Source organism: Dasypus novemcinctus, chromosome 5, assembly GCF_030445035.2.
Source record: "Dasypus novemcinctus isolate mDasNov1 chromosome 5, mDasNov1.1.hap2, whole genome shotgun sequence".
Classification (NCBI taxonomy): Eukaryota; Metazoa; Chordata; class Mammalia; order Cingulata; family Dasypodidae; genus Dasypus; species Dasypus novemcinctus.
This window is the reverse complement of record NC_080677.1, coordinates 80,759,336-80,831,424: the sequence shown is the minus strand read 5'-3', so window position 1 is coordinate 80,831,424 and position 72,089 is coordinate 80,759,336. Positions and strand designations below refer to the sequence as shown.

The window sequence follows — 72,089 nt, the reverse complement described above, 5'->3', positions numbered from 1 at the left end:
CAGACCAATCACAAGTAACAAAATTGAATTAGTCATCAAAAACCTTCCAACTGGGAAGCAGACTTGGCCCAGTGGTAAGGGCATCTGCCTACCACATGGGAGGTCCGCAGTTCAAACCCTGGGCCTCCTTGACCCATGTGGAGCTGGCCCACATGCAGTGCTGATGTGCACATGGAGTGCCGTGCCACGCAGGAGTGTCCCCTGTGTAGGGGAGCTCCACGCACAAGGAGTATGCCCCATAAGGAGAGGCACCCAGCACGAAAGAAATTTCAGCCTGCCCCAGAATGGCACCGCACACACGGAGAACTGACACAACAAGATGATGCAACAAAAAGAAACACAGATTCCCATGCCACTGACAACAACAGAAAAGTACACGCAACAAATGGACACAGAGAACAGACAACAGACAACCGGGGGGGGGGGGGGGGGGGAGGGAGGGAAGGGGAGAGAAATAAATAAAAAATAAATCTTTAAAACAAAACCTCCCAACTAAGAAAAGCCCAGGGCCAGATGGCTTCACAGGTGAATTCTACCAAACATTCCAGAAAGAACTAACACCAATCCTACTTAAACTCTTCCAAAAAATAGAAGTGGAGGGAACATTGCCAAAATTCATTTTATGATCCCAACAATACCCTAATAACAAAGCCAAACAAAGACACCATGAGAAAGGAAAACTATAGACCAATCTCTCTAATGAAACTAGATGCTAAAATCCCCAGTAAAAACCTTGCTAATCATATTCAACAACACATCAAATGAATTATACACCATGACCAAGTAGGCTTCATCCCTGGTATGCAAGGATGGTTCAACATAAGAAAATCAGTGCAATACACCACATAAACAAACTGAAAGAAAAAACTCACATGATCATCTCTATAGATGTAGAAAAAGCATTTGACAAAATATGGCACCCTCGGAAGTAACAGTGACTCAATCAGTTGGGCTCCCATCTACCATATGGGAGGGCCTAGGTTACCATCCTGGTGCCTCCTTGTGAAGGCAGGCTTGCCTGCATGCTGCTGAAAGCTGCCTGGCCCACAAGTGCTGTGGAGTGCTGCCGGCTGCAAGCGCTGCAGAGTGCTAACTGAGCAAGGTGACACAACAACCAAAAAAAAAGGGAGACAAGCAAAAACACAGAAGAGTGCACAGTGAATAGACACAGAGAGCAGACAACAAGCAAGCTGCAGGGGGGTGGAAATAAAATAAAAAATAAATACATACATACACAGAAGAATGCACAGCAAATGTACACACAGAGAGCAGACAGCAAGTAAAAAGCCACAAGGGGGGGGCGTAAAAAAAAATACAGCACCCTTTCCTGATAAAAAACACTTCCAAAGATAGGAATAGAAGGAAACTTCCTCAACATGATAAAGGGTATATATGAAAAACCCACAGCTAACATCATATTCAATGGTGAAATTGTAAAAGCATTCCCTCTAAGATCTGGAACAAGACTAGTATGTCCATTGTCACCACTCCTATTTAAATTGTGTTAGAAGTACTTGCTCGAGGGAAGCGGACTTGGCCCAGTGGATAGGGCGTCTGTCTACCACATGGGAGGTATTTGCCGTTCAAACCCTGGGCCTCCTTGACCAGTGTGGAGCTGGCCCACATGCAAGGAGTGCACCTGTAAGGAGAGCCACCCAGTGCAAAAGAAAGTGCAGCCTGCCCAGGAATGGCGCCGTACACACGGAGAGCTGACACAGCAAGATGATGCAACAAAAAGAAACACAGATTCCTGGGCTGCTGACAACAACAGAAGCAGATGAAAAGAAGAACATGCAGCAAATGGACACAGAGAACAGACACCTGGGGCAATGCGGGGGAGGAAGGGGAGAGAAATAAATAAAATAAAATCTTAAAAAAAAAAAAAAGAAGTACTTGCTCAAGGACTTAGTCAAGAAAAAGATATAAAAGGCATCCAAATTGGAAAGGAAGAAGTAAAAATTTCACTATTTGCAGATGACATGATCTTGTACCTCGAAAGCCCTGAGAAATCTACAACAAAGCTACCAGAGCTTATAAATGAGTTCAGTAAAGTGGCAGGTTATAAGATTAATGTGCAAAAATCAGTAGCATTTCTGTATACCAAGAATGAGCAATATAAGGATGAAATAAAGAAAAAAATCCCACTTACAATAGCAACTAAAATAACCAAATACCTAGGAATAAATTTAACTAAAAATGTAAATGACTTGTACGCAGAAAAGTACACAACACTCTTAAAGGAAATCAAAGAAGACCTAAATAAATGGAAGAATATTCCCTGTTCATGGATAGGAAGACTAAAGATCAAGAGGTCTATCCTATACAAATTCATTTATAGATTTAATGCAATCCCAATAAAAATTACCACAGCATTTTTTCCTGAATTGGAAAAGCTAACTATGAAACTTATTTGGAAGGGCAAGAGGCTCCAAATAGCCAAAGATATATTGGAAAAGAAAAAGCCTGATAGGACAGCTAGGGACCGAGTTTCTGCTACCTAAACCCTTTGAGAGAGGTTCTCATTCTTGTCCTTTTTAAAAACTGGTTCTCAGTCTTCCATCTATTCTTTGATCCACCTATACCTTGCTTTAGTTCACAAACATTTACTGAGTTTCTACTATATTCAAGACACTGTTCTCCTGGGGAAACAGCAGCAAACCAGTCAGCTGGTTATTTTCAAAAACATCCTATTCTGCTTAACTCTTAAGTGTTGATTTCTGTTGCTTGCCACCAAGCAATCCTGACTGATGTAATCATTCCCCTGTGGAGACTTCTAGCGCTGCCCCTTCTCTGGGTCATCTTAGATAAGCCAGATTTTAATCCTCCAGAAGATGGAGGGAAAGATTCCTGGCTCTGGGTAACTATTGAGAGCCACTTCTCTATAATCATCCACCCCAAGAACAAAGACCTGAAGACCCACCAATGGATTTGTCTAATTGTACTTACTTTAGGATAATGAATGACTCAGCAGGAATACCTGCATCAGAGCAGCTTCTCAACTGGATGCCCTCAATCTAAATCATCTTTCTCCTTCCCTGCTAGGACCTGGGAAGATACATTGTAATGAGCATTACATTTCTCGCACCTCATGATGACTTGTTTCAAGTTTAATCTTCTTCACCAGAGGCCTTTTTAATGCCCTCCCCTAACCCCAAAGGATTTATTCGAAGATTAGACAGGAGACAAGATGAGAGAAGCTGACTGAAGAAGCCAGACATGGCTTTCTCATCAGGTAGCCCCACAGGTATTTAACACAATTGAAACTCTATCTTGCAGCGAGTAAGCATGCTGTTTGGTTCACTGTGGGGGTTTCAATGACTACAGCTGGGAACTGTCACAGTTTAGTTTAGTGCTCCTGGCAAACTTTGGAGGCAGCGTGCATAATGTGGTGTCTAAGGAACATGATTCCAGTTGAACAAAGCATGTTTGCAGTTAAAAATAGAACTCTGTCATATAACAACACATAGAGAAAATGTGAGGCTGCGGGAAGAACAAAATTAAATAATAGTCACCGGGGCTCCTGAACACCTGCCTCAGTCACTCAAAGCAGAAACTCTTTATGACTTGCCAGCACAATGAAGCCAGCCCAGTGCTAAAATCGAGTGACAAAAATAACCAAACTGACCCAGTTAAATCAGGAAACATGACTGTCCCTTTAAGCAGACCACCATTCCGGTGGCCTCTCTATCCTGGGCCTCCTCAAGGATTTAGCTATGTGTTCTAAAGAATTAACCATTGTAGATCCAATGGCAGGCATGCTGGATTTGCAGCTTGGTTGAAAGCTGAGCCTGAGTTAGGCCTGAATTTCATCCTCACAGATGAGTTTTCACTGCACAGTCACGTATTATGCCTGGTATAGAACGGACAAACCCTCGTCCCTAACTCATTCTAAGAGATCCTTGTGACCTACTGTTTGAACTTGGAAAGAGCCAAGAACTGGAAAATAAATATTTGAGAGCTCATACCAGGAAACCCTTTAAAGGGATAGTATAGGTCTAATTAGAAAGCTCACCCTCAGAAAGTATTAGAAATCTCACGTGTGGGTACATCTAAAGCTAAGCCATCAGAACAATTGATACTGTAATATGCTACCAGAAAAAAAGGAGGCAGGACCAAAAAGAAAACTGCAAGCCCTCCTTCAAACAGCAAACTGCCTCCTACCCCAACCCTGCCACTCACCAGTCTAGTGACTGCTGCTTTTGGAGTCTCTGCTTCCCCTCTTTAAAACTGCTCTACAATGTCCATTCCATTCTAATCTCACTAAAATGGCATGAAAATCAATTAAATGGACACTTGTGTCAGTTATTTCTTTCTGGTTCTAAAACTCTGGAGAGGTAATCCTCACTGTGCTTCACAATCATCTGCAGAGCTTTAAAAAAATAATAGAAGCCAGGCTGAACTCCCACAGGAATTCTGAGTGGATTGAGGAGCTGTGGGTCCCAGGCCCTCGTAGATTTAAAAAGCTTCCCAGGTGATTCCAATGTGCAGCCACAGCTGAGAACCACTGAAATAGAAGCATGACAGAAAGAAAAACCTCTCCACTGCTTTGCTCAGGAATGGTGGAAGATGAAAGAGACAGCTTCCAAGGCCTCCAAATCCTCAAAGGGTTTCCTTTTATGAGGATGGGAAAAATTGTCTCATTACCAGACCTGCTCTCACCAACTTTCCCTCCACCTCCACCCTTCTGCCAGCTCAGTTAGCAAGAGAATGCACTAAGTATCTTTAAAAGGGAGTTTTTGTTGTTTTTAATTGAAGCAAAACTCTCACTAGCACTTATTTCTATTATGGCCTTTATCTCAAAGAAGTTTATCTTTTAGGATTTACTTACTACTGGATCATTTGTAACAAACCAGAGGGCCTTACAAATTCTCACTTGTCCTGTCTATATTCAGAACAGGCTGCTGCCTTTACCATGTGTTTCAAGTAGCTGCTATGCCCAGCTGCCTACTCTGAGCTCTCTGCCCTGCCTTAGGTCATGCACTATTAGTAAGAGATGTGTAGGTGTTAAGCACTGCCCTCCTCTCAAAATAAGAATGGTTCAGGGTAGAGTATCCACATAAAGTCTCCAGTGCCTCAGTGTAGGTTTGATCACTCTGCTTTTCTCCCAGTCCCCTTCTGGATACCATGTCTCTCCTGATGAATGCATTTATTACTGGTTGTTTGGGTCTGTCAGTCCTTGTCTGCGGGTAGTTGTGTCTCCCACTCTTCTCAGCCCCAGAGGGACCCATCATTCATTCTCTGTGTCCTTCTACAGCCTGCAGTTTGGTACTTTGTCCTTAGGAAACTTTCTGTGGACATTTCAAGGAGCTGGAAACCTTGGAAAAGAAACCAAAGGACACAGTAAGGCAGTAGAGTCAAATTGTTAAGAGTACCAGAACCAAACAGGCCTGGATATTAATCAGTCTCCAACACATTAGTGGGGTGCCCTTGGACAACGTAGCAAAGCTCTATGAGACCTATCCAGGCTCTCTGAACTTGTTTATGCAACTGTAGTAGGAGGTTAGTTATAAAATCTATACCACAGCATTTGTGATAATTAAATGGGATGCATCTAACATCATGTGGCTACCCCAAAATGTTGGCTATTACCAATGCTATTATTAATAAAAGAGACGAACGTTGTGGACAAATGGTACTTCCTCAGAATGAATGTGAATTGTAGAGCAACAGAACTTGGGACCAGAAAACCCAAGCTTAGGTAAGTCTCATTTCTTTATGAAGCATCCATTTTCGGAGTCAGAAAATTGCAAAAACAACAATAAAATACCTACTTCACAGGGTTGTTGGGAGAACTACATGCAATAATACAGATGCAAGTGCTTTGCAAACTACAAAGAACTATAAAATATTAGTAATTTTTACTGCCACCCAATTTTCAATATTCTCTGGAACTGGTCCTGATAATTGATAAAAAGGAATAAATAGATTCTCTAAGATGAGAAACGAAGAAAATGAGGCTCCATTCTCATGCCTTTAAGCCAGTAACTCAAAGTCCAGGCCAAAGGGTAGCCCCACAGAGAGTGAGGAATCTGGCTAAAGGAGAGTGATGCATGCTGGGCTAATTATGTTCCCATGGATCCTTTCATTTGATTCAGCAACTGCCTACTGGGTTTACTTACCGTATAATCTCGTATCACCTCAGGAGACATCTCAACATTAGTTAAAGTTATTGGCTTTCTTACAAGATGACCTCAAAAAAAGATGACCCAATATCATGGGTGAAAAAAGGAGAGGGGAGAAAATATTATGGTACATGTTTCTTCCTTCAAGGAGCATTATTCCTTGGATCTCAAGATTTTTTTAATGTTTAATTTTTTCCTAATATTTCATTTTGGATGGCACTCTTCTGTGTTTATTTTTTTATGGTTTCTCCAACCTCTGTCTGCTGACTTCTCTCATGTACACTTTATTTTCCATTGCTGCCATAAACATTTTTAATTTGACAGTAAAAGGCAGGGAGCAGTTACACTAGTAAGAGAGTGGGGATTCACAGTCAGAACATTACCAACCACCTGTAAGCAGGAACAGGACGGCTCCTACCAAAGGGGACCTCCTTTCTGGGCTCTGGGTGTACCTAATTACAAGTTCTCATCCATCAGGCTGCTCTGAAGAGAACATCTGCCTGTCATTCATGTTAAAGATACAGATGACTTGTGACAGCTAAAAATGCTTTTCTTTCAGTATATTTATCTTTTAGGATCAAAATCCTCAGCCAAAGGAAAGAAGTACTGGTCGTACAGTTCCAGGTTTTGCTCTTGGAAACCCAAGAGGTATTCCAAGATACAGGTGGAAAACATTAATACCTGAAGTCACAAGTGCAAAATCTTTAAATGACTTCCTACTGTCCCCTAGAAATTGAGTCCAACTGGACCTATGGATAGAGTAAGCCAAGAGGGGAAGGCAAAAGAAAGTTTGTGAAAGGCAAGCAGGAGAGCCACTCCTCCAGAATTTTTTACATGCTTGTGGAGGCTGTGAGATTAACTCAAAGGGAAGAGAGGCAACCTAGCAATTAGGAATGTTCTCTGTCCTCGAAATGACTCAGAGGAGTGGTGCCTATGAGTTGGGGCATGTGTAAAATATGTGTTCAAGATAAGAAGAGCCCCGAGGTTTAGGCTCCTCTGCCCCCACATAACTACATTTTTATCCCCAAATTTAAAAACAAACTAAGAACAGGGAAATTTTTTAGTTACTTTTTGAAATACACAAAATTTAAAATTCCACTTGCATGACATTTCACCAGCAAAAGAGCAGTGTGAATTTATTTTAGTCCCTGATAAGCATTCAAACACAAGGACCTGTGGCAGTGTTAATGAAAGGCATGGATACTTAATAGTTAGACAGGTGTATCTGGAAATGGATATTCTTAAACCACCAAAAAGAAAAGGAATCATGAGTTAAAGTGAAATCTATCGCCACCAAGAGGTCTGGCTGACCTATTTACCCTTTGTAGGGCTATAGACTGGTAAAAAAGTGAGCCAGGCAGACAGGTTGCCAGGGCAGCAAGCCATAACAGGACAAACACACTCCTTGTATGAATTGGAAATCTGTCATCAATTTCCTTGGGTCCCATAAATGTCCTGACATAAATGGAAAAATGTGATGTGGTTCTGCTGGAGTCGGCCCTCCTCCAACCAAAGTAAATATGTGAAGAATTTCATTTTGAGGGGTGGCAAATTATTTGCCTGCTGGCACATCCATCTTTGTTAACCCAATAGTTTTTCATAGACTAACGACACTGGGAAGGGGTGAAAGTAATCTCTTCTTTTTCATGCTGAAACAAAGGATGCTCTTTAAATGTCCAGGACCAGGAAAAGGGTATGGGTGAGAGGAGAAGAGTAGGGGAATGAAACCAGGCCTAAACCCCCTCCCCAATAAAGTCTCCATTTTGCTTCATGGCAGGGGGTGGGGGGAGGAGGAAGATAAAGGAAGTAACATTTTTTTTTAGCATTTTTAAGGTACTGGTTCCTTTATATACATCATCTTTTAATCTCACAACAATCTTTGGAGATAGTTATCACTCTTCTCATATTCTACATGAGGTTCGAGGGGAGTTAAGTAATGTATCCAAGTTCACACAGGAATACAGACCTGGGTCTGACTCTAGCCCCTGCTTGTGTGGGACACATCTTATATTCTTCTTCACATTTCCTCGGTACCACTGTCACCTGGACCATTGGCAACTAGCTGTGGTTCAGTTGCCACCACAGCCAACTTATATCACCTAGTACCAACCAGAGTCTTGCCTGGGAAGGCCAGGACCTTCTTGCTGCTGTTGGGCAGGGAGGCCTGACAAGCATGCCCTGAGTTTCTACTCTGATTGACTGAGTCTGCATCACATACCCATGTCTGGGTCAAGACATATGACCAGGAATACTTCAGAAGTGGGGGCGGGGAAGAGTCCCCTAAAGGTATGCTGGGCAGGCACAAAAACGTGTTCCTAATATTAATAAAAGGCCCAAGCAGATAGTCATTTTACTTGGTTGCTGTAGTTCATTCTCTTCATACAACCTCTTCCACAAGTAGGTATAGGAGAATAAGAATTCAATGTGTTTTACTTTGTCCCTCAGCATTCTACTGGCTATAGTACAATTATCCTTGTAATATAAAATACATAATTTGTCTACCTGTCTTCCTCCTTCTAATGGCATTTGCTAGGAGAATGTTTTGCTGGGAAAATGTTTAGGACTGTGCATGAAGCATACCAAGGTTGATATTTATTGCCCCCCTAAACGGCTGAGTAAGCCTGACCTCAAGTGCTTGCTCTGTAGCTGAAGAGAGAGCCTTCCCACACTATACCCTTAAGTTTAGGGGCAATTCTGTTCCCCACTCTCCCTCTTCTCTTCACCGGTTCCTGAGCCTGAACGGTTGTGAGTTCTTTTTCCTCCATGGGGCATTTTTAGGCTTTTTTCTGGGGCTCTGAGCTTCTTCCCTACTCCCCTCTTCTCCCTCGTTACCACCGTTTCTGTCCTTCCTCTCCTTAGGTCAGTCTATTAGAAATAGCGGCCCTAAAATTTCTGGCAATGCAGCAGGAGGGTGGGCATTGTGTTTGGAGTGGAAGTAGCAAATAGAAGGTAGTCTTAAAATCAGACCACGCAGGCAGCAGCCAATCTCACCTACTGAATTATTTATTAGAATCAACTCAGCGCAGTCCCTCAGCGTTTTAGAATTTTGAGAATATTTATTTCAAAGGGCCCTGAGAGTGCTATGGGATTATCCCTAGAAATTTGCTTATATTGAACCTGAGTCATCAGTAGTTGATCATGTAGTTTATGAAGATTACAGTCATTGCCAAATTATCTCTTTTACCACAGATTAGGCAGGGTAGTCAAATTGCAAAGCAGAAAACAAAAAATATAAAAAGTATACATTTTGTGTTCTATGTTGTGCTTATCACAACTTAAAAAATATATTTCCTTTTTTGCTTTCTTTTTTCTTACTTCTTTTTTTCCTATATTTCCCTTTAGGATGTAAACTTTTTGAGGACAGGAATGTCTGATTTTATTTTGTATGACCCGCACTTAGCTGGTATATATGGCTGATCAAAAAATATCAAAGAATATATTAATTGTTCAGATCTCACTTTCCTCTCAAATGATTGGCAACAGTTGAAGTTAAACATAAGAGAATCCAGTCTTTCCTCAACTATTACAGGAATCCAAGTTTACCTTCAGTTCTACCCCCCTTTTCCTTTTCTTCCATATTGGTCAGCTTTTCCACCATATTTCCCAGCCTTTCAATATTCCTTCCATGGCTTTTGGTAGCTCAGACCTTTTCCCCTGGTTAAGCCCATCCTTCTGGGATGGTGCCCCAGATTCCAAAATTACCTCTTCCCTCCTATTGCCATTAGAACTCCCAGTTTTTTCACTACCAGAAAAAAAAAACAAAACAGATAGTTTCACATTAAAGCGTTACTCTGTAATAGGCCACTTAATACCATAATTCTCCAGAATGTATTTTTTTTTAAGATTTATTTTATCAAAACCTACTCCCTTGTTGTTTGCACTTGCTGTGTCTGTTCATCATCTTTGTTTTTTCAGTAGGCACCAGGAACTGACCCGGGACCTCCAATGTGGGAGGGAGGTACCTAATCACTTAAGCCACCTCCGTTCCCTGCTTTTATTGTGCCTCTCATTATGTTTTTTCTCTTGTTGTGTCAGCTCCCTGCACCTGCCCATCATGCCAGATTGCTGTCCCACTTGCCCTCTTTAGGAGGCATTGGGAACTTCTGCTCCCTGCTTTGTTTTTTCTCTCATTATGTTTTTCTTCTTGTGTCTCTTTTTGCGTCATCTTGTTGTGTCAGCTTGCCACACCTGCCTATCATGCCAGCTCATTGTCTTCTTTAGGAGGTACCAGGAACCGAACCAAAGACCTCCCATGTGGTAGGCAGGAGCTCTATCAATTGAGCCACATCTGCTTCCCAAGTGTTTGTATTTTAAAACATGAAGCTGTTAATCCAAGATAGAGAATGCATTATGAAGCTATTTTAGGATCAGCATGCCAGTGCAGTGGGATATATATATTTCAATAGGCAAGTGGTAGGGTGGTTAGGACTTTCCTCATCTCTCGGGCCTCATCATAAAGGTGGTCATGAGCCCTGATAACAGAGTGAAAGTCAACAAATTCCTAAACTTCTCACCATTGGGTCATGATTGGAAATAAGATAGCAGACAAACAAAAGCCTCGCTTTTCCGTCAAGAAAAAAACAAGTTTAGCCAAAGAAACTGTTTCAGAAAACAAAGGTCAATTTACTTAGCTTCCAAGACAACTGAAGATGATTGCTGCTTTAAAAAAAACTGGATACAGATACAACCCCCAGATATTGGTTCCTTTGAAGGCTAAAGAGACCCATGAGAGTTATGGCCATGGCCGATGGGGTTAACTACCAGGGCAGATGGCCCCTCTTTGGAAATGGTGTTTATGTGTGATGAATCTGGACTCAGATGGGATCTCCCTTCATAAGACTTTCATGCTAATGTGCTGGAGGTGCAGTTAACGTTGGGATTTAAGATATATTTAGGGGATTTGAATCTCTGGACTGACAATGTGATAGCCAGGTCCTGAACCTCAACAGACTCCAGCACCTACAATCTGATTTATTGGACTTACCGCACTCAGCTAAGATGGAGTTGAAGAAGGACAATCACCACACCATGGAGCCTAGAGTGATTACAACTGAAAATGGGAGGATTACATCCAGCATCCATGTGGAATTTGAGCCTCCTCTTGACATAGAGGTGCAATGGACACAACCAATCCAATGTCCACATAGAAGAGGTGGTATTGGATTGAGAAAAGTGGACATGGTGGACGATGGGTATGGGGAAAGGCAGGAAGAGATGAGAGGTGGAGGTGTCTTTGGGACATGGAGCTGCCCTGGATGGTGCTTCAGAGGCAATCACCGGACATTGTAAATCCTCACAGGGCCCACTGGATGGAATGGGGGAGAGTATGGGCCATGATGTGGACCATTGACTATGAGGTGCAGAGGTGCCCAAAGATGTACTTACCAAATCCAATGGATGTGTCATGATGATGGGAACGAGTGTTGTTGGGGGGGGAGAGGGGGGGTGGGAGAGCGGGGTTGAATGGGACCTCACATATATATTTTTGATGTAATATTATTACAAAGTCAATAAAAAAAAAAAACTGGATGGGTGTAAAGTATAAAAAATACAAACCTATGAAATATAAAGAATGATCACAAGCAGATTCTCCAAAAGATTCCTTATGTGTATTTAAAATAAAATTCCATTTATAAAAATTTCATTTATAATTAACTTTCTAGAAACCCAACTACTTTATAAAGTATTTTCTTCTGCCTCCTAGAGAAATTATAAACAAATTTCCATTGCTTTCATTTCAACAACACCAGAATCTTCCTGGCCAGCTTCCAGGCAATCATTTCTGTATTTCCTCTCTTCTTATCATGTTAGAAGATTGATGTTCCTTGTTGATAATATTACAGACTTCCTGAGCACAACTGATCAACATTGAAAGTGATCATCTTTGGTGATCTGTTCTCTCTTAATATTTGCTACAGTGTCAAATTCTACAGGGCCAGATTCAGGAGGGAAGGGCTGCTGTGTGTTTTTCTTGGGTTCCCAACTTAGTTATCAGGAAGTTCAGATCCTAGGGAGATCCTGTCCAGCATGCTAAAAACAAAGCCCTTTGTCTCTCAGTTTACTCTCTTAGAATATCTTTCCTCCCTGGTCTCTCCATGCAAGGAAGTCAGTTCTCCATGTTCTTGCAAATAGGATAAACAATTCATCCATGGAGGAACAGGTGACATTTTGTTTTGCTTCCCTCATGATTTCGAGAGAGCCGTGGGCATGATACAATATTAAACTTGAAAGCTTTGTATAAATCTTTAGGGGCACTGTGATTTCCGAGGAGACAATACAATGTAGAAGCCCTTTGAATAATTACAATAGAGGTGGCTCAAAATTGGGTCCTGAAATTTCTATATATACCCTGTTCCATGACCTAGGTAGCCTGCTGCACCGTCCACCCCAGGATATGATTCTTGGACCAATCTATGACATCTTCATGTTTGTCTTCATTTCTAAGTTCTGAGTTATGGCGTAGTACTCCATGAATGTTAATTAACATATGAAAATCATCCTCATTATACAAAGAAGGCAAGACAAAGGAATGGTACATCCCAGGAAAATTTGTAGATCTCTGGCAAAGCCAGGACAAGAACCCGTGGTTTCTGCTTCTAAATCTCTGACCACGATACTCTTCTTTGACTAAATGTTCCCCTTTGCTAAAGAATTAAGTACAATCTTCTAGCCGGGTATGTAACGCTCTGCCTCTTTCCAGCCTCCTCTATCTCACTACACTGTTCCTCTTACCTGAAGCTTCAGACACACCGAAGTATGTGGTCCCACAAAAGGAAATGTTCTCTGCTCTTAACACCATGCCCAACTTTCTGTACCACCTCTTTGTGCAACTCCCAACTTCCCAATTAACTGGGGAATCTTCTACACATCTCTCAAGCTTCCATGTTGTGTTACTTCCTCTAAGCAGCCTTTCCTAGTATGCTTTCTTCCTTTTGATCTTCGGCTTCTGCATTAGCAAATGGGGATCATAATTTCTACACAGACTTCCCTTAACTCAAGGATCTCATGAAAATATGATTATGAAAGGTCTCTGAAAGATGCAAACCACTATACAAACACCAAGTTACATTATTATTAAACATTATACAATAAGCCTTTTTTCTTTAGAAATGCAACACTATTTGTGATTATTATAAAATTAACCTCTACAAATGAGAACATTTTCCCAGTTTATTCATTGCTTAAATGGAGCTAAGCTTAAAATGGTGACATAAACTGTGCTTACATCAGCCTCAAATATATTACAATTGGATTGATACGGAGAGGATTCCCTTGACCTTTCTCTCCACATGATTGTCAGTAGTGAAAATTGCATTTTCTTTGATTTTTAGAAATTTATTCACAAGTTTCAAATTTCTTTCATCTTATTAATGGAATGGTTTTCCTTATAAGTCTAATTCTCTTTTAGTCAATAAATAAAAGTTTGATTTCCTTAAAGTACTTTTACTCTAGCACTAAGTCTTTGTTGTTTTTTGACTACCCAATGGGTGGATCTGCCATTTCTTGAACCAAGATAGTAATAGTTCACATTTATTAAGCACTTACTATGTACACTCCTAAATGACCTCTGGAGAACACAAAATTTAAACTTCACTACAACTCTCATATCCTCTCTACAAAATGGGATGAGGAAAGGGAAATGTAGAAAGGTTAAGCCCCTTGCTGAAAGTCTCAAAATCAAGGCAGAGCTTGAATCCCAGGAGTCTGACAACTCAGCCCAATTGTTAACTTGTGAATTTGTACCACTGGTCTAAAGGAGTGCAAAGCAACAAGAGGGCCCCCTTGCTCTTAAGAAGCTCACACTTAAATGGGAGGATTGCATCCAGCATCCAGGTGGAATCTGAGCCTCCTCTTGACATAGAGGTGCAATGGACACAACCAATCCAATGTCCACATAGAAGAGGTGGCATTGGATTGGGAAAAGTGGACATAATGGACAAAGGGTATAGGGAAAGGCAGGAAGAGATGAGAGGTGGAGGCGTCTTCGGGACATGGAGCTGCCCTGGATGATGCTTCAGAGGTAATCACGGGACATTGTAAATCCTCACAGGGCCCACTTGATGGAATAGAGGAGAGTATGGGCCATGATGTGAACCAATGTATATGAGGTGCAGAGGTGCCCAAAGATGTACTTACCAAATCCAATGGATGTGTCATGATGATGGGAACGAGTGTTGTTGGGGGGGGGGGGGGAGAGGGGGGGTGGGGGGGTGGGGTTGAATGGGACCTCACATATATATTTTTAATGTAATATTATTACTAAGTCAATAAAAAATAAAAAAATTAAAAAAAAAAAAAAAAGAAGCTCACACTTCATGCAATGGGTGGTTGGGGCCCAGGGATATGGAAACAGACACCAGGCTCCAGGTGTGCCCCTGAATCAATCATATGCCATAATAGGACACAACTACAAGTTTGGACACCAAGACCCTAAGAGACTACGGGGGCAGGAGCTGATTTCCAGCCCATAGGCAGCAGTCACAGAGCAGGGAGCCTCTGGGATCAAGGCAATTTGCCATATACTGAGTCCTTCTCATGCAATTTGTTCAGTTTTCAACAGAATGAAAATGATTTTGTTTGATAGTTCTAACCCCCATTCCTGAGCATCTTTCACAACAGGAATCTATTGGGCCTCAACCTAATCAAAAAAGTGGAGTGAGACACTTCAGGGCTCCTACCCTCCATAGAAGCTTTGAACAACCAGCAAGAACTGGCAGAACCATCTTTCTCAAAGCTCCAGAAAACAGGTAAAGGATTGCAGTAATACAGCAAGTGCCCAATCAAGAAAAAAGCTTCTGAAAAGCAGTAGGACCTCATGGTGGCCTGGCTGACCCCTTCTTTATTATTTACCAGCTCAGCATGGAGTTGGCTCATGCTGTGAGTATGGGTCCCTGGTCCCAGTTCCAGAAGGGGGAGAGTGTCTCTCAGGCACATGCTAGGAGCATGTATGTCTGGCCTAATTTGTCTGGCGATAACCTGAGCGACTTGCCATCCCAGAACTAGCTCTGTGTGTAAAAGGCAGTTCATAAACTCTCTTACAGAAAGCTGTGGGACAGTAAATAGTGCTGTCTGGGGCAAGGGATAACTGGTTGCAGGACATATAGTACAGTATCTGGGACTATTAGGAAACTGTTTCTTAGGTAAGAGGGGAATTTGTAACTGTGTAAACAGAGGGATTCCTGGGGCCACATGTGCATGCTCCAGATAAAGATCTCTTGTGAGGGTAATGACATGGGTAAATATAAATGTAGCACTATCATATTTTGGTTTGTAATTCCACTTTTTACTTCCTACAGAATCTCAAAGACAACTGCATAAAATATAATGAGAAATCAGTGGCTTTAGACTCATAATGTATAACCATGTAACTTGTGAAAAGAACTACAGGTAGGAGGGCAGAGGGGTGTAGGAATATAGTTTGTATATACTATTGAAGTTAAATTGGTACCAAGCAAATGAGACTGCTATAGATTTAGGATGTTAAAGTATCATGGTAATGACAACAAAAATATCAGAAAATTTGCAAGCTCACAGGGACAGAAATTAGAGTACAGGTTTTGAGGGATAGGGGCAGAGGGAATGGAGAGTTAATACATAATGGGTGTAGGGTTTCTATTTGGGGAAAGGGGAATGTTTCAGTAATGAAAAGTGGTGAGGAAACCACAATAATATAAGTGGGATTAATCCCACTGAATGGTATGCTTAGGAGTACATTGAGATGGTAAAGTTTATATTGTACATATGTTCCCATGATTTTTTTTTTAAAAAGAGCAACTAAAGAGACGATGGCAGGGAAGTGGACTTGGCCCAGGGGTTAGGGTGTCCATCTACCACATGGGAGGTCCACGGTTCAAACTCTGGGCCTCCTTGACCCATGTGGAGCTGGCCCACGCACAGTGCTGATGCACGCAAGGAGTGCCGTGTCACGCAGGGGTGTCCCCGCGTAGGGGACCCCCACGCGCAAGGAGTGCGCCCCATAAGGAGAGCCGCCCAGTGTGAAAGAAAGTGCAGCCTGCCCAGGAATGACGCCGCACACACAGAGAGCTGACACACAAGATGATGCAACAAAAAGAAACACAGATTCCTGTGCTGCTGACAAAAACAGAAGCGGACAAAGAAGACGCAGCAAATAGACACAGAGTACAGACAACTGGGGTGGCGGCGGGGGGGGGGGGGAGCGGAGAGAAATAAATAAATAAATAAATCTTAAAAAAAAAAGGAGAGAGACGATGGCAATTGATTGTAATACATGATCCTGGATGGGATCTAGCAAGAGAGGAGAAAGGGTTCAAAGGGACATTATTGGGACATGAAAAAATAGAATATGGACTATAAGTTTATATAAATGTTAAATTGCTTGAATATTATAACTGCCTTTAAGGTACTAACATAAGTGAATACCCTTGTTCTTAGGAAATGTACATGGCAGTAATAAGTGTTCAAGGAATATAATGAATATAACCTATACTCAAGTGTTCAAATAATGTATAGATAGATTGGATGATATATTAAATGTGGCAAAAAGTTAAAATTGGTGGATCTGGGTATCTCTGAGAGGGTAGGAGTACACTGGAGTTCTCAATAGGGGATTTGTATTATTTTTGTAACTGTCCTATAAATGAAAATAAAATAAAAAGTTTAGAAAAGAAAGACTGCACCAGAGTAGATGTGGTAACCGGGACTGTATTCTTGAGCTGTCAAAGAAACTTAATGGAAAGTTGCCGAAATTTGAAAAATTGTGTAGTTTATTTAATAGAAATACACCAATGTTAATTTCTTCATTTTGACAAATGTACCATGGTTATACAAAATGTTAACATTAGGAGAAACTGGATGAAGTGTATATGTTTGTGCTTCCTAACTTTTCTGTAAATCTAAAATTATCTGAAAATAAAAATTCATTTAAAAAGACCTCTATTTGATTATTTTCAGATTAATTAACTGGGTTCACTGAATCAATCTATTGCTAAATTTAAATAAATTTAGAGTTATTTTTAAATTTTTCTAAAATGATTGTTGAATTCATTAGGGAAAAGAGTAGACCTGGTTGTGTTTATAAGCAAAACCCAGATTTGAATTTGTTGGTAACAGGATATTTTTTTTGGGGAAAAAAAAGACAAATGTTGGTGAGAATGAGTTTCAAAGTCTCATTTTGCCAATGAAATAACTAGAACTTTGTATTCCCAATAAGAAAAAAAAAGAATATTATAGTTAGCCAATAAAATGGTTTTTCTAAACATAGCTTCCTTTCTGGTCTTTTTGCACATCTCTAAATTCCAAGTGTCATAATCCAACACATTTTATAAACAGCAAAGAAAAAGTGAAACAGTGACAAACTATGTAGGTAACTTTGCCATAATTATACTACCACAGAGAAAGCTTAATGATAGTACTACAGATAAAGCAATTTTGCATTAGAAGTACTATTTTTAACAAAAGCCCTGGTAAAGTAGACCTGGAATCTGTTGCATGGAGATCTTCTGGCTCTATCCTCAGATTTGAGGGGAAAAAAATCAGAAAATGGCTATTATTGTAGTCAATGTGATACAGTTGCATGAACATTCTCAGATTTTGAACAGTTGTGCCTTCAATGAGATGCTATTGTTTAAACACTCTTGTTTAAAATTTTTTTTTTTTTTTTTAAATCACAGCTATTGTATTACCTAATCAGATCTCAATTGCTTTGACAGCCCTGGCAGCTCCTTCGCAGGAAGGCTGGCTCTCCCCTAAGCTCAGCTGATTGGCAGAAGCGGCTGATGGCCGGTAACAGTGAGTAACCGTGGTGGTTTCTGCCTGCTTTGTCCTGACCAGGCAGGCAGCTGCTGTGCTTATGTTCTGCCAAGCGACCAGATCTGCTCTTCTGCTTACCGTAAGTGGTCTCTATCTTTAAAACACTAGTGGTGAATGGCCAAGGAAGAGAAATTTCTTAAAGTTCAAGGGGCACACTCCCCTTCAAAACGTATCCTGAGGGGAAACAACAATCATGCCTTTCTGTGGTGGGCTTGAAGCAGCAGCAGGAGAGAAAGCAGAGAAGGCAACAGCAGGCACAAGAGAGGCAGCAGAAAGTTAAGTTTCTCAGAAAATGAGGAAGGGCACAGCCAATTCCAATTTCTGAGACCTTCAATAAGTGAAAAAAATGAAGACACACTAAAACTGGGTTACTAAATTATGGAATAGTTTAACATTTTAAATTAAGGTATATTAATCATTGAAGTTGCAAGGTATATATCATCTCTCTAATCTATCAGTGTATACCTCATTTTGAAATAACATTAAAGATCTCATTTGAATTTGTGTGACTATTTGGCCTCACCTAGGTAGCCCTACTATGCACTACTTCATCTGCAGGTCCCTATCCAAAAGGCCTCAACAGAATGAGAGTAAAAGTTCAGATAAATGGATTAAAGAGAATAAAAAGAGGAAAGTACAGCAAAAAAGTAGAAAAAGAATTCAGAAAGATCTAAAGCAGGAGTTCTTACCCTTTTTGTTCCATGGACCCCTTTGCCAGTCAGGTGAAAACCACAGCCCCCTTACTAAGTCCACACTATTACTGTGTATTATTTAATAAAATATATCACACCCACACCAACACGTCCCCACAAGAATGTTTTTTTCTAATTTCAATTCAAGCTCACGGACCCCTTGTTAAGAACCCCTGATCTAAAGTATTGCTTGTAATCATCTCAGGTACACAGGGTACCAGTGTGTGGTCACCTTCCACTGATTCGACCTTGAGGGCAACTGTGATGCCTTCTTGTTTCATAAGAGCAATCTGTAATCAGCCATTAGGTACCACTGGGAACATGGCACTGTTCTGGGCCCTGAGGAATGGGAGCCAGGAGAGAAAGAGGAATGACTGCTGCTGTCTACAAGAACACTGAATTATATTCTCTGCACTCTTTAGGAAGCAAACAAAGCAGTAAATAGGATTCAAAAGAGAAAGGGTTAGCTTACTAAAAAAACATTAAGTTATCAAACCATCATAAATAATAACTTCAATAACAAGTAACCTGTTAAGTCATAGGTGAGTTTAGAAATTGAGTTAGTATGTAAGCACCTAAAAGCTAGTATTGGGGTGCTACTGTGCCAAGTTCTTTTTTTTTTATTTACAAAGGGTTACAATGTGTCAGCCACCTTACCTTATATGCAAATAGGCCACCATCCCAGCTCTCCAAGAGTTTAGGAAGGTTTGAGGAAGCAAACACATAGATCACTTTCTGGGGCTTCCATAATTCAGGGGCCAGGAGGAAAGTCACCTAAATCAAGTCTGGAAGGAGCAGCGGGAGTGAGTTAGTTCTGAAGAAAATTAGCAACATGGTCCCAAGGAGAGACTTGCCAGGGTAGGAGAGGTGTGGAGGTAGATCATGAAGGGCCTGTCTCACCACGCTTTATCTGGTTAGGTATAACCTTTCTTCTACATCCTTCACTCCTGACTTCAGTGAAAACTCCGAGGCTAAATCTAACTTCCGTCCGAATGTTTGATGAAATCACCTTTCTGAAACACCCTACAGTATGGCTGCGAAATGTTCGTGACTCTGCAGTTAACTTTCCATTTTTTAAAAAGGGCCCCTAACACAAGCCTGGTTTCATCCGTCAAGATATTGAAAACCCACTGACAAGTTCAAAAGTGCAGGTAATGGATGAAAAGGGAAACGTTGTGGAGAATGGAGGTCTTCCGGGCGCAGGGGGGTGGGAGCCGGGGCAGTGCGGGGGCCGGGCCGAGAGGCGCGAGGCGTCCGCCTGAGACGCCCGCGCGGGGGGAGGAGGCGGAGCTGCGAGGGCCGGACCTGAGCGGAGGGGGCGCGGCGCGCTCAGCATGGCGTCCAACCTCTACTTGGTTCGCCAGCGGATCAGCCGATTGGGCCAGGTGCGGCTCGGGGAGGAGTCTCCCCTTCCCAGGCCCTGCCCGCCCCTCGCCTCCCACGCCCGCCCCTTTCCGTCTCCGCTCCAGCGCCTCCGCGGAGCGACTCAACCGCCGCCGTCCCGCCCCGCCCCGCCCCACTCCCGGCCGCCGGGACCCGCCTCCCGGAGCAGCGCCCGCACGCCCCGCCAGCCCTTCCTCGCCGCCGGGTTGCTGGAGTCTCGCGCCGTCCCCCTCCTTCTCCGCCCCTCCGGCCTGACTTTCTCTCTCCCTCCTTCCCTCAGAGGATGTCCGCCTTCCAGCTCAATCTCAACCCGCTCAAGGAGCCGCTGGGCTTCATCAAGGTCCTCGAGTTGGTGAGTGCTGGCCCGCGAGGCCCGGCGTTCCCCGCGGGGCCCGCCCCTGCGGACCTGCCTGCGCTGCGCCCTCGACGGGGGAGGCGGAGGGTCCCCGGGAGCGGAGGAGGGAGCGGAGGGAGCGGCCTGGCCCGCGCCGGCCCGAGGCCTCTGCCACCGCCTGGAGGGGAGCGCCGGGGAGGCCGCTGCCTGGGCCCTCGCGGGGCGGAGACGCTGCGGTCGGCGTCGAATCACGCGTTCGGGAGGCGGCGGCCGCGCGTCCCTCGGCCGCCTTGGCCCCCGGCGGAACCGCCCTCCCCAGCCCGAGCTCGCCTCTGGGTGCTCCCTTGGGAGTGAGAGTTCAAATTTCTCTTTGGCTTTGCTGCTTCCCGCAAGGGAAGAGAAAACTTCCTGTTGCGGTCTAACCGAAACCTGGCGGGCGGCGCTCGGCGCAGTGTCGAAGGGGTCGGTGTGTTCAGTTCAGCCCGGCGCTGACTTGGGGCCGTGCTCCTGCGAAAGCTGATTTTGTGTTGTTTTTTTAAACTTGTGGAACCGATTTGATGAGCATTCAGTTCTTAATTCACTTTGAGATTGGCTTAAAATTAGAATTAAGAATAAACTGTGGGTAAGGGAGGCGGGGGGAAAGGTCTTTAAACAAAACGCATCTAGTCAGTTTAGTTCACTTTATAAAAGCTGGAAATCGACATCAGTTTTGTTTTAGGCATTTCCAAGCAACATTTTACAGTCAGCTTTTACTCCTTTCCTGGGAACACTCAATCATTAACGTCAAAAGAGACTCATTAATTCGACCTTGGCAGTGATCAGTCGGAGGGGTTAGTGAATATACCAGGCACGCAGGTTTCCTGCAAACTTCTTGGCTTAGTACATATTTCAGTGCTGGGTTTTTCAGACCGGTATTAATTGGCAGCTGGCATCTGTCCAGTGTGCAAGCAGCAACGTTTATATCCGTGACTTTTTAACCCTATATTTTAGTGATAAATGGTGACGAATAAGAACTTTAAATTTCCTGTTTTAAATAACCTACCGAGAATGTTTTTTAAAGTAACACTTTTCCTCAGATTCTTTTATGGGTATTTAATCCGATTTCCTGCTTTGACCAACCCCCCAGCGCTTTGCCTGGTGTTTTCTGAAAACCGAAATAGTACTGATTTCAAACAAATGTCTACTTCAAAGACATATAAATAGGTATACCTAGGGTTTTTTAAACCTGGGTCCAAATTTAAATATAAAGTTATTTGAACATATAATAATTAAAAATTGTAGGAGGAAAATCACATTATTTAGGCTAATCTAATACAATGTTAAGAAAAAGTCTTAAACCAAGTAGATTTAATATCGTTAAAGGTTATGATTAAATTCATAATTAATTTCACTTAAATGAAGACAATTTTTTGCTAATGCTCATATTATTTGTCGGTGTTTATCTTTAAAAACCATGAATTTAATTTTTTTCCTTAACATTTTGAAGCAGTGATAAATTCATTAGCGATTATAGGTTTGATATATTCTGAAAAATCTTTTAAGTATTTTCAGTGTCAACAACTTATTACATAGGAAAGCCTTTTATGAAAAGACTTCATTGTTAATGGTTTGAATAAATAATTCAACAAATATTTGAGTACTCTCCTGGCACTGTGCTAGCCACTGGGATGCAAACATGAATAAAACATGGTCTTTTTCTCATGCTGTATTAAGGAAGAAGGATATGAAAACAAATATCAAAATGCCATATGATAAGTACTGTAATAAAGGTATATGCAAAGGATAGTAAATGAAATAAGGGTGTATCAGTAGCTTGGAGGAGCTAGGGAGAATTTCATAGATTAAATAAACTTGAAGGTTGAGTACTTGCTCATTTGGGGGAGGGGTGAGTGTGGTTTTCCAGGCAGAGGGGATTGTGTGAAAAGTGGAAGCAGCACAGCTTTGATAACAGCTGGGTTTGGTTCTAAGGTATGCTGGGAAAGAAGGAATGGTATAAGGTGATTCTGAAAGGCTTCAAAGGGCTTGCAGAATAGTTTAGGATTTATCCTGTGGATCAGTGGTTATTAATTTTCTGGGATTGATAGACCCCATTTGAGGATCTGAATTCTTTCCTTAGGAAAATGCACATGTCAGGGTACTGAATTTTATGTGCTATTTAGAATTGTTTATTGGATAGCCTCTAAGTAAGCCAAGAATCTTTGCCATAGTGGATGGGGACTCATTCAAGGGTTTTGTTTTTTGTTTTTTAAGATTTATTTTTATTTATTCCCCGTCCGCCCCCCCCCCAGTTGTCTATTCTCTATGTCCATTTACTGCATGTTCTTCTTTGTCCACTTCTATTGTTAGCGGCACGGGAATCTCTTTCTCTCTTTGTTGCGTCATCTTGTGTCAGCTCTCTCTCTCTGTGTGCGGCGCCATTCCTCGGCAGGCTGAACTTTCTTTCGTGCTGGGCGGCTCTCTTTACAGGGCGCACTCCTTGCGCGTGGGGCTCCCCTACGCGGGGGACACCCCTGCGTGGCCTGGCACTCCTTGCGCACATCAGCACTGCATGTGGGTCAGCTCCACATGGGTCAAGGAGGCCCTGGGTTTGAATCCCAAACCTCCCATGTGGTAGACAGACGCCCTATCCATTGGGCCTAGTCCGCTTCCCATTCAAGGGTTTTAAACAAGTGACTGGTATACTTATATTTGCCTTTGAGAGATTTTCTTTTTGTTAGCATCTTAGAGGATGCATCGGGAAGATCAGAATTGAAAGAATAGAGACCTGTTACTTGAAAAATTAGGAGGCTTGAAATTAGTTGCACTGAGACTAAAAAAGAGAGATTTAGAAATCAGAGTATATTTGGAGGGTGAAGAAGAGGGAGGAGTCTGAGATAATTGCCATAGTTCTGGCTTTGATTGGTAGTGATATCATTATCCAAGGTAGGTCATTAAGAGGAGCAGGAACAAATTTTTTTTTGTTGGACTGTCTGTAAGGTTTTGGATGTATTGAATTTGTGGTCTCTTTTGATTGTGTAAGTAGAGATCTATTGGCATATGGATCTGGAGTTTATAAAACAATCATGGGCTGGAGTTTCAGCAAATATCTGCCAGCAAAGGAGATTAAAAGGAATGGTTAAAGAGATGGTGAGAATTAACATGTTGGAATCATTGTTAGAATTTCAAGGGTGCTCAACAATGTCAGATTCAATAAGATAAGGACTAAAATGCATCCCTTGGCTTGGTAATTAAGAGGCTATTGGTGGCTTGAACAAGAGCACATTTAGTAAATGGTGGAGTCAGAAGCCAGATTGTAGTAGGCTGAGTGGATCTGTGGTAAGGAAATAAAGGCAGTGAGAGTAAACTGCTATTTGAAAATGGGAGGAAGTTGGTTGTGTAAAGATGGGAAAGACTGAATGTGTTCGTAGGCTATAGAGAAGAGACTTGTTGGAAGTTAAAAATATGAACAGAAAGGGGACAAAAAATAGAACAAGGTTCTAGAAGAGAAAGGTTTCTGGTAGGAATGTTTTCGTGTATTTTGAATGAAGTTTCATAAGGCATTGATTGGGATAGTAGGGAAGGGGTTACCTCTAAAATTAGTAAAAAAATAAGTTTACCAACAAATCTAAAACTAGGTAAAGGCTCGTTTCCGTCCATACAACTAAAAGAACAGTTCACCAAATCACCTTATCTCTAGCAAGGTTCTAGATGTTAGACTAAGAGTTATATCCTGATAGTGTGTGACTCTTAAGGGGTTACAATCTTGAAGGCAAGATGCCTAGTAAATATTTTTTGACAGAATGAATGTAGAGCTGACTATGCAGAAGCATTGCCACTTCACTTGTAAACTGCAACCACCATGTTTTGTTGCCCCCCCCAATTCCTGGCCCCTCGTTCCCGCGCCTGGCACTGACAGGGCCTTAGTTCTCCTTGTGTAGTAAGTACTCATTAAAGGTTGAAGTTTCATTCCATTTATATGGGAATAGCAGTCCTTCCCAAGGTTACTGGAATGTTTATGTGAGATAAGAATAGATGCCCCAGTATGTAGGAGTTAAACATGGAAAATAAAAGTCAAGGATTAATTTTATCAAAGCAACTTTTTAAAAAAATGTCTTAATATTTCCCTGGTAAATTTTAAATTGGCGCTTACCTTATGGTCACTTATCCCTAACATTTAGACCAAAGCAATAAGAAACCTGTGCTTGTCATTAAAGTGATTTTATCTCCATTTAATATTGACTATTGTGCCTTGGACTCTTACTGTTATCTTGCATATGGGCACTGAAAAATTTTTATTTCTTAATGAATCTAAGTAATATGCTTTCCTAAATGCATCAAAAAGTTTGTGGAAGAGATACTGTTTGGGGAATATATGAGGAATTACAGATGAATTAAGATGAATTTTAAAATTAATAACCATCTCTGAAATCTTTTTTCTGTCTGGTCAAGTTTATGGTCAGTATTAATGAGATATTTTATTGAACACAATATATGTGCTAGGGCTTTACCTGTATTTTTTCATTAATCTTCTGACAACCTTTGATGTTAAATCTCTTTGTTACTGAGTATTAGAAATGTTATGTAGCTTAACCCAGCATCCCATGATTATGATTACTACATGGTGGATTCAGAACTATAATAACCTCTTTGGTAACTTACCTTTGTATTCCTAAGTGGTCTTTTAATCAATTAATGAAGAGGTTACCAAAAACTTTAAGCTTAAAAACAAATACTGGGAAAGTGTATGTTGTTCAACCAATTGGGCTCCCGTCTACCATATGGGAGGCACTGGGTTCGCTTCCCAGGACCTCCTTGTGAAGGCAGGCTGGCCAGCACGCTGCAGAGAACTGACAGTCCGTGCCCACAGAGAGCTGGCACTGCAAGATGACACAAAAAAGGGAGATAAGCAGACACAGAAGAACGTGCAGCGAATGGACACAGAGCAGACAGCAAGCAAGCAGCGGGGGGTGGGGGGGGATAAATAAAATCTTTTTTTTTTAAAAGATTTATTTATTTCTCTCCCCTCCCCCCCCCACCCCGGTTGTCTGTTCTCTGTGTCTATTTGCTGTGTCGTCTTCTTTGTCCACTTCTATTGTTGTCAGCGGCACGGGAATCTGTGTTTCTTTTTGTTGCGTCATCTTGTGTCAGTTCTCCGTCTGTGTGGTGCCATCCTGGACAGGCTGCACTTTCTTTCGCGCTGGGCGGCTCTCCTTATGGGGCGCACTCCTTGCGAGTGGGACTCCCCTACGCGGGGGACACCCCTGCGTGGCATGGCACTCCTTGCGCACATCAGCACTGCACATGGACCAGCTCCACACGGGTCAAGGAGGACCAGGGTTTGAACTGTGGACCTCCCATGTGGTAGGCGGACGCCCTATCCACTGGGCCAAGTCTGCTGCCAATAAATAAAATCTAAAAAAAAAAACCCCAAAAAACCTAAGGTAAAATTGCCTGAAAAAGAACTTTTTAGGAGTAATGTTTCTGTAACTTGTTGAGCTTCCTTTTTCTGTTTTTATTTTTGTGAATTTAAAATAAACTTGTTTAAAAAAAAAACTGCCCAAGGTGTCTGAAGTAATGTTTTCTTGTTAGATGTGTATTTATAAGGAGTTCAAGGCATTTTGTATTTTCCTGATTCAGTATCATGTTTGAATGTTTTTTTCTGATTTTATACTTGTAGTTAATGAACAAATTCATTAAGCTCTTTAAAAAATTTCTTTTGGGGGTAAATCATAATTCAGGGAAAATAGTATGGAAAACAATAAGACGTTTAGCCTCTGGACCATTACATATATCAATTTGTTTAAACAAATTTTTAGAAAAACATAATAGTTTATATAAAATATACATGGTTTATCATCCCAAATAGATTATATAAGATTTTTGCAAACTGGGACCATGTTTTATCCAAATTTCATCATTTACATTATAGCATAAATGAGCACTCCAGAAAATGCAAATTGTATTGGGGACAAGGTATATATATTATTATATATTATATTTCCCTTACTCATTTGCTTAATTACTACATTTTTAGACCAACAGTTGGTAACACAGACTACTTTTTAGGAAACGACTTATCCTGCTCTTAGTCCTACCATGTGTGTTCACTTTTTTTGTGTTCCTGTTATGGGAAGGCAAGAGGAACTTCAATGGCATTTTTGTCTACCAGAACTCTGTATGCATTGAAAGCTTAAAGCTTGTTGATAGATTTATTGACTAACCCCTATGCCTTTGCTTACTGCAGCTTCTATCTGGAATCCTTTCAGTATTCACCATTACCGCCTTCAGAGATAGAGCAGATGTAATTTTTTTAATCCTCCCCCTTGTGGCTTTTTGTGTGCTGTCTGCTCTCTATGTCCATTCGCTGTGTGTTCTTCTGTGTGTATTTATTTATTTTATTTCCGCTCCCCCCTTGTGACTTTGCTTGTTGTCTGCTCTCTGTGTCCATTGACTGCATGCTCTTCTGTGTTTTCACTTGTCTTTTTTGTTGTGTCACTTTGCTGAGTCGGCTCTCCACGGTGCCTGTGGGCTGGGCGGCGCTCTGCAGCGTGCGGGCAAGCCTGCCTTCACAAAGGAGGCCCTGGGACGCGAACCCAGGGCCTCCCATATGGTAGACGGGAGCCCAACTGATTGAGCCACAACCGCTTCCTGAGCAAATGTAATTTTCATAGACAGTGTGTGTTGTCAGTGCTTTCAGAACACCACATGCATAACAAACGTACAAACATATAGTGATATATAATAAAATATAAAAGGAACTATTAAGATAAACAGAGAGATGCTCTACCATAACAGTTTTCAAACTTTTTAGTTTTACCCTTTCTGCTCTTAAAACATTAAGGACCTCAAAGAGCTCTTGTTTATGTGGATTATATCTGTCAGTATTTACCATATTAGAAATTGAAACTGAGGAATGTTTTAAATATTTATTTATTTAAAAATAACAATAATAAACCACTCAGAAACTTAGAGTATATCAATGGCAACAAATGTTTATTTTCCTTGAAGTGACAAGCTCACTTTGCTTTCAAGAAAAATGTCTGCCACATATCCAAGTCTGAATAACTAGTTTGTCTCTTATTCTTTCAAGTAAAAATGATCTTCCAAATAAAAAGCAACTGGTACAGCTTGCAATTCAGTCAGTTAAGTGCTTTCCCTGGAGATAATCATTGTATGTTGGTATGCAGCAAAAGTGCTTTATCTGCACTTCCCCCTTCATCACACAAACTATTAATAAGATACCTATACATTGATCAAGATTTAATTTGGAAATTATTTTTACTGTTCCATCAAAGGCATTCTTTCATGAAACTGGCTTTTGTGTTTATTTGTTTGTTTTCTAGGTGGTACCAGAGATTGAACCCAGGACCTAGTACATGGGAAGCAGGTGCTCTACTACTGAGCTACACCTGCTCCTGGCTTTTTTTGTTGGTTGTTTTTTTTTTTTTAACTGCAATGAGTAGCATTGAAAAACAGCTTGATGCCATTGCCTTGATTCATGCCGAAGCCCAACTGTTCCCACCAATGCTTTTGCTCAGTCAGTGCAAATTTCAACATAGTGTAAAAGACAAATATCTCGGTATTATTATGAAAATATTTTTGACCTTCTGGACTCCCTGAAAGAATTTGGGTACTCTTAGGGGTACAGACTACACATTGAGAACTGCTGTTCTAATAAAAGGTAAACATCATTGGGGACCAGAAACAGAACAGAAAATATGGGTGATTGTACTCTTTCCCAGATCATCTGGGAGATAAATCTGTAAAAAAGCTTCAGCCTGCTCTCTGGATGGTGGTATATAGAAAGCTAAGTACATAAGAGGGTAGAAAGAAAGAGAAATAGCCTCCTAGCTAAAACCTGGACTAATCTACCTTCTTAAGGACTCAATATATGATCACTGGGTATTTTCATATGTTGGTGGTTTAGGGTCCCATCATGAGATTTTTTTTTAGACTAGAGGACTCAGGTCAGATAGAAATGACCATAAAACTACTAGTCAAAAAAAAACAACAAAAACTACTAGTCAGGGAGATGGCTATAAAACCACAGAACAGGGACAGCAGGTGGGGGGAAGGGGACCAAACTCAAGTATCCCAAAACCCATGGAAACTAATTTTTACCTGAAAGTTGAAATATCAGGGGCAACAAATACTATCGGTTTTTCTGGAATCAACAATGAGGATATTGATTCACTCCAAATGATGTGAAAATATAGAAAAATCTGAAAATGACTTAAAAATAAGTATTTTCAGGTTTCTCAGAAATCTATAATTCCATAGTAAGCGTAACAATTGATTAAGTATAAAGGAGACTTAAAGATAGTTTCAACATATATTGATTTAAGAGTTCAGCAAAAAAAAAATCTAGTTGTTTATTTCAGCAGGAAGTCTAGAGTTTACTTTTCATTATTCAAATTCTTAAAGGTTATGGAATTATTCTACCGGGTCATTTAGACCTTTCTGTGACTATGGAAGGCGTAGTTGACTTCACTGATTTCCTTGCTCTTTGCACAATGGAAATAAATACTGTCATCACTAACAAAACTTTGTTTTTTTAAATGAATACCTAGGGAAGTGGGCATAGCTCAGTGGTTGAGCTCCTACTTCACAAGTATGAGGTCCCGGGTTCAATTTCTGGGTACCTCAAAAAAAAAAAGAAAAAAAAATTAATATCTAGTAAATGCTTCAGACTTTGGCTAATAAAAATCAGTATTTTGGGTAGCGGATGTGGCTCAAGCAGTTAAGTGCCAATCTCCCACATGGGAGGTCCTGGATTCAGTCCCCAGTGCCTCTTAAAGAAGACAGGCACTGCAGTGAGTAGACATGATAATGAGCAAGACACTGCAAAGAGCAGATGCCACAACCAGCAAGATGCTGCAACCAACAGGCACCCGGTCAGCAGGCGCCACAGCCAGCAGGGAGCAGAAGTGGTTCAAGCTATTGGGCACTTGCCTCCCATATGGGATGTCCCAGGTTCGGTTCCTGGTGCTTCCTAAAAAAGATGAGCAGACAAGAAAGCCATCTCAGTGGGGGTGGGGTGGGATAAAAACTTAAAAAAATAAAAATATCTTGAGACTACCAGGAACATGGTAGGTTAAAACGACATGGGACTATCTCCTTTCCCAGAATAATAGTGAGAGGATAGGCAGAAATAGCCTAGAAAAAATGTTCTAGGGTTTAGGAGACCAGGGAAGTCTGGACACTGCCCAGAACAGAGAAAGACACAGGTAAAGAACTTGACAGAAAGACAGAGTGGAAACTGCAGGTGCTGGCACCTTTCCCCCTCCCTACAAGCAGAAAATTTTGAATTCTTGGGCCTCAGGTTGACGACTAAATACAAGTGCAGCCACTGGGATCTACCTCCCCAGGAAAGGGGAGAGAGAAGGACGATGCCTAAGGCTGATTAAACTTTTTGCCCACAAATTTGGTCTGTTGTGTCCCACAAGTCCTTCCAGGCCAGGTGGATCTATGCCATTGTTTGATCTGGGAGCCGGCATGGGACTAAAGAGAGCCGACCTTTTCAGCCACCTTCCTTACTGACAGGGACTGGCGTTGAGGAGGCAGAGGGGAGTAGGATTATTTCTTACCTAGGAAAAGGAAGTGGGCTGCCAGCAAAGGTTGAAGAACAGACTCTGAGAAAGTTTGAATTGTGAGGCTCTTAGCCTTCAGGATCCTCTGTCAAATTTATCTCGTCTGTGTTGCAGTGAACACTTTGACCAGGCTTTTACCTGAGCGGGCTGGTGAGGAGCGCCATCTGCTGGCCAAATAAGGAAGTGCACATGAGGAAACTAAAAGCGAATTTAAGAGAGGCTTTTTCCAGCCTTCCTCCCCAAGGCCTTTGGAAGTGGGTCTGCAACCCAGTACTGGGTATAGGGCCTGGATTTGAGCAACAAAAAGGGACAGTCTTAAAGACCTAGAACAGGTTGAAGCAAGAATCAAAAAACGGCAATAACACAGCTGATCTCCACTAAATCCCTACAAAAGATAGAGAAATCGAGCATCAGGGGACACTTACCATCCTAATTAGATGCCTAGACAACAGCAAAACTTACTAGCTGTTCCATTTACTAAGAAAATGGAAGAAATGGCACAAGTAAAGGAATATATCACAGCCCCAGATGAGACACAGGATTTGAGAAAACTAATCAAGATGCATACACATTTCCAAAATCAAGTTAATGAGTTGAAAGACAGTATGACTAAAGAGATAAAGGACATCAGGAAGACACTGAGTGAGACAAAGAAGAATTTTCAAACCCGAATAGAAAAATAACAGAGCTCATGGGAATGAAAGATAACAATAGGTGAGATCAAAAACACATTAGAGGGGAGCAGATACAGCTCAGTGGTTGAGCACCTGCTTTTTATGTATCAGGTCCTGGGTTCAATCCCTGGTACCTCTTATTTATTTTTTTAAATTAGAGGTATACAATAGGCTCAAAATGAAAGAAGAAATAATAAGTGATACAGAAGACAGAACAGTTGAAATTGAAGCAAGAGAAGAACAGAGAAAAGAATATGTAGCAGTTTGATATTATTGATGAATTCCAAAAGAAATATTGGATTATGTTTGTAAATTGATCTTTTTCTCTGGGCATATTAGATTATATTGAATTCACAGTTTACTTGATTAAGTGATTATGTAAACCTCTTGTGCCAGTAGGGCATTGAGTCCCCACCCTTTGGTGGATGGGGACTCACAGATAAAAGACATGGCAAAAGTTGGGGGTTTTTGATGTTGGAGTTTTGGTGTTGGAGTTTGATGCTGAAACCTTAAGCTGGAGCCCCAGGAAGTAAGCTCACAGAGGAAACAGAAGCAAGCCCCAGGAAGAGAGAAACGCTGAGCCCAGGATAAAGAAGCATGAGGAAGGGGGGAACCCAGGAAGCCTGAACCCTCAGAGGTCAGCAGCCATCTTGCTTCAGTACGTGAAAATAGACTTTGGTGAGGGAAGTAACTTATGCTTTATGGCCTGGTACCTGTAAGCTGCTACCCCAAATAACTACCCTTTATAAAAAGCAACCGATTTCTGATATTTTGCATCAGCACCCCTTTGGCTGACTAATACAGAATGGGAAAAATTGAACAGCAGCTAAGGAAGTTGAACAGTAATATGAAATGCAACGACACATGTGTCATGGGAGTTCCAGAAGGAGAAGAGAAGGGAAAAGGGGCAGAAGGAGTATTTGAGGAAATAATGGCCCAAAATTTGCCAACTCTCATGAAAGAAATGAATATACATGTCCAAGAAGTGCAGGTACACCAATCAGAATAAATCCGAATAGACCTATGCCAAGACACCTACTACTCAGAATGGCAAACATGAAAGGTAAAGGGAAAATTCTGAGAGCTGCAAGGGAGGAAAAAAACATTGCATACAGGGGATGCCCAGTAAGACTTTGTGTAGATTTCTTATCAGAAACCGTAGAGGCAAGAAGACAGTGGTATGATATAATTAGGATACTGAAAGAGAAAAATTGCCAGACAAGAATTCATTATCCAGCAAAATTACCCTTCAAATATGAAGGTGAGATTAAAATATTCACAAGTAAACAGGACCTAAGAGAGTTTATAAAAAAAAAAAAAGAGTGTACCTTTGCAGGAAATATTAGAGAGACCCTTACAGCCTGAAAGAAAGGAGAGAGAGGCTTGGAGGAGAGTGTAGAAGAATAGCAGAAAGAGTAACCAAAAGAATAAAAAGACAGATGAAAAATAAGGTATGACATGTGAAAGTCAAAGAATAAAATGGTGGAAGTAAATAATGGATTTACAGTAATACCATTGAATGTGAATGGATTAAACTCCCAAATTAAAAGATATAGTTGACAAAATGGATTAAAAAACCATGAACCATCCATATGCTGCCCACAAGAGACTCACCTTAGACCCAGGGATACAAACCAGCTGAAAGTGAAAGCTTGGAAAAAGATACTCCATGCAAACAGTAATCAATAAGAGCTGGGAGGGGAGCAGATGTAGCTCAGGGGTTGAGCACTGCTTCCTATGTATGAGGTCCTGAGTTCAATCCCTGGTAATTTCTTTAAAAAAAAAAAAAGATACTCCATGCAAACAGCAACCAAAAAAGAACAGGGGTAACTATTCTAGTATCAGACAAAACAGACTTTAAATGCAAAAAAATTATATGAGATATAGAAGACTATTGTATATTAATAAAAGGGAAGATCCACGAAGAAGAAATGTCAGTTATAAATATCCATGCACCTAACCAGGGTGCCCCAAAATATGTGAGGCAAAGTCTGCCAAAACTAAAAGGAGAAATAGACATCTCTGCTATAGTAATTGGAGACTTCAACAGACCAGTCACATCCTTAGATAGAATAGCTAGGCAGAAGAGCAACAAGGAAACTGAGAACTTCAATAATATGGTAAACTAGCTAAACCTAACAGACATACACAGAACATTGCATCTGAAACCAGCGGGTTATACATTCTTCTCAAGGCTCATAGATCTTTCTCCATGGTAGACCACATGTTAGGTCACAAGGCATGTGTCAGTAAATATAAAAATATTGAAATTATATAAAGCACCTTTGCAGATCATAATGGAATAAATCTGGAAATCAATAATTAACAAATGTGTGGAGACTGAACAACAGACTCCTAAGCAATCAGTAAAAGAAATTGGTAACTATATTGAGACGAATGAAAACAGGAACACAGCTTACCAAAACTTATGGGATACAGCAAAGGCAGTGCTGAGAGGGAAATGTAGAGCCCTACATGCCTATATTAAAAAAGAAAAAAGTGCAAAAATCAAAGATGAAACTGAACAACTGGAGAAACTAGAAAAAGAACATCAAACCATTCCCATAGCAAGCAGAAGGAAAGAAAGAATAAAGATTTGAGCAGAAATAAATGAAATTGAGAACAAAAAACCAGTAGAGAAAATTGACAAAACAAAAAGCTTGTTCTTTGAGATCAATGAAATCAACAAACCCTTAGCCAGCCTAACAAAGAAAAAAGAGAGCAGATGCAAGTAAATATAATCAAGTGAAAGTGAAAGTTATGACTGACCCCACAGAAATAAGAAGAATCATATGAGAATATTATGTGAAACTGTATCCCAACAAACTAGACAGCCTAGATGAAATGGACAGATTGCTAGAAAGGGACAAACCACCTGCACTGACGCTGCAAGAACCCAAGAACTTAACAAACCAGTCATATTTAAATAGATTGAATCAGTCATCAAAAATCTCCCAGCAAAGAATAGTCCATGACCAGGTGGCTTCACAGGTGAAATCTACCAAGCATTTTGAGAAGAATTAACACCAGTCCTGTTAAAATTCTTCCAAAAAATTGAAGAGGAGGGAAAATTACCCAATACATTTTATGAAGCCAACATCAACCTAATACCAAAGCTAGATAAAGCCACTACAAGAAAATTACAGACCAGTTTCTCTAGTGAACATGGATGTAAAAATTCTCAACAAAATACTTGCAAATCAAATCCAACTGCATATCAAAAGATTATACAACCAAGTGGAATTTATTCCTGGTATGCAAGGGTGGTTCACCATAAGAAAATCAATGAACATACCACATTAACAAATAGAAGAAACCACATGATCATCTTGATCGATGCATAAAAGGCATTCAACAAAATCCAGCATCCTTTCTTGATAAAAACACTTTGAAAGATGGGAATAGAAGGAAAATTCCTCCATGTGATAAAAGGCATATATATGAAGAACCCACAGCCGACAACATACTCAATGAGGAATGGTTGAAACTTTCCCTCTAAGATCAGGAACAAGACAAGGATGCCCCCCTTCACCAGTTATTCAGTATTGTGCCAGAAGTTCTAGCTAAAGCAATTGGACAAAAATAAATAGATAGATAAAAGGCATTGAGTAGAAAAAGTAACTATAACTCTGTTCGCAGATGGCATGATCCTATATTCAGAAAATTTTGAAATGACTATGACAAACTACTTGAGCTAATAAGTTCAACGAAGTGGCAGGATATAAGATCAACCTGCAAAAATCAGTAATGCTTCTGTACAATAGTAGCGAACAGTCATAGGAAATTAGGGGGGAAATTCCATTTACAGTAGCAACGAAAAGACTCAAATACCTAGGAGCCATTTTAACCAAAGAAGTACAGGGCCTATATTCAGAAAACTACCAAACAGTGCTAGGGCAGTAGATGTAGCTCAAGTGGTTGAGTGCCTTCTTTCCATGTAAGAGTTCCTGGGTTTGATCCCTGGAACCTCCTGAAAACAAGGAAGCAAACAATCAAACTTTGAGGAGCTGGTGTAGCATGGTTGTTGAGTACCAGCTTTCCACATATGAGTCCCAGGTTCATTCCCCTGGCCCAGTACCAAAAAAAAAAGCTAAAAAATATCAAAGAAGATCTAAACAGTTGGGAAGACATGCTGTGTTCATAGATTGCAAGACTAAATATCATGAAGATGTCAGTCCTGCCCAAACTGATTTATAGATTCAATGCAATACCAATTAAAATTCCAATAGCCTATTTTACAGAAATAGAAAAAGGTAATTACAAAATTCATTTGGAAGGGAAAGTATATTCAAATAGCCAAAAGCATTCTAAAATAGAAGAGCAGTTGGCAGGGCTTTCACTACCTGACCTTGAAACATACTGCAAAGCTACAGTGGTCAAAACAGCATGGTATTGGCGTAAAGATAGACACGTTGATTAGTGGAATAGAATAGAGAGTCCAGAAATAAACCCTTACCTCTACAGCTAACTGGTTTCATTGTTGTTGTTTTAAGATTTATTTTTACTTTATTTATTTATCCCCACCCATTGTTTGTGCTTGCTGTCTGCTTTCAGCTCTCCACAGCAATGCGGGCCATCAGCTCTCCGCAGTGGCACGGGCCAGCTTGACTTCACTGGGAGACCCCTAGAATCGAACCTGGGGCCTCCCATTAGGTAGAGGGGAGCCCAGTCACTTGAGCCATATCCACTTCCCCCAACTGGTTTTTGACAAACCTACCAAGTCCATGTTAATGGGACAGGACAACCTCTTCAACAAACGGTGCTCGAAGAACTGGATATATAACCAAAAGAATGAAAAAGAACCTCTTTCCACTCCCTATAGAAGAATCAGCTCAAAATGGATCAGGGACCTAAATATAAAAGCGAGGACCACAAAACTAGTAGAAGAAAATGTAGGGAAACATCATAAAGATCTTGTGGTAGGTGTTGGTTTCTTGGATCTTACACCCAAAGCATGAGCAACAAAAGAAAAAATAGACAATTGGGACCTCCTCAAAATTAAACACTTTTGCACCTCAAAGAACTTTATCGAAAGGGTGAAAAGACAGCGACTCAATGGGAAAAAATACTTGGAAATCACATATCTGATAAGGGTTTAATATCCATGATATATATAAAGAGATGCTACAACTCAACTACAAAAAGACAACCCAATTTAAAAATCAGCAGGCTGGAAGCAGCTGTGGCTCAAGCATCTGAGCTCCCGTATACTATGTGGAAGACTTGGGTTCTATCCCTGAGACCTGCTGGTAAAAAGAAAAAATGTGTCCCAGACCTGCGCAGTGAGGCAACACACCAAAAAGACGATGACACAACCAAATAGAAAAAAAATGGGCAAGGGAGTGGATGTGGTTCAAGCTGTTGAGCACCTGCTTCCCACATGGGAGGTCCCGGGTTCAGTTCCCAGTGCCTTCTTTAAAAAAAATAAAATAAAAACCCAAAACATACGAAAGGGCCAACTCAGGGGAGCTAATGTGGCTCATTGGTTGAGTGCCGGCCTCCCACACACAAAGTCCCAGGTTCAATCCCTGGCCCCCGGTACCTCAAAAAAAAAGGCAATAGACTTGAATAGACATTTGCCCTATTATGAACTGAATATATTGTGTAAACTCATAGAATTAATAACTTGAATATGGGTCACCAGAAAATAGAATGAGGTTAGAGAATGGAAAGCTGAGGGTAAACTTGTGCAGAATTGGTCAAAAGGTTGTGTGTCAAACTTTGGGAATGAATAGAAGAGGTGAAAGCACAACATAAATGTTTTTAACTGGCAGTGCTGTTATATGTGTATGACAGTGGTTGAAAGGGAAAGTCTAAGGTCATGTATATTACTAAAAGGAAAGCCAAAATATCTAACATGGGATTGTATACCATAGTAAAACTCATGTGAAATATGAACGTGGGTAATATTGCATATATAAACAGTTTTTCTTTGAAACTAAATAGTTATGTATGTCAGTGTTACACCATGTTAATATCAGGCAAAAAAAACAACAACAACACATTATTCTAAGTGAAAGAAACCAGACACAAAGTGTTACATATTGTATGATTCCATTTATATAAAATGTAAATATAAATTAATTTATAAAGGTAGAATTAGATTAGTGGCTATTTTGGCTGGGTAAGGATAGAGGGATTGAAAGGTGACTGCTAAGTGGTATGGAGTTTTTATTTTGCAGTAATGAAATTGTTCTAAAATTTTTTTGTGATGAATGCAGCAACACTGATTATGCTAAAAGCCATTGATTATTACAGTTTGGATATATGGTATGGTATGTGAATATATCTCAATAAAACTGCTTTTAAAAAACTCATCTGGGCTCTAAGCATTTGATTTTATGGTTGTAAAGGCAAACATGCTGTGATTATACATATTACTATCACATGATCATTTAATTTAGTAAAAACTGCATATATTTGTTTTTTGTTTTACTCTGTTCTTTTCAGTATTTGTATTTGTTTAGTCATAGCTATGATGCATGGAGTGTTTTTCTCTCTCTTTAAAATTATACAGAATACCCCGAATTCAAACCATGCAATGATTTGTTTTCCCTGTAAATATTTTAGTATGTATCTCTAAATTATAAAGCTTTTTTTAAAAAGCAAAACCACAATATCCTATCATTCTTATACATATTAAGTTAACAACTGCTTCATATCTCAAAATATTTAGTTGGTATTAAATTTCCTATGGTTTCATACATGTCTTTTGTTTTTTGTGGGGTTTTTTGTTTTTAATAGTTTAAGTCAATCATGCTCCAACTAAAGTTTGCACATTGATTTTGCCTAATTTGGCCCTTGATTTTCTTCTTCCTTTTTCTTTTTTTAATCTAATTGAGGTGAAATTTGCATAATATACAATTAACCATTTTAAAGTATATAATCCAGCAGTATTTAGCATATTCACGTTATACAACCTACAGCACTTTATAGTTTCAAAACTTTCATCACCCAATAAAAACAACCAGTACCTGTTAAGTTATCATACCCTATTTTCCCCTTTTTTTGGTAACCTCTAATCTGCTTTTCTATTTCTATGAATTTGCTTTTTTGGATTTCTCATATAAAAGGAATCATGCAAAATATGACCTTTTTTGCCTAGCTTTTATTTGGTATAATATTATGAGATTAACCCAAGTTATAGCATGTATCAGTACTTCATTCCTTTTTTTATGGCTGAATAATATTCCATTATATATATACAACACTTTATTCATAGATTGATGGACATTTGGGTTGTCTCCATCTTTTGACTATTATGAATTATGCTGCTATAAACAATTGTGAACAAGTTTGTGTTGACATATGTTTTCCATTTCTCTTTGGTATGTATCTGGGAGTGTAATTGCTAGGTCATATAGTAATTTTATTTTCAACTTTCTGAGGAGCTGCCAGACTTTTCCATAGTAGCTGCATCGTTTTAACATTCCCACCAGCAGTGTACTGCATTCCAGTTTCTTTACATCCTCACCAACTCTTGTACCCCCCACCCCGCCTTTTTTTTTTCAATAGAGCCATCCTAATGGGTATGAGGTGGTATCTCATTTTTTATTTGCATTTCCTTAATGAACATCTTTTCACGTGCTTGTTAGCCATTTGTGTATCTTTTTTAGAGATATGTCTTTTCAAATCCTTTGCCTATTTTTAATTGGTTGTCTTTTTGTTGTTGTAAGAGTTTTTAATATATTCTGGATATTAAATCCTTATTACATGTGTGGTTTGTAAATATTTCATTCTGTGGGCTCTTTTTTCACAATGATAATGTTCTTTGCACAAAAGTTTTTAAATTTTTATCAAGTACCAATTTTTTCCCCTTATTGCTCATGTTTTGGTGTTTTGTCTTAAGAATCCATTGCCAAATTCATTGCACGTACATGTTCATACATAATACACTATTAAATATATTCCTGAAGATTTCTATTAAATTCTTTTCATAGACTAAATTTTGTACAGAAAAAAATAAAATAGCTGACATGGAAATAATGATGAAACCAAATAACGATGAGAATCCTGCATCTAGAAACATGATTACCAGCATTCCGCGATAGAACCCTCAGAATAGGCAGGGTCTTAGAATAAAAGCTAGGACTCTGCCTCTGTTTGTAGGATAGATAAATCATTGAAAATACTAACGGTCTACAAACTCTTGTTTTATTGTTATCTCTCGTTTTATCTGGAACATTTAAATTCACAGCCCCCGTATATATGTATAGTCATAGCTTGTGTGCCTGCTTTACTGTTAGTTCATTTCTTAAGGTAGATGATTCTCTCAGGCCAAATTTCATTGATATTTTCAAATCCGTATTTTAGATACTCTTCTGCGTAATTTCTAATTTTTTATACCAACTCATGATCTGATTAAGGAGAACTTATTTTCATCTTGTGATATGGTAGATAAATACAGCTCATACCAAGTTTTCTTTTTTGGACATGAATATTTAAATATCAACCTGTGCTTTCTTCAAAGATGTATTTTTAAACCACTAGTTCATTTTGTGAAGGTTAGTTTGGTTAAAACTAGATCATTTATAACACCTACTCAATGCATAAATCTTAACATTGCGAGTGAAGGAATATGTGAGGGCACCAATGTCTGCTCTTCAACACTGTGGGACTCCTCTTACCTTCAGGATACTCAATGTACTGTAATGACATTTGACCATCTGTCTTGTAAGCCGAGCATGGGTTTTACTGGCATATTAATTTCAATAAAACTTTGCTTCTTTAGGTCTCAAAGTAGATATAAATAGAAGTTTAAATATTTTCTTGTATACCAGATAAGTTGAATTCCAGGAACCCATAAAGAAACTAGTATTCTGGAGAACCAATCTGTATTAAACCCAAGCTCTCTAAAGTGAGGAAATCTTCTAATGGCCATCTAGTGTGTATGTGGTGGGTAGAGAGATAAGTGAAACTGTTTGCCTGGGAACTTTGGCCCATATTGATGAAGGTGGAACTTTTTCAACCTGAAGAGAAGCCTGCTCTCGTACTGCCCCTGGATTCTTACTAATTACTCCACAGATAGGATTCCATGTTAGCAATTACAGTCATTCTTCATGGGGGAGGGAGGGTTAGGGCAGTGAATTTCACAAGTGTCAAGAAACTATAAATCAACATACTAGTACTCCTCATTTGGACTAGGGTGTAAACCAAAAAGTCTATAGGAGCTACCCTCCTAAAGCAAATGAATAAAGATAGGTTTGGAAGAAAAACAATAGTGTAAGTCATTGATTATTGGCAGCTAACGGGCATCCTAAGGTATGTTGAGACAGGCAAAAGTGGTGGGGATCTGGAAAGCACATATGCTATTTTAAGTGGCATCTGTTGGTCAATTCCATCTTGATTGTTGCTGTATGGGACTAGGGGACTGATGTTGCCGTATTTTCTGTTTCCACCACCATCAAACCTCTACTGCAGGAAGAGCAGGAAATCCAAATTTTTATGGGTAGTACTCTGATAATAAATTACTGGAAACAAATTACATTTCTAATAAAAACTGGAAAGATCACACAGCTATACCTAAGCCAAGATTCACCATGGACTTATACTATATAACTCATAATCTAGATCACAATAGTAGTAGTGTATCATGAGAGGTGAGATGGATGAAAAGTTTACTCTCAGATTATTTTGCACTTGATTTAGGATAAAATGTGTGCTGTGTCCCTTTTTCCTGTTAGATAACTAAAAGGCAGCTTTGAAATGGTTATGTAAGATAAGAAATTTTGTTTTATTTGCACATTATTGGAAATTGACTTTTCCTTAATTATTTATTTAGTGAGCACTTGCTATGTGCCAGGCATTCTGCTAGGTAGGCACTAAAAACCCTGAATATGACTAGATACAAAGACATGGCAGTCTAACAAGGGTGGGTTAGAGGCAGTAGTATTAAAAGCAGCAAAACTGTAGTGTAGTGTGCCTTTTATTTTGAAACTAATACTTATTTTTTTATAAAACAAGGTAAGAAAAATGCCTATAATAGAGTTAATATACACAAGTCTATGGCAACCCAGGATACAGAACGTAGGAAAATGGGTTTGATCTTAAAAGATGACTTTATTAGAGATTCAGGGGTGGGTGTGAGAGGTGGAGACATTTCCAGCAGTAGTATGTACATCTAAGATTTAAATATATAGTGCCAAGATTTAAATACATAGTGTGTTTCAGAAACAGTTAAGTACCACAATGTGTTCAAATAGTTTAGTACCTGACAAGGGAGAAAGATAAAGTTGAAGCTAGAACAGCCATGCCTTTTAACTTTTTAAGTTAAAAAGTTAGGCTTTAAAAAAAAATTTATTTTTTATTTTTAATTTTTTTCGTTTGGAAACTATTGAGAAAATCCCTTTTAAAAAGGGGAATGGCATGGTCAGATTTTTATTTTAGATGAATGTAATATCACTCTGAAGCAGCCTTGTCCAGTGAAAATGCATTGCAAATCACATGTGTAATTTTAAATGTTCTATTAGCCACACTTTTAAAAGTAAAATAGAAGAAAGGTGATTTTAATATATTTTATTAATTAAATCAGTATATCCATAGTATTATCATTTTAACAAGTAGTCAACATGGAAACTCACTAATGAAATATTTTGCATTCTTTTTTGACACTAAATCTTTGAAACCTAGTGTATATTTTACATTTATAGCACATCTCAATTCAGACTAACCATGTTTATTTATTTATTTTTTAAAGATTTATTTATTTATTTATTTATTTAATTCCCCCCTCCCCCAGTTGTCTGTTCTCTGTGTCTATTTGCTGTGTCTTGTTTCTTTTGTCCGCTTCTGTTGTCGTCAGCGGCATGGGAAGTGTGTGCTGCACCATTCCTGGGCAGGCTGAACTTTCTTTTGCGCTGGGCGGCTCTCCTTACGGGGTGCACTCCTTGCGCGTGGGGCTCCCGTATGTGGGGACACCCCTGCGTGGCAGGGCACTCCTTGCGCGCATCAGCACTGTGCATGGGCCAGCTCCACACGGGTCCAGGAGGCCCGGGGTTTGATCCGCAGACCTCCCATGTGGTAGACAGACACTCTAATCACTGGGCCAAGTCCGCTTCCCTCTATTGTCTTTAAATTTTTTAAAGACTTGGTTTTTACATTGAAGTCTCTGGCCCATCTGGACCGTTTATTAAATAGTCCTTCCTTGTATTGGTTATGTATTCCTGCATAACAAATTACTCCAAGCTTTGCAATTTTAAAAAACAAACATTTATTATCTCACAGTTTTTGTAGGTCAGAAATTCCTAGTGGCTTAGCTGAGTGGTTCTGGCCCAGGGTCTCTCATGAGGTTGCAGTCAGGTTGTTGCCTGGGCTGCAGTTATATCAAAGCTCAACTATGAGAGGATCCATCTCCCAGATCACTCACAGGGCTCTTGGCAGGCTTCCGATGATCCACTTTGAAACTTCCTCATATGGTTGCTGGCAGTCCTCTGTTCCTCATCACGTGAGTCTCTTTTATATCTTGCTTGAGTAACCTCCCAATGTGGCAGCTGACTGCCCCCAGAGTGGGTGATTCAAGACAGGAGAAAAGAATACAGTTGCAGACTTTTATAACCTCTTCTTAAAAATGTCATCCCGTTCCTTCTACCATATTCTCTCCACCAGAAGCAGGTCCACACTCAACAAGATGGAAATTAAGCTCCACCTCTTGAGGGAAATAATTTTATCCTTAAAACTAACCCACCCCTTCCTGTTAGATTTAATTTCTCAATATACATTAGTCTATTTCTGGCCTCTTTATTCTAATTCTACTGATTTAATTTGTGTATACCACTTCCCTTTCCTAACCCTGAATGTGAGTATATGCCCAAGACTCATTTCCTGGCCTTCTGTTTTTATTGTGTGTAGTTACATTTATTCTGTCTCTGAAACACCTATTTTTAATAGAAGGCCTTAAACTCTGTGTGACACATTACCCCAGACTCTTAATATCTGAAACCAAATTTCTTTTTGTCTATCTCTTCTTCATAGAAAAAAAAATTCCCTTGATAGTTATTACGATCCTGATAATAACCTACAAGATTTAAGACCATGGAGTAATCCAGTGGAGGCATTGAATCAGTGTTAAACAGTACAGGTTTGGATATTAAATTTTGTCTACTATTTACTAGGTGTGTGTAACCTTGAGCAAAACGAAGTCCTTACCATCTTGGAGTTCACATTCTAGTGAAGGGAGAGAGACGAGCAAGTATTATCTGGCAGTGGTTATTACAGTGGAGGGAAAATAAAGCAGCATAAATAAAGAGAATAGGTACTATGGTGTGGGAGTGCTGTTGTTTTATATAGAATGAACAGGGAAAGGTCTCTCTGATGAGGTCACATTGGAATAGGGAACTGAAGAAGTGAGGGAATGAACAATTGGCAGCAGAAGGAATAGCCTGCGCAGAGGCCCTGAGGTAGGGGCTAATCCCGTGTGTTTAAGGAATATTAAGGAGACCATTTTGTGTAGACCACGTTAGGCAGGGAAGAAAAGTAGCAACGTATCATCAGAAATATTGAGGGAGGAGAGGACCACATAGGCCATTATACGAACTTTGCTTTTTTACTCAAAGAGCACTCAGAAGCCATGGAATGTTTTGAGCAGTGCATAAAAATGTCTGCCTTATATTTTTAAAAGACTGTCCTGGCTGTTGTGTGGACATTAGACTAAAGCTGGGACCAGGACAGCAGCAGGAAGATCAATTAGAAGGCTACTGGCACATAATCTGGGCAAGAGGTGATGGTGATTTAGATCAGGTGTTATAATGGTGGTAAGAAGTGGTCAGAGTTCAAATATACTTTGAAAATAGAGCTATCAGTAGTTGCCGAAAGATTGAGCTTTTGGTCACTGCAGTGTATCTGGGATTTTTTGATTGATTGTTTTGTAGAAAATTTAGAAGGTGCAAATAAAAAAAAGGAATTATCCTTTATTTTCCATTGGGAGATGACAACTGTTAAAATTTTGATACATAACCTTTTTTGTTTTTGTTCTGTACAAAGATGTAGAATATGTACAATGCATTGTCTGAACAAAGTTTATATGTAATAAATATTCTTTATTGTCAAATGTTCCCCAACATTTTAATGGCTATACAGTGTTCCACTGTATGATTAATTATAGTTTATTTGATTCTCTATCAACATCTGGAATGCTTCCAGTTTTTTTCTGTTATAGGTATCACTTGAGAAAACATTGTTATTTATGATCAGTAAAACAAATTTCCAACTATTTTTTGAGACCTGGAAGTACCCCAGTACTCCAAAGAAACCATCCTTGCTCATTAAGTAACATCTCTTCACTGCTTACCAGCTCTTGGCTTTGCACCTTACCCCTTTTGATTTTGATACTAATAAATAAGTCTATCTCTGAATTTCATACCTAATATTTGGTAGGTATACTGGAGCATGAGCAAATGAATTATTATATAGCTCATATATTAATTTCTATGTTATTCTAAGGGGAAATAAAATTTGTTGAGAGTTAAAAATAAATTTTTTAATGTTTTTCACATCTAGGCTTAATTTGTAATTAAGAATCTCTAGAATGTTAGTGAACCAGTGTTTTAAAATAATCTATTGAGAGTTTTACTGACCCATATTTTGGGTGTAGTAATGCTTCTCCTTTTCTTTTGTCTCACTTTGTGTAGATTGCATCCATCTTTGCTTTTGCTACCTGTGGAGGTTTTAAGGGTAAAACAGAAATTCTAGTGTCTTGTCCTAAAAGTAAGGAAAATAAAACTGTTACAGCCACTTTTGGTTATCCATTCAGGTGAGTTGTTTGTTTTTACAGTTTAGTAACTCCTTTTGACTTATTAAGATTGCCAGCAGTATATTGGTCATGGAAGATAGAAAATTTTATATTGCATGCTCATTTGTAAGTGATCAGTGCTATTCAAACTGTGGTACACAGACCAGTGCTATCTGTAAACTGTTTTATTGGTCTGTAATGAAATTAGTAACAAAAGTGAGAGCAAGCATTTAAAACTTTTGTAGTGATTTGACATTGTTTTGACATTTATATTTTATCAGCCAACAACAAATTGGAAATTAAAAAACAAAATAAGCTCTGTCACCTTAATGTGAGAAGGCTTGAAGTAGAAGCCACCACAGTTTATGAAAATCCAGATTTCTCATGTTTTTGTAATTACTGAATAATAGTGTTATATATATTTTAAGACACATTGATATAAAATGAGGGGTCCCTATATTTCTTTTATTAACGTAAACCTTATTCTCTTGCTCTCAAACTAAACTGAATTTTTTTTTTTGACTTTAGTATTCATTGAGAAGTTTTTTGAATATGCCCTATGTTTAAGCCTGGGTGTGAGTCTTCTTCCACTTACTAATTTTCCTTACTTGGCCTCTCTGGACTCAATTTTTCTGTCCAGTTAATGTAAATATTACATTTTAGGAATTGCTTTGATGATTAAAATAAAATTTTATATAAAAGATATGCAGATAGCAAGTGCTTGATAATCATCAGTGCCTTTCTATCTCCCGACCCTTCTCTCTGTATAGTTCCTGTACAAGGAACTGTTACCAGCATCTTCAGTGATAAATACTTTTACCATTTATGGATGGGGAAAATCAAAGACAGTGTGAAGCTATCAACTGACTAGTCCAGGGTTAAAATGTCAATCATTTTTATAATGGGCTCTCCTGGTTCTAGTCACAGACTCTGCCACCAAGAATGGAGTGTCATGTCTCAAATTGTAAGCTACTTGGTATAAACCCTCTTGATCTGATTTTTTTTTTTATTGCAGGAAGATAATATCTGGTTATGAAAGAGTTTAATTCAGTCTATATTCAATCTATCATAAAGCATCATAATTTATATAAATCTTAGGAAAATTTCAATTTACTTAAATGTTTGAATTTTGCTTTATTTTTTTCCAAAACGAAAAAAGCTTATTAAATATTTAGAGAGCATTTTTTGAAATGTCATTTAGTATCCTGCTTACATATTTCTGTCTAAATATTTTAGGCTTTCTTCTCTTTGGTAGAGTCTAGTAATTCATAAATTTATTTGAGTCTTTTTTTAAACAGGTTGAATCAGGCATCATTTCAGTCAGCTCCAGAAGTAAACGTGTGTGATGTAAATTGGAAAAGTCATGTCCTTATAGGAGATTACTCTTCTTCTGCACAATTTTATGTTACATTTGCAGTCTTTGTTTTTCTGTACTGCATTGCTGCTCTTCTCCTTTATGTTGGTTACATGAACCTGTATCGGGATAGTCGAAAACTTCCCTTGATTGTAAGTAAACGCTTTATTTCTTTTTATACAAAAAATTCAGCTAAGTATTTAATTGAATTTAAATAGGAGTTTTCTTACACTGGAAATCAGAATTTTTGGCATAAGCCCAGTTCAGTATGCATGCCATGAAATTGAGTTTTCTCCTGTTATCATGTTTTAACTCCATTCTTTTTGCCTTTTCACAGCATTTTTTCTGTATTCAAGGGAAGGTTGTTTGGTTTTTAACTCTATTTTAATGTGGGGGGAAAAACTCAAATATTTTATTAAAAAATGGATATTGGGTTGAAAGTAGCAGAGAAATTAAGTAGGATCTCTACTTAATGAAATAGAATTTCTACTTTGATTTGAATAATTTGCTGACCATACCAGTAGTCTCAGAATTGTGTACCTACTTATCTTTTTTTCTCTTTCTCAAAAGGCCCCTTTATGCCTCTGCATTGCCTTAGGGAGCTTAATAATCTAAATCAGGGATCAGTAAACTATGGCCTACAGGCCAAATCTAGCTTGCTCCCCCCCCCCCTTTTTTTTCTTAAATAAAATTTTATTTGGAACACAGCCATACCCGTTCATTTATATATTGTATATGCCCGCTTTCATGCTACAGTGGCAGAGGATACATAGTTGTGAGAGATTAAAAAATATTTACTGTCTGGCTCTTTACAGACCAAGTTTGCCAACTCCTAGTTTATATTTCTAAACTCTTTAATTTGAAATCTGACCCAGATAATTCCTATATTCAGTGTTAGTGGCATCCGTGAGCTAATTTTGAATCTCTGAGATGCCAACAAAGGATTTGGATTTGAAGTTTTGACACCTTCCTTGGCTTCAGAGTCTACTGAGCTAGAAATAAAAATAATCTCCAAGATTTAATTAGTAGAATATACTGTAGAGTGTTGGTGACAAACTCAGAATTAAGCCATGGTTTTAAGCTGAACCTCTACTGCAAAATAATAACTACAGAATCAGTATTAGTGCTATTGATTTGAAATGAGAATAGAAGGTGTTTTGGGAATACTGGTCATTTACGTCTGTGAGAAAACATTGAAGTCTACTAAACACTTGTTACTTATTTTAAAGGGAAGGCCTTTTAAGTGAAGGAATTGTCAAATAAGATAAGTTTTATTTACTTACTTGTTTTTTGTTTTTGCTGCCAGGATTATAAGAATGCAAATGGTAAGTATGGAATAAAACAATCTTTTATCATTGAGATTTGCTAGTATTTTTTATGTCCGAGAAGAGATTCTTACATTGGTTCTTTTCAAAGGATATTTCTTGGCTATTAGATGACTTTCAAAAAGATAGACATCAGTTATTTTAAATTGCAATGGTTATTCAACAGGAATTACATATAGGAATCCATAACATCTGTAGACTTTTCAGGACTTATTTAAAAGGAGACTAGGAGATAGATATTATATATACTTTTTTTAATACTTAAATTCTAAATGAAGACATATTTCTTGATTTTTTGTCATTCTCTTAACAAATTTTTTTATTAAATCCAGCAATGAGCCCTTCTTATATTTTGTCCAGTAAACTTTAAAAATACCATGCTTCTTAAAGCAGAATTCAGACTATCGTAAACTAGATCACAATATAAAACTGACATAGTTGCTTCCATCAGAAAGTCAAAAGTAATTTTCCACATCAGAATGACCAGTTTAATGGTTATATAGATAGATAAGTCAGAATTAATTCCTTGAATGATTTTTTTGTTGTTGAAATATAATGGGTGTTTTTTTTTAACTGTAAAAAATCAGCTTCTAAATTAAATTTTGAATTCAGTTTTTAATTTAACCTTTGTATATGTAAAAAAGCTTTTTTGAGATACCCATATTTTTAAATAGAGCCAAATATGACACATTTAAGTACTCTTTGTTCTTGAGGACTACTTTTTATTTTTTTTTAAGATTTATTTTTTTATTCGCCCCCCCCACCGCAGTTGTCTGCTCTTTGTGTCCATTTGCTGAGTATTCTTCTGTGTCCACTTGTATTCTTTTCAGCGGCACAGGGAATCTTTTTGTTGTGTCATCTTGGTATGTCAGCTCTCCGTGCATGTGGTGCCATTCCTGGGCAGGCTGCACTTTTATCTTATGGGGCGGTTCTCCTTATAGGGTGAACCCCTTGCACGTGGGGCTCTCCTGTGCGGGGGACACCCCCGCATGGCACAGCACTCCTTGCGCACATCAGCACTACGCATGGGCCAGCTTACCACATGGGTTAGGAGGCCCTGGGTTTGAACCCTGGATCTCCCATGTGGTAGGTGGATGTTCTATCAGTTGAGCCAAATCCGCTTCCCTAGAGGACTACTTTTTAGCAATTTTCTCAATTCTGCATTGAAGTATTTCCAGGATTATTTTGATGGTGAAATTTTAAGTCTACTTTAGTTCTCTTTTTACGTAACACATTGTACTTTTTTTACTTAGTGGCAGGAGCCTCCAGGGTTCTAGGTGATATGTAGAGTCAGATATATCATAAAATAAAACCAAATAAAGATAGGTCATCCCAAATCCTAAAATTCTGTTATGAACTACGTCCTTATTTATTGGTAGGAGCACGGCTGCCACGGGCATCTGCAGATTGTGCACTACCCAACTCCAGGTAGCACTGTTAAAGTACCCACTTTTTTTTTTAAGGTAGTACCAGGGATCAAACCCAGGACCTTGTACATTTTTTTAATTAGACTGCTATGACTAATTCCTATCGAATTGTTTTTGGTCCTCTACTTAAAAGGCATTTACTAAACATCATCTTGACCAGATGGGCAAGCTATGTAGGCATAGCTTCTATATCTCATAAGATGCCACTAGTGTTTATCCTAAATAAATGACTAAAAGCTGACTGGCAAAATAATTTAAAATGAATCCTATTTATTTCAAAAATACTTCTGTGATAAGTTCCAAAACACATTTCTGAGCTTAGAGAGATTTTTGCTACAGATATGTAAGAAGCCATAGCCTTGAGTGTACTCATGTACAGAGAATGTGGCATCAAAAAGGAACAAATTTTGCATTATTCCCATTTGGGTCATTAATTTGAGGGAAGGTAAACAAGTTAATTGGTCATTAATTTGAAGGACTATCAGACAAGGGAGTTATACTTTATATTGTATAAATGCATACTTAAAAGTGTTACTTAAATATTTTAGATGGTACTTTTTAACAAGATTTTAGCTCCCCAGCAGTGTATATTGGGTAAGGAGAGTAAATGTGTTTGATTTTCCCCCTCTCTTCATCTTCTTAATTTAATAAGAAGCTATTCAAAATAGTAAAACCTTCATTCCTATTCTTGGGAATTCAATAAATAGCAACGGATTTAGTGTGGAAAGTTACTAGTAATAAGGTGCCTTAAGGGAAAAAAAATTTGGGGGTGGTGGTGTCTTTTTCTTAGTATAGTTGCATTTTTAAAGTTGGTGGTCATGAATTTAAAAAGAGAGAAGTCAGCCTGATTATGTGCTTTTTGCCATTTCATTATCCAGCTCATGAAAAATTATATTTAAAGTTTTGCCACAATAGTATGAGGAAGCAGAAGGGCAAGGGAGTTGAGACTTTTATGCAAGGGGTTATAATGAAGGCCCTTGTACAAAGAGGCAGGTGCTCAACCATAGAGCTGCATCCGCATAGGACCTTGAACTATAAACTGGTTAAGGAGAGAAATGAGGGCACACATGAGGTGATAGCATCAGATTGTAGGTCTTAGAGGGTGTATTAGTCAGCCAAAGGGACGCTGATGCAAAATACCAGAAATCAGTTGGTTTTTATAAAGGGTATTTATTTGGGGTAGGAGCTTACAGATACCATGCCAAAAGCATAAGTTACTTCCCTCACCAAAGTCTGTTTTCACTTATTGGAGCAAGATGGCTGCCGGTGTCTGCAAGGGTTCAGGCTTCCTGGGTTCCTCTCTTCCAGGGTCTTGCTTCTCTTTGGGTTCAGGGTTCCTCTCTTCCCAGTGCTTCCTTCTTCCTAGCCTCAGAGTTCCTCTCATCCTGGGGCTTGCTTCTGTTCCCTCTCTGAGTTTACTTCCTGGGGCACCAGCTTAAGGCTTCAGCATCAAACTCCAACGTCAAAACCCCTCCAACTCTGTCCTTTGCCATGCCTTTTTTCTGTGAGCCCTCCCCCAAGGGGTGGGGAGTCAACGCCCTAATGACGTGGCCCAATCAAAGCCCTAAGCATAACTTAATCACACCCAGGTACAGACCAGGTTACAAACATAACCCAGTATCTATTTTTGGAATTCATAACCGTATCAAACTGCTACAGAGGGGTCAAAGGATTTTGGGGATTGAGGTGCCAACTCATTGGAGTGAGTTGGAAAGAGAGATGATGATTAGAGAACAGAATGAAACACATTATGGAGGGATGCAGTTAACTGCTTATGACAAGATCTAAGGGGTGATCCTGGGAGTAAGTGGGTGAAGTAAGATTATGGTTATGACTGTATAAAACTTTGGTTTCTAGTATAAAATCTCAGACTCCCAAGGAGCTGACTGAATCTTGTTTACTGTTGAATATTAGGCATTATGCTAGTAATATTGAACAGCAATAATTACTATGGTGACTATGACCTTTTGTTACAAGGTACATCATGAAGGCCATTTTTCAGTACCATAGGTTTTAAATATAATCTCAGTTCCTTCATCATGGATTTGAAATTGTTTTTAAATTGACTCTTCATTAACTCGTAATTATTTTTGCTTTAGGACTTCATTGTTACTCTTGTTGCCACTTTTTTGTGGTTGGTGAGCACTTCAGCCTGGGCTAAAGCTCTTACAGATATTAAAACAGCTACTGGTCCCAGTATCATTCAGGAGCTTACGCCTTGTGCCAAGCCTCAAGAAGTGGTGTGTTATTTTGCCTCTGTTTCTAGTATGGGATCCCTAAATGTATCTGTGGTATGTATACACTATTTCTAAAACTGTTTATTTTGCTTATTAGAAAAACCTTATTAAGAAAGCACTATCTTTTAATCTCTGGATGAATTATATATTGGGTTTTGTTTTTATTAAGAGTTACCAGAATCTTAGTTACCATATAGTGTTTACCTTTATAACAGTGAAGGAAAGCTTATGAAGTAAATCATTACTTGTAAACAGGTTTGAACAAGATCAGGGTTGTCTTACTTTTCATTAAAATTATTTGGCAGGACTTTTCCCTGAAGGCATTGTTGATAGTCACTAATGTACAGCCAGCCAGATTGAGGGGCTGTGGCAGCGCCACCCATGCGCAGCCCGCCAAGCCAGCACCTCTTTGGAAGCTCACCCTTGCCACAAACATCTTCTGGGTGAGAGATAGGTGCCTGTACCTAACCTAACATTGTCTTGGGTCCCTTGAGTCTGCTGGAAATGTCCTCACAGCCACTTCGGTCCACGCTGCTGCCAGCATCATCCATACTGGTTGCCATGGCCACCTCCTACCGCCCTTCTGCTTCTCTGTACTTGGCCCTCTGCAGGAGCCCCCCTGTCTTGTCACTCCTTAATGATAGCTCTCCAGGGGCTTTCCATTGTGCTTCCCTCTCTGAGGCCCACATTTCTCTGGACGATCTACACCAGCCTGCCTCTGGCACCACCTCATACCACTTCCTCCCTTGCTCACCCACCTGCACAGAGACGCTAGTCTGCCCCTTCCCAGACATTGCACTTTGCCTGGTGGCCTCGGAGGGCTGATCCTATCTTTCGGGTGTGGCATCAGTGGGCTCTCTGCAGAAGCTCCCCTGTCCTGGGCTGTTTGTGCTGGCAAAAAATTAGACCAAGCTAATGACCGTCATACAGAAGTGATGGTCCGGGTGGCAGAGCAAACACATCTGATGCATTTCACTTCCAGTGGAATTTATTCTGAAGATTCAGAGGAATGCTAAAAAAAGGGGAAAAAAACTCTAAACTCTTAAGGATGGATTCAGTGCAATCCCTGTCAAAATCCCAGCAGAGTTTTTTGCATAAATTGGCAAGCTGACCTTAAAATTTTTATAGAAAGTCAAGGTGCTCAGAATAGTCAAAACCATTCTTGGAAAAAAACCAAGTTGGAGGATTTTACTTCATGATTTCAAACTTACTTTAAACGACAGCAATCAAGACAGTCTAGTACTGGCAAAAAGGATAGGCATATTGACCAATGGAATAGAATCAAGATCCCAAAAATAAACTTTCACATCTACAGGCAGCTGATTTTCAATAAAGTTGCCAAGACAGTTACATAGACAAAGAATCATCAACAGAGGAGGCTAGAACAAATGGATAACCAATGTACGCCATTGGATACTGTACACAAAAACTAACTTAAAATGGATCATAGGCCTAAGTGTAAGAGCTAAAACTATAAATCTTTTCAAAGAAAATATAGGATAAAGTCTTCATTCCCTTGAGTTAGGCAAAGAATTCTTTGCTATGGCACCAGATACACGATGTATAAAAGAAAAAAAAACATGATAAATTGGATTTTATCAAAATTAAATTTTTTCGTGCGTCATAAAACACTGCTATGAAAATGGAAAACAAGCCACAGACTAGCAAAAAATATTTGCAAATCACGTATCTGCTGAAAGACTTGTATCCTGAATATATGAAGAGCTCTTGAAGCTCAAAAGCAGAAAGAAAAATAAGCCAATTATGAAAGGGCAAAAGATTTGCCCAGACATTTCACTAATAAAGATAAATGAATGGCCAGTAATCCCTTGAAATAACTACTCAACATCCTTATTAGGAAAATGCAAATAAAAATCATAGTGAGATGCTCCTTCACACCCATGTGAATGATGAAAAAGATAGATGATCCCAAGGTTTGGTAAGTATGAGGCAAAATGGGAACCCTTACACATCACTTATGAGAAGTAGAGTATATAGCCACTTTGGAAAATTTTGGCAGTTTTTTAAAAAGCTAAACATAAACTTACAATGTGACCCAGCAATTCTACTCCTAGGAATCTACATAAGAGAAATGAAAACATACTTCCACAGAAGGACTATGCAGATGTTCATAACAATATTCATAATTGCTAAAAAGCTGTAAATAACTCAAATACCCCTCAGCTGGTGAATGTATAACAAAATGTGGTACCTCCAGTGCAGTGCTATTCGGCATTAAAAAGAACAAAGTGCTGGATATGTGCTACAACATGGAAGAACCTCAGAAACATCAAATGAGAAAAAGCCAGACATAAAGGCCATATATTGAATCAGTCCATCTTTGTGAAATGTCCAGAAAAGATAATTCTAGAGACAGAAAGTAAGCCTGTGGCTGCATGTGTTTGGTGGTGGGAAGGAGGAAGGACCGCAAGAGACATGCAGAACAGATCTCTTTGTGGTGATGGGAAGATTCAAATGCTGGTTAGTTGTGATGGTTGCACAACTCTAATTTACCTAACAGTATACCTTACAAAGTTTTAAAAAAAAACAAATTTTGTGCCCGGCATTGTGCTAAGGGTGTCACATTCACATCTTGTTTAAAATACCCTGCAATTCTAAGAGTAATGTGGAAGGTGATATTATCTTCATTTTACAACTGGGGAAAATATGTGGCTAAGAAGTTAATTTGCCTAAGGTGAAACAACTAGTAAATGGTAAGCCAAAGGTTGAACCCAGATCTGACTTTAGAGCCTACTCTGCTAGTATATGAAAGTAATATTATTATGGTCTTTTAAATAATCTGTAAGATTTAGTTAATACATATGAAGCATCAAATATTACTTAGTCTGCTATTTTGTCAAACTGTAAATAATTTTATTAATATATATTTCAAGAGAAAGCATATGCTGTCATTAATACTGAGTATGTTAGATTGGGGAGGGGTCTTTTCAAAAAATAATTTTTCAGTGGTTGAAGGCAGCATGATCTTGTAAAGCAATTTTCCCACATTTTTGTTTTATGACTTTGTAATATTATAAAAAGTCAGATTTTTGCATTTATGTAGACAGTGATTTGAGTAGGACAATTTCAGAAATGTTTGGTATACAAATATACACAAAACATTTGGCCTTCAGTAATTTGGTAGTACTTCCCCAAGCTTCTTATCACACTCCTCATAACTCACCATTCTTACATTTATAAAGGAATCTATCAAAATAGGGTAGCTTCAGTTTATTCAGCTCTCAGACTTTCTTTTAAATTGTCAGGTTTTTATCTGGGGAGATTAATTTCTTTTAGGTTGACTAACGTGGAATGTGATGTGAAGTTCTTTTGTGACTCCTTTTCTCTTCCTGGCTGTAACCCTGGGGGTAAGGAAGATGATAGTAGGGGAAGAAGGGAGGGAAATAAGGAAATGTAGAGGGAAGTTTATAATCTTTTAGAGTAGGAGAAAAGGGAAAGTCCCAAGAGAAGGAAACATGGATTCCTGTTGTCCTCTTCACCCAAAACACTGATGTTCAATACGAAGTAATAAAAGGAGAGTTTTAGTTGCTTTCCTCATGTCTGATCCCATCTTTTTGGTAATAATGAGCATGCAAAAGTAAAGCTTGTTATAGTCGTGATTTTATATGTTACAGATATATAGAGGTTTAGCTTTATTTCATTGGGTCTATTACATTGAAATATAGTCTTCCCTTTTTATGCTATTTGTATATAGTGTTACTTTAAATGAAATAATGTGGTACTGCCTGGAAATGTTAGATATTTATAGTAAAACTAAGCTGGATATGAATTTTTAAGTAGATACAGATTTTCACATTTATTTTCTTTTTCATAGATCCTTGGCTTTCTGAATATGATACTTTGGGGAGGAAATGCTTGGTTTGTGTACAAGGAGACCAGCTTACACAGTCCATCAAATACTTCTGCCCATGGTCAAGGAGGTATCCCACCTCCTGCCGGAATATAATTAAAGAGAGAAATGCACTGTGTGAAATACATGACCTGTTGCCAACATCTTGAGAAGCATTGTTTGTTTCTAATAAAAGTAATGGCTTTTTCAATAAATTGGTGGGTTTAAAATTTTGCTGCTTTTTTACATAAAGCCTGTGCCTTTCCTTGAAATTTGAGATGTAAATGTTTTCTCACATACAAATTTGAAAGTTCAGGGGCCTCTTATGAGAAGATACACATTTTAAATGAATGATAATTTCTTCACTAAGTTTTTTGCTTTTCAAAAAGTTTACACCTTAAGCCTTAACAGATACCTTTACTCGGAAAAGAGTTATATTGTGATATCATAGTAGGAACAAAAGCTTTATTTGGAATATACACTACTGTACGTTTGTACAGATCATATATCTAAGATCTTTGTTTAGGAAATCTTGATTACATAAATTGTAATTTAGAGAATGTAGTTAGTTCAAAATTTATATCTGAACATTGTTCATATCAAATGAAAGATTTTAAATTGCAAAGACTGGGTATATGTTTTATTTCTGTTTTTCTAAATGACCTGTAGTACTTAATAGGTGTACTAAAACTATCTTGTGCAGGGAGTTGGAAATTTTGGATAGATATGTAGTTAATTTAGTAATACTGTCGTGAGGTGTAAGCTTCCATTATGCTGGTTGTTTAATAGGCTAGCTACATTAGTAGAAAGAACATGGATCAACTAGATATTTTTTTATGTGTGGGCATTACTCTTTGTGATATTTGTTCTCCTTTGTTGCTCATGCTACTTAAGCTTAGGCTGTCTAGTCTCCTTGCAAGTAGAGTGAAATAATCTACCTTTTTTGGCAGACCCCATTTAGAGGGTTAAAAAAAATTAAGATTACCTTTTACTTTGGAAACATTTAATATTTACAGTCAATGAAGTTACTATTTTGAGTTTAGCATTGATATTGTGAAAATAAATGCTAATCAGATTTTAGTTTCTTAATGTTCATTTTTACTTTACAAATGGATGATTAAGGAATTATGCATCATAAACAAAAGAACCTAAGTGAGCTATATTATGGGTATACAGTCTGTATTCTGAGTTCAGGGCTCATTCACGTGTTGCTTCCTAATCTTTTTGTTGTACAGGAATCCGGATTTCCTATTCTTATAACGTGATTGTTTATATGTGAAGCACATCTTACCATTGCCTTATTTTTGTTGCTTTTGTTCATGACAAGAATTGTCAATATAAGAATGTATATCTTTTATGCAACCAACTGAATAAAGAAGTTGAAAAAATGTGCTGATTGTTATATTACAAAGAAACCATCTTAAATGCATGAGCAATGTAAAATGTGACTGCTTTTCAAAGCAGGAAATAGAGCATCACAACAGTTTTTTCTAAATGTTTGGCAAGGAATAAAACAAAAAATGCTTTGGAGGCCCTTGTTCTAGTTTGTGTTTTTCTTTCAATTTTATTTTTAAAAAATATAGCTTTCACGTTAAGTTTTCCTGATAAACCTTTTCTGATTGTCCAACTAAGCAGCAAAGATTCCTGATTGAGAGTGCATGCTCTGGAGCCAAACTGCCTGATTTTGAATCTTGACCTCATCTCTTATTAGCTAGTTAGTTAAACTTAGGTAAATTACTTAATCTCTGTATGCCTCAATTTCCTTATTATAAAATATGGGAATAATAAAAGTCCTGACTTCAAAGAGTGTTACAAATATGAAGTAAGTTAATAAAAGTAAACTCCATAGAAGAGCAGATACCCTATATATGTTAGCTATGATTATTACTGACTTTAGAGAGCATCTAATATAGAGATTAACCTGGAGTTCATGGGGCTGGAGCATGGTAGAGGATAAAAGGGAAGGGGAAACTGGTCTTGGATGAAGGGATAGGACAAACTTAAGGGTTACCTAGGTCTCCCTTTATACTCAGAGAGTCCTGAAAGTTTTGATGTGTTTGTCTCCTGGAGGTAAAATTTAATAAGATTAATGACATTAAAAAATAATAGCTCGGTGGTGGACTTGGCCCAGTGGGTAGGGCGTCCATCTGCCACATGGGAGGTCCATGTTTCAAACCCCGGGCCTCCTTGACCCATGTGGAGCTGGCCCATGTGCAGTGCTGATGCGCGCAAGGAGTGCACCCCGTAAGGAGAGCCGCCCAGCGTCAAAGAAAGTGCAACCTGCCCAGGAGTGGCGCTGCACACAGAGAGCTGACACAGCAAGATGACGCAACAGATTCCCGTGCCGTGGACAAAGAAGACGCAGCGAATGGACACAGAACAGAACTGGGGTGGAGGGGGAGGGGAGAGAAATAAATAAATCTTAAAAAAAAAAAATAGCTATCATAAATAGAATATCTAGAAAGGAGTCAGGTCTGTTGTCTTTTTCACTCCCTGCTCTTGATTCACCATTACAGGGTTAAACAGTTTCACAGGATAATTTTTAGGACCAAAGCAATAATAGCTTTGACTTACTAGATCATAGGTAGTAGAGAGTTATTTAGAAACAGATCATCACTCATTACTAATGTTTGTGAATTGAGGTTACTTGGATAAAGTAATTTTTAATCTACCACAAATGTTGGGGGCATTATTGCTTGTTATGTTTTATATGCTTTAAAATTAATTTTTAAATTATTTCGCCACCACCAGATTGAACAGATGTTAACATTTTGCTTTATTTGCACCAGGTTATTTTTTAAGGAAATTTAGCCTTTTCCTTATTGAGGTTCAGTTAGATTTTTCCCACCTCTCACTATTACAAATAGCTGAAGTAAACTTCTTGTGAAATGTGTGAGAGCTTCTCTTAAGACATATAATTGGAAAGTGGAACTGTTGGTACATGAGAAACAAATTTTCATTTATAACCTAGGTATTACAAAACTGCTCAGCAAAGTTTTTTTTTACCAATTTTATCAGTGTAGGAGTGCCCCATATTCTTGCTAATTGTTAATGTTACTGGACTTTTGCCAGTCTGATGGGTTTGAAGCAGTTGATAAGCTTGATATTGTTTTAGTTTGTGTTTCTCTGATTGCTGTTGAGGTTGATCTTTTTCTGTAGTCATTGTCCATTTAGGTTTCCCCATGTATCTATTGCCTATTCATATCCTTTGCCAATTTTTCTTTTGTGGTGTTTGATTTTTTCCTACTAGTTTAAGGTGCTCTTTTTTTAAACTGGATACGAATCCTTTGAAATTAATATGGGTTACAAATGTCTTCTCCCTGTTAATGCTTTGTGTTTTCACTTAATGATGTTTGTCATTCAAAAGTTTTTGGGTTTTTTTTTTTTAATACTGATTTGTCTATCTTCCTCATGATTTATGCTTTTTTGTATCTTAAATGTTTCCCTTCTTAATGTCGTAAATATATTAATCTAAATTCCCTTCTGAATCCATGAGTTTTGTTTTTCATTTTTAGTTCTTTAAGCCATCAGGAATATTTTTATATAGAGATATAATTTTTATTTTCAATATTCATCCCCAATTTTCATAGTACCCTTTAATAAAAAGTTCATCTTCTATTCAGATTTTTCATATGTCAAGTTCCCATGGATTTGCCTATATGTACTGTATCTAGTCATATACCCTTTAATTGGGTGTACCACCGCTTTAATTGTTATATATAGCTATATGATAAGAATTATTACATGATCGGATAAGCACCAGACTACCATCATTATCATTCACAGTTACCTTGACTATTCTTAGCATTTTATTCTCTCTTAAATTTTAGGATCAGCTTGTCAAGTTCCTAAAAATATTTGTGGGATTTTAGTTAAAAGGAATTGCATTGAATTTATAGCTCAATTTGGGGATAATTGTCACATATATAATACTGAGACTTTCTATTTATGAACATGGTGTTATCTTCCATTTGTATCTTCTTTTATGGCCTTCAATAAAGTTTTGTAATTTCTGCATAAAGATTTAGATTAGTAAATATTCAAATTATATTCCAGTAACATAGTAATGTTCAAATTATATTCTAAATTAATTGTGATGGTTGCTGTATAGGAATTGCTCTGTGAGGCAAAGTGTCGTTAATTTTTTTTTTAAGATTTATTTATTTTATTTATTTCTCTCCCCTTCCCCCCCCACCGTTGTCTGTTTTCTGTGTCTATTTGCTATGTCTTCTTTGTCCACTTCTGTTGTTGTCAGCGGCACAGGAATCTGTGTTTCTTTTTGTTGCATCATCTTGTTGTGTCAGCTCTCCATGTGTGCGGCACCATTTCTGGGCAGGCTGCACTTTCTTTCGTGCTGGGCAGCTCTCCTTACAGGGCGCACTCCTTGCACGTGGGGCTCCCCTATGCAGGGACACCCTGCCTGGCAGGGCACTCCTTGCGCGCATCAGCACTGCGCATGGGCCAGCTCCACACAGGTCAAGGAGGCCTGGGGTTTGAACCGTGGACCTCCCATGTGGTAGACGGACGCCCTAACCACTGGGCCAAGTCTGCCACCTCATTAATTTTAATACTTTCTAGACTCTTCTAATTGTTATGTAGGTAATTATGTTATCTGCAGATAGAATGGTTTCGTTTCTATATTTCGTTTGGAAATTAAATCTTCTATTTTTAATTATATTTACATGATGTCATTGAAGCTATGAAAAATAGAAAAGATACACTTCCTTGAAATTTTTTTAAAAGATTTTTTAAAAAATTTATTTCTCTCCCCTTCCCCCACCCCCCATTTTCTGTTCTCTTGTGTCCATTTGCTGTGTGTTCTTGTGTGTCCACTTGCATTCTCAGCAGCATGGGGAATCTGTGTCTCTTTTTGTTGCGTCATCTTGCTGCATCAGCTCTCTGTGTGTGGGGCACCACTCCTGGGTGGGCTGCGCTTTTTTTTTTTTTTTTGCACGTGCAAAACGTGAGGGACACCCTATGTGGCACAGCACTCCTTGCACACAGCAGTGCTGCACATTGGCCAGCTCACCATACAGGCCAGGAGGCCTTGGGTTCGAACCCTGGACCTCCCATATGGTAGGTGGACGCTCTATCAATTGAGCCACCCGTCTGCTTCCCTGCTTGAAATTTTAATAGCAACAATTTGCTTCACTATAACCTTTTTCAAATTTATTTTTTGTAAAGATTATTTATTTCTCTCCCTCCCCCCCCCCCCTTGTCTGCTCTCTGTATCTACTTGCTGTGTGTGTGCTGTCTGCTTGCACCGTCGGTGGCACCAGGAAACTGTCTCTTTTTTGTTACGTCACCTTACTGCTTCAGCTCTCCGTGTGTGTGGCGCCACTCCTGGGCAGGCTGCACTTTTTTCACACGGGGCAGCTCTTCTTGCAAGGCGCACTCCTTGCACGTGGGGCACCCCTACGCAGGGGCGCCCCTGTGTGGCACAGCACTCCTTACACGCAGGAGCACTGCATGTGGACCAGCTTACCACACAGGTCAGGAGGTCCTGGGGATCCAACACTGGACCCTCCATATGGTAGACAGACGTTCTATCAGTTGAGCCACATCTGCTTCCCACAGTATAACCTTAATGACAAGTGTGCACTATATTGTAACTTAGCCATTCTAGTAATATATTGAATTTGATCATTATCAAAAATTAGGTTGTAAAACAGAGGTAAATGGAAAATGCTTATCATTTGAATTAAACTGATCAATATAAGATCATAATATCACTTATGCTATTATAGAGTCTCTTATTGCTATAATTTGATTTGATTTTGCATATAGAAGAATAAAATTTACAAGTGGTGCCTTATTAGTCTTAATTTCAAGGACTAGTTAAACAGCTTATTGAGGAATTAGTGACAATAAACTACACATTTAAAGTATGCAGTTTACTAGGTCTTGAGATATACACACACGTATACACAAACATACATATATATGGGTGCACATACACAGTTGTGAAACTCACCATATCAAGATAATGAACATACTAATCAACTAAAACTTTACTCATGCCCTTTGGCAATCCTTTCACCTCTGCCCATTCCCCCTTCTTCCTGGGAAACCAATGGTCTTTCTGTCACTATTTGTATTATCTTGGACTTTATTTAAATGGATTCATACAGTGTGCTCTTTTAGTTGGGCTTCTTTTGCTCAGCGTAATTACTTTGAAATTCATCTAATGTGTATATCAATAGTTCTTTATTGTTAATGCTGAGTGCTGTTCCATTGTATGGATATACCACATTTCATTTATATATTGCCTTTTTGATCGATATTTGGGCTATTTCTAATTTGGGGCTAATACAAATCTGCTGTGAACATTCATATGAAAGTCTTTATATGGACATATGCTTTCTATTGTCTTGGGTAAATACCTAGGACTGTTACCATTGAATCATGTGACAGGATTATGTGTAACTTTTTAAGAAACTGTCAAAAAGTTGTTGTGCCATTTATGTTCACACTTGCAGTGTATGAGAGTCCAGTTCACATCTTTGGCAACCACTTGGTGTGCTTAGTCATTTTAATTTTAGCCAGTCTAACAGGTGTGTAGCAATATCTCATTGTGGTACCAGTTTGCATTTCTCTAATGGCTATGTTTTGAGAACCTTCTCATATGCTAATTTGCCACTTTTACTTCTTTGGTGAAGTGTCTAAGTGTTTTGGCCACTTTTATTGGGCTTCTCTTAATGAGTTTTGAGAATTCTTTATATATTATTTATCATGTTTTCCTTTATGGATTATGCTTTTGATGGTAAAACTATGAAATCTTTGTATAACCCAAGGTCACAAATATATATATATATATAAAAAATATATATGTATAAATAAATATATATATATTTTGTAGAAGATTTATAGTTTTAGATTTTACATTAGGGCTATGGTTCATTTTTGAGTTGATTTTTATATATTATACAAGGTATTTTGTGGTGGTTGTTTTTTTTTAAGATTTATTTTTACTATTATTTCTCTCCCCTCCCTCCCCCCCCCAATTGTCTGCTATCTGTGTCCATTTGCTGTGTGTTCTGTGTCCGCTTCTATTCTTGTCAGTGGCACCTGGAATGTGTCTCTTTTTGTTGCGTTACCTTGTTGCATCAGCTCTCCGTGTATGTGGTGCCACTCCTGGGCAGGCTGTGCTTTTGGCGCCCTCCTAACATGTGGGGCTCCCCTATGCAGGGGACACCCCGTGTGGCACGGCACTCCTTGCGTGCATCAGCGCTGCACGTGGGCCAGCTCACCACAGGGGTCAGGTCCCATATGGTAGACGGACACTATCAGTTGAGCCAAATCCGCTTCCCTGTACAAGGTATTTATCAAAGTTTTTTATTTTGTTTTGCTTTGTATATGGATATCCAGTTGCTCTAGTACTTTTTGTTGAAAAGGCTCTCCTTTCTCCCCTGAATTACCTTTGTAAAAAATCTGTTGTCCATACATACGTAGGTCAACTTTTGGACTCAGACTGTTCCACTAATCTGTTTTATCTATCTTGATGCCAATATCACACTGTCTTGATTAATGTGGCTTTATAATAACTCTTGGAATCACATAGTGTTCTGCAACTTTGTTCTTTTTCAAGTTCTTTTGGCTCTTAGAGATCATTTGTTTTCCATATGAATTTTTAAATCACCTTGTTCAGTTTCTACAAAAAGAGCATGATTGAATTTTGATTGGAATTGTGATGAATCTATAGATCAATTTGAGAAGAATTGGCATCTTTATATTTGTTGAGTCTTCCAACTCATGAACATGATTTTCCATGTATATAAATCTTTTCTGTTCAGCAATGTTTTGTAGTTTTCACCATACAGGTTTTAAACATCCTTTGTCAGATTTATCCCTAAGTAGGTAATATTTTTGATGCTATTGTATATAGTACTTCAATTTCCTTTATACATTGATAGTATATAGAAAAACATTTATTTTTGCATATTAATCTTTTGTGCTACGACCTTACTAAATTCCTTGTTCTGGTAGATAGGAAATATCGCACATGTTTCCTCTTCAAGGTACAGTTTGATTCTCTTTCACAAGATGATGGTCTAATTGGGTAGTCACCAGACTATAATAGCCATTGTCATTATATAAATTCATTACTCGTTCTGCTAAAGCTTGGTCCATAGATGGGAAGATCATTTCCAAATGGGCCATGCTTTTACGGTTGACCCTTTAGAGAAGAAAATATTTAATCTGACTTATCCATAATGCTTACAGCCTGTAGAATACGTTATAGGGAATACCATCCACACTTCCAGCCAAGTGACATTGTTATTGACATAGAATAAATCCTTTGTGTATGTCATCTGTAAAATAATCTATTATAAATGAAAATTATTTTCACCCTAATGTGACAAGTGCCTGCATATTGTTGCCTGGGAATCTTCTCAGAAAGAAAATAGCAAGGTCAGTGTTAGGAAAATCTAAGAGTAGTAGAACAATTAAAAAACTCTTTATGTTCCAATCAGACTATTCTCTCTTCCAGGAGAGGTTTCATTATTTATTGCTTATTAGCAGTTCCCCCAAGACTGCCTGACACATAATAAATGTCCAATAAATTCGAGTGAATGAACTACCTCTAAGAAAACAAAAGATTAGATGTCCCATTTCTTAGTTTGATAAAGTCTATAGAAGTCAAGAAAATCCTGACAAAGATTTCAATCATCTAGCAGAACTCAGAGGAAATTTCACAACCTGGAAGTGGAAGAAGGCCCCTGAAGAAGATACTTTGCTAGTAGATCTCATGCAATCCCTTTTCAATTGATGCGTCCCAATCTTTGGAAAGCAATTACTCTGACATACAATGACTAGCAGCCACTAGCATCACTTCAGAGCCAGTAGAAATGCAGTATCTCAGACCCACCCCAGACCCACTGAATCAGAATCTACTTTTAGCAAGTTCCCCAAGTGATTTCTAAGCACATTAAAGTTCGAGAAGCACTGGTCCCTATTGACAAAAAGTACCATGCAGACAAAAAGTACCTATTGACAAAAAGTACCAACCTTTCTGGATGGACCTAAAAACCTAGCTTTGTCTATAATTTACAGAAGGGTGTCTCAAGCCATTATCCCATGCGAGGTATAGGCTATTCTGACCATTGTTAGAATGTTTCACATAATAGAGAAAATGGTTTATATCGGTTTGTCTTTTTACAGTATTTTTTGATCTATCGTCAGAACTGAGAGGGAGGCTACGTGACCCTGTTGGAGATCTCAGCTAAGTCATTTGGGCCCTAATCACAATGTCATTCTCTAGAACCTGGTGTTCTGCTTTTTGTGGTCTCAGTTGCACTTTTTATTCACCCATGTCCATAGCCACACCCTAGACCTTTGTACCCTAATTGCCCCTCTTCTGAATTCTTTCTGACTACAACCTGCCATCTTTCCAGTTTGTCTATTCTGATAATTCCCACTGCATCTGTTCTTTCATCTTCAAAAGATTGCTGGTCAGTTCACTCCCTCCCTCCCAATTTCTTCCCTACCTAGCTGCTCCACATGCCAATATTCTCTATTCCCTTGCCCGGCAAAAGTCCAACTACAGATCATTCTGCCAACTTTCTTTGTCCTAATTTAAGGCTGCTGAACATTGCTGGAGACAGTCACTTAGCTGTGCAGATTGGTGCTACACATGTAATTTTGCTGCCTCTCCTTAGGAGCCCTTCCTAGGCAGTTCTCTCTATCTTTTCTCCCCCATTTGTATTAGTTCCCTGAGGCTACTGTACCAAATTAACACTAATGCAGTGACTTAAAAGAAATTTATACTCTCACAGTTCTGGAGGCCATAAGTTTCCTTTTTGTGAAATAAAGATGTCATCAGAATACATTCCTTGCCTTGTCCAGCTTCTGGTGGTTGTAGCCTCCTTGACTTGTGGCCACATCACTCAGGTCTCCGCCACTGTCTTCACATAACCTTCTCCTCTGTGTCTGTGCGAAATCGTCCTCTGCTTCTATCTTATGAGGATACTTGTCAGGGTATTTCGAACCCACCCAGATAATCCAGGATAATCGCCTTATCTCAGATTCCTTAATTTAACCATAGCTGCAGCCCCTTTCTCCGAATAAAGTAATACTTTCAAATTCCAGATTAGGACTTGATATTTTGGGGTGGCCAATATTTAACCTACTACACCATTCAAAAAATAATTTTATTATGAAATATACCATATATAAAAAGTATGTGAAAATATACATGTACAGTTCTCAGATCAAGAAGAACATCACCAATGCCCAGCAGAGCCCTGCACTACCCCTTCCTGACTGCATCCTTAATTTCTAAACTTTGTGCTAATTTCTTCCTTTTCTTTGTAGCATTTAACATCTTAAATATGTGGTTTTGATTGCCTGCTTTGGGGGTTTATAAAAGTATAATGTTTTGTTTTCCTCTTTGCTTTACTTTCTTTGCTCAACATTAAGAAATTTTCATCCTTGTTGATGGATTTACCTGTAATTTTTTAATCCTTGCTGATGTATTTTCATAAAATACATGAATCCATTGTTTAACAGACATTTGGATCATTTTGAGTTTTTGCTGCCAGATTTTAGGGTATATTCATGGTCAACTTCATTACTGCCACATTATTTTTCAAAATGGTTGTGCCAGTTTACATTCCCACTAGCAGTGGATGAGTGTTTCCTTTGTTTCACAGTCTTACCAATACATGGCATGGTTTTACTGTTTAATTTTTGCCATTTTGGTAGGATGAAATATTTCATTCTGGTTTTAATATCCCTAATTATGAATGCATTTAAACATCATTTCTTAACATTCATATTCTTTCTAAAATGAAATTACTATTTTTGGTATTTTCTTTTTTTCTTATTCATTTGCTATAGTTCCATAATATTCTGGATACTGTTCTTTTGGTGATATGTGGCAAAAATATCTTTTCCCAGTTCCATAAAATGAGTCAAGAAGTGTTTCCTCTTTTTCTGTACTCTGAAATAATTTGTATAAGATGGAATTATTCACTCCCTGAATATTCACTAGAACTCACCAGTAATACTATGGCCTCACATTCTCTTTGGGTGAAGATTATTTCTAAAGTACTGCTTCAGTTTCATTTGTCATTATACGATGATTCAGTGTTTTTGTTTCCTCTTGAGGCAGTTATATTTTCCCAGGAATTTTTTTTCATTTGATCTGAGTTTTCAGATTTATTGGCATAAAGTTTATAAGAACCTGCTGAATTATCATTTAGCTTCCTAGGCTGCTCAAAGCAACACCATGAAATGGATTAGCTAACAATGAGGATTTATTTGTTTATGGTTGAGGCCAAGAAAATGTCCAAAGCAAGGCATCACCAAGGCAATGTTTTCTTCGTGAAGACTGGCTGACAGCAATCCTTAGCTCCTCTGCCACATGACAAAGCACATGGCGTTGTCTGCTGTTCTTTTCCTTCTCTTCCAGGTTTTGTTGCTTTCAGCTTCTTGTTCCATGGCTCCAGTAATAGGATTAAGTCGCATTCTGAATGAGGTGGGTCACACCTTAACTGAAGTAGCCTCATCAAAAGATCGGACTTAGGTTGGCGGACTTGGCCCAGTAGTTAGGGCGTCCGTCCTCCACATAGGAGGTCCGCGGTTCAAACCCTGGGCCTCCTTGGCCCGTGTGGAGCCGGCCCACGCGCAGCGCTGATGCACACAAGGAGTGCCCTGCCACACAGGGGTGTCCTCCACAGAGGGGAGCCCCACGCGCAAGGAGTGCACCCCGTAAGGAGAGCCGCCCAGCGCAAAAGAAAGTGCAGCCTGCTCAGAAATGGTACAGCACACATGGAGAGCTGACAAAACAAGATGACGCAACAAAAAGAAACACAGATTCCCGTTCCGCTGACAACAACAAATAGACACAGAGAACAGACAACTGGGGTGGAGGGGAAGGGGAGAGAAATAAATAAAATAAATAAATCTTAAAAAAAAAAAAGATCGTGCTTACAGTGGGTTTACACCTGCTGGAATGGATTAGATTTAAGAACATGTTTTTTTCTGGGATATATATAGTTTCAAGCCACCACAATTTTATTTTTGATGCCTGCAGCATCTCTTTCATTCCTATTATTTTTGTACCCTCCATTTTTTGTCCTTGTTACCAGAAGTTTGTCAATTTGACACATATTTTCAAAAGACCAAATTTTGATCTTACAGATCCTTGCTATTTTGTTGGTTCTCTTTCCTTAATTTCTGCTCTTGTCATCATTATCTTTTTCCCTCTACTTTCTTTGGGTTTGTTTTGCTGCATTTTCTTCTAACGAGGTGAATACTTAGTTCACTAATATTTCCAACTTTCTTTTTTTCTCATATACATAAGATTTTACGTTGTTCGCTATTGATTTAGCTTTTTCCGACAAGTTTTTGATATGCAATATTTTTCTTATCCTTCAGTTCTAAATATATTCAAATATTCCTAAATCATCCATCATAATTCTTCTTTGACACACTCATTATTTAGTAATGTGTTTCCAAACATATGAATTTACTGATTCTTTTTCTTATTACATCTAAGTTAATCATACTGTGGTCTCTGCAATGACAAATCTTTTGAAATTTGCTCAGCCTTACTTTTTGGCCTAGTTTGTGGTCCAATGTTTTTAACTATTACATGTGTTTGAAAGAATGTAAATTCTATTGATTGCGGTTTTTTCTATTTGCCTATTAGTTCATGGTTATTAATTTTATTGTTTCATTCTTCTGTGTTAGCTGAAATACACGGAAAACAAGGATACAATAAGTTGAAAATAAAATGATGAAGAAAAATACATATAAAGCAAAATAATATTTATCTTATTTGGGATTTGTTCCATTCTTGAATTGTATGTAGGCTTATGTCATTTGCCAAATTTAGGGAGTTTTCAGCTATTATTTCTTCAAATAATTTTCAGCCCCAACTTCATTTTCCTCTACTTCCAGAACTCTAATGACCCAAATATTAGATATTTTGTTACAGTCAGTTCCACAGATCTCTAAGGACTGTTTTGGTTTTGGTTTTGGTTTTGGTTTTATTTCTGTTTTGTTTGGGGGTTTTTCAGTTATTTCCTCTCTGGAACTGGGATCATTTCTATTGTCCTATTGTTTAGTTCACTGATTCTATCCTCTGTGTCCTCCATTCTGCTGTTCAGTCTTTTTAGTTTTTTTTTATTTTTGTTATTGTATTTTTCAGTTCTAAAATTTCTATTTAGTCCTTTATTTCTTTCCTGAGATTTTCTTTTTCTTTGCTGATACTCTAATTTTTTGTTTGTTTTAAACATATTTGTGACTGCTCGTTGAAGCATTTTTTGTGTCTGCTATAAAATCTTCAGCAAATAACTCTAATATATCTGGCATTGGCATCTATTGGTTCTTTTTTTTTTTTTTTTTTCATTCCATTTTTGAGAAGTAACTGGTATGAAGAATGATTTTCTATTGGAACCTGGATATTTCTGGTGTTATGGAACTCTGGGTCTTATTAACCTTTTCTTTTAGCAGCTTCCTTTGACCCCACTCTAACAGAATTGGGGAAAGGCGACTCATTATAGTCTCACAAGTGTAGAAGTCCAAACTCCCCATTTGGCCTTTGCTAGTGTGGGTATGGATGGGACCACAGTTTTTTCTGTGGTGTTTGGCTGGAGTGGAATGGTATTGACTAAAAAGTATGCCTTGTTAGGCTGCCCTTTTCCTTGTCCTTTGGCTAGAGAGAGTTAGCTTTTGTTTTTGTTTTTTTTTATCAGTATCAGGTTACCCACTTCTTCAAGTCTGGGATATATGAGACAAAAAGAAATCCCAGGAAACTCATCATCCTGTTGTTCCTTGGGTCCCCAACATCTCTAGCCAATTGACTCTTATGTCTCCATCTGTACTAGTCAGCGAAAGGGGTGCTGATGCAAAATACCAGAAATCAGTTGGTTTTTATAATGGTTACTTATTTGGGGTAGAAACTTACAGATATCAGGCCATAAAGCATAAGTTACTTACCTTTCCATGTGTTAGAGCAAGATGGCTGTCAACATCTGCCATGGTTCAGGCTTCCTTGGTTCCTGTCTTCCCAGGGCTTGCTTCTTTCTGGGCTCAGGGTTCCTCTGTTCCCAGGGCTTGCTTCTCTTTCCTCTGTGTGCTTACTTCCCGGGCTCCAGCTTAAGACTTCAGCATCAAACTCCACATCAAAACTCCAACATTAAGTACCTTTCAACTCTGTCTTTTGCCATGCCCTTCTGATACAATCCCCTACTGAATCCAATATAATCTCATGCCCAGAGGAAAAGACCAATTTACAAACATAATCCAATATTTCTTTTTGGAATTCATCAATAATATCAAACTGCTACACCACCTTTCAGAGACTTCTTATTTTGTGTTGTATATAATGTCACAGGTTTTTAGTTGCATCTAATGGGAATAAGGAAAAGTACATCTACTCCATCTTTTTGGAAGCAGAAGACCTCCCTTTGATTCTTTTAATCACTGAATTACACTTTTAGTCAGAAAGCAGGAGGGAATACTTTACAGAGAAAATGTACTGTTATCTTTAGCTCAGTCATTGTTTTTCTCTTGCTTAGCCCAATGAACAGAGGTGCCAGAATGATCATCAAAGTGTGGAAATAGTTTTGACACAAAGTCTTCTTTTTCAAGGACTTCAAACCAAAATAGTCAATACCTTTCATTTTTCATTGAGATTGTGCTCATGCTCCTGATTTTACCCATGACCTAAGAGGGATAACTGAAGATTTTTTTAAAAATCATAGAATACCGGCATTAGAGATACAACTCACTTTATAAATGACATCTGAAGCAAAGCAAGCTTGAGAGTGGGAATATCTTTCACTTGAGTCCAAAAGGGAAAATAAATGTGACTCCCAATCTGTTCCCCTTTTCCCAGTACCATGTTGCTTCTAATGGCAGCATTTCTTTTGTTAGATTTTTGTTTCTTTTGTTTTGTTTTGTTTTGTTTAGGAGGCATCAGGGATTGAACCCAGGACCTCATACATGGGAAGCAGGCACTCAAATACTGAACTACGCCTGCCTCCCTTCTTAGCACTTTTTTTTAAATGTGTTGTATCATTTTATTTACATAGCATTTTGAAATGACAAAATTGTAAAAATAGAGATTAGTGTTTTCACTAACCCATAAGAATGGGGAAGGGTGAGCTGAAGGGAAGTGGGTGTGCTTATAACAGGGAAACAAAGGGACACTTGTGTTGACCTCTTTGTAATTACCTTGTTAGCATTTTTAATAAGGCTCTTCAGATTTATAAATCAGTAAAGAATGTATTTGGCTGTAAATAACAATCATTCTTTAGTGATTTTTTTAAACTTTTTTTTTTAATCCCTCCCCACCCCCTCATTGTTCATACTTGCTGTGTCTGTCTTTGTTTCTTTAGGAATCACCGGGAACCAAACCAAGGACCTCCGATGTGAGAGGAAGGCACCTAATCACTTATGCCACCTCTCTTTCCTGCTTTGTTATGTCTCTCATTATGCTTTTCCTCTTGTATCTCTTGTTGTATCATCTTGTCACGTCAGCTCACCGCACCTGCCCCTCACACCACCTCGCCATCCTCTTGTCCTCTTTAGGAGGCACCAGGAACCTCTGGTCCCTGCTTTGTTGGGTCTCTCATTACATTTTTCTTCTTGTGTCATCTTGTTTCAGCTTGCTGCACCTGCCCATCACACCAGCTCACTGTCTTCTTTAGGAGGCACCAGGAACCGAACCATGGACCTCCCATGTGGTAGGTGGGAGCCCAATCACTTAAGCCACATTCACTTCCCTCTTTAGTGATTTAGATAGAGGTCTATCTGTACTGTATCATGTAGCCAAATGCTTTACCTTTTTGAGAAAATAAATTGTAAATAGATGGGTAAATAGACATGCTCCATTTATATCCCCTGCATATACCGAGAGGAGAGATTAGCTCTGTTGAATACTGCTGAGATATTAAGTGAGGAACTGAGAGTTAACCATTGCGTTTGACAATGTGGAGGTGGTTGGTGACCTTAACAAGGGCTGTTTCAGTGGAATTCTGGGAAAAACATCCTAACTAGAGTAGTTCAAGGGAGGATGATATGAGGTGGGAGAAAGAAAACTGGCAAATATGGATAATATGTCTTGAGGTATTTTGCTATAAAGGAGAGCAGAGAAATGGAATAGCTGAAGGAGGATGTGGGGTCAAGGAAGGGATTTTTTGTGATTAAGATGTAAAATACTACAGCATGTTTTTAAGCTGAGAGGATTAATACACTTTAGAAGAGGAAAAAATAAATGATGCTAGAAGGAGAAGAGGGATAATTGCAAAAGAACGGGCGAGAGGAAGGAATCTGTTGCCCAAGAGGGAAGGTTAATCTTAATGAGAGCAAACACAGTTCATCTATTATACTAGGAAGGAAAGCAGAGAACTTTTGAAGATGACTTTATAGATTTAGTAGTGATTAGACTGAAGAAGTTCTCTCTAATTGTGCTTATTTTCTCAGTGAAATAAGCTGAGAATGAGGAATAGAGAGTAAGTGTGGAAATTTGAATAGAGAGGAGTATGAAACAATGCATAAAAATGAAATAATGTACAGGGGCCCTATCTAATACATGAAGACAAGATTAGAAAGTTAGAAAGGGAATAACTAAACTACTATTATTAACACACAATATGTATTTAAATAGAAAACCCAAAATGATTTACCAACTAACCATTGGAATTAATAAGAGCTTTGAAAGATAGCTTGGTATAAGATGAGTATACAAAAATTGCATTCCTGTGCAAGATCAACAATCATAAAACCATTTAGGAAAGTATATCTTTCAAATTAACAATAACAAAGATTAAGAAGCTTCAGATTAAGCTAACAAAATGTAAGATTGTTAAAAAACCACAATGGCTGCTGGGTGCGGGGAATGGGAGGAAGAGATGAGATGTGGAGGCATTTTCGGGACTTGGAGTTGTCCTGGGTGGTGCTGCAGGGACAATTGACGGACATTGTATGTCCTCCCATGGCCCACTGGATGGAACGTGGGAGAGTGTGGGCTATGGTGTGGACCACAGGCCATGGGGTGCAGCGATGCCCAGAGATGTACTCACCAGATGCAATGGATGTGTCATGATGATGGGGGAGAGTGTTGTTACTGTGGGGGGAGTGGTGGGGTGGGGGCAGTGGGGGTGAATGGGGACCTCATATTTTTTTAATGTAATATTTTTTTAAAAATGAATAAATAAAATAAAATTTTAAAAAGGCAAAAAAAACCCACAAAACTCCCCTGTCTGATATATAGATTCAATAGAATTCCAACCAAAATTTCAAAAGGTTTTTGGAAAAATTTGACAAGCTGATTCTAAAATTACTATGTAAGAGCAAAAGCAGCCAAATGACCAAGACACTCCTAGAGAAAGTAATAGAAGGATTTCTCCTACTTAATATTAACACTTACTATAAGCTACTGTAATTAATGTGGTGTGATTGTGAAGGACAGGAAAGTTAACCAATGGAATAAAAGATATTCAAGAAAGAAACCTATGCATATATGTAAATTTGACATGGCATAGGTGAGATTGCTGACTCAGTGACTAGAATAGTGTCTGTCAAATAGTAGGTACTCAGTATGTATTTGTTGAAGTAATATTTGGATAAATTAATGTGTGGCAAAAGTATGG

The 72,089-nt window shown here is 38.7% G+C and overlaps 1 protein-coding gene across 1 annotated transcript; it reads left to right on the top strand.

Moving 5' to 3' along the window:
- The first annotated feature begins 20,124 nt into the window (after positions 1-20,124).
- Positions 20,125-56,013, top strand: SYPL1 (synaptophysin like 1). Its single transcript, XM_004467553.4, has 5 exons — positions 20,125-20,339; positions 44,190-44,311; positions 45,589-45,796; positions 50,496-50,687; positions 54,469-56,013. Exons 1-5 carry the CDS (start codon positions 20,271-20,273, stop codon positions 54,598-54,600), a joined length of 723 nt encoding a protein of 240 aa, XP_004467610.1. The 5' UTR covers positions 20,125-20,270; the 3' UTR covers positions 54,601-56,013.
- Positions 56,014-72,089: the final 16,076 nt, after the last annotated feature.

What these genes read in the sequence shown, in the direction of transcription:
- SYPL1 (XM_004467553.4), top strand. Translation starts at nt 20,271, where the DNA reads ATGTCCGCCTTCCAGCTCAATCTCAACCCGCTCAAGGAGCCGCTGGGC. An exon ending in GTCGAAAACTTCCCTTGATT is followed by an intron (nt 45,797 to 50,495) that starts GTAAGTAAACGC and finishes TTTTTGCTTTAG; the next exon opens with GACTTCATTGTTACTCTTGT. An exon ending in GATCCCTAAATGTATCTGTG is followed by an intron (nt 50,688 to 54,468) that starts GTATGTATACAC and finishes TCTTTTTCATAG; the next exon opens with ATCCTTGGCTTTCTGAATAT.